General features: G+C 45.2%; 1 protein-coding gene across 1 annotated transcript; it reads left to right on the top strand.

Moving 5' to 3' along the window:
- The first annotated feature begins 21,101 nt into the window (after positions 1–21,101).
- Positions 21,102–53,005, top strand: LOC119180005 (juvenile hormone acid O-methyltransferase). Its single transcript, XM_037431133.2, has 4 exons — positions 21,102–21,261; positions 33,241–33,802; positions 40,329–40,485; positions 52,679–53,005. The coding sequence occupies exons 2-4, from the start codon at positions 33,257–33,259 to the stop codon at positions 52,840–52,842; spliced, it is 867 nt and encodes a 288-aa protein (XP_037287030.2). The 5' UTR covers positions 21,102–21,261; positions 33,241–33,256; the 3' UTR covers positions 52,843–53,005.
- The last annotated feature ends 19,084 nt before the right edge of the window (positions 53,006–72,089 follow it).

The following is a 72,089-nucleotide window of genomic DNA, read 5'->3' as shown; positions in this document are numbered from 1 at the left end:
CTACGCTATGACACGGTTTGTGCCGCTCTGCACTTGTGCGAGTTTTGTCCCTATGCCGTGGCCACTTGCGTCGGTGCGAAGCTCCGCTCAAACGGCTGGGTCAAAATGAGCCAACACAGGTGGTGATGTGAGTGCAAAAATCAATGACGCAAAGGAACGTTATTGGTGTTCACGCCAGAAAAAAGCCACGTTCTTTTTGAGGAGATCCGTGAGGGGCCGAGCAGTTTCCGCAAAGTTGCTGACAAAACGGCGGAAATAAGAAGTGCCCCAAAAAGGTGCGGACTTCTTGCGTGGAACATGGGACCGGAAACTTGCGCACCTGCGGATTTTATCAGGGTGGGGTCGTACGCCAGTAGCGTCAACAAGGTGGCCAAGTATCTTTATCTGACGGCGCTCAAAGGTGCAGTTAGACGCGTTACGCTTGAGGCCAGCAGAGCGAAAAACGTCAAGAATGGCTCACAGACGTAAAAGATGGGTTTCAAAGGTTGGCGAGAAAACAATGACATCGTCTAGATAGCACAGGCACGTCGACCATTCAAAATCGCGAAGGAGGGAGTCCATAATGCGTTCAAAAGTTGCTGGCGCATCGCACAACCCAAAAGGCATGTCTTTAAATTGATAAAGCCCGTCGGGTGTTATGAAAGCCGTCTTCTCGCAGTCGCGGTCATCGACTGAAATTTGCCAATATCCTGATCGTAGGTCCAGGGAAGAGAAATACTTGGCACCATGAAGGCAGTCAAGCGCATCATCAATTCGAGGTACAGGATAGACATCCCTCTTGGTTATTCGATTGAGATGGCGATAGTCGAGGCAGAACCGCCCGGTGTTGTCCTTGTTTTAACATGCACAACAGGTGATGCCCAAGGACTGGTTGAAGGCTCCATGACGTTTTTGTCATGCATTTTCTCTACCTTCTTCTGGATTAATTGGCACTTTGACTTGTGTAGATAGGTTTGCACTAGGCTTACCTACTAAGCGCAACCGTGTAGGGATGTGACGTCCTCCACTGCCACTGCGTGCGAAGACGCTGCGGCCGGGTTAGTCGATTTCTCCAGCACGGCGCAGAAACCACGCACGAGGCAGGATAACAAAAACAACAGGTTTATTAACCCAAGATGCAGCACAGTGCGACACTCACAGGCTTGCAGGCCGTATAAGTTACTCCGCAAGACCGAGCAAGTACGCTTGCCTAGGGCGTGACGACTACCGCACAAGGGCCGAACGAGAAGCCGCCTGCTAAGCAGCGCGTAAACCTCTCGTGGAGGTCTGAGAGCATCTGCCGCGACGAGCGAATACTCGGGCGCAACACAGCTCGTAAGAGAGGAGGATGTCACGCGCGCCCAAAGGGAAATGGCACTACGCTGTGACGTAGGCCCGCGCAGCGCGCCAGCGTAGCGTGCCCGCACATGCCAGCGCGGAAAGGAGCCGACGGTTGACCGGCCCAGACTAAGAGGCGCCCTGGCAGCCATCTTGGCGGATGCCGGCGCTTATAGGCGTCCGGGCTACGCCGTCGGCGCGCGCGTGGCAGCTGGGGAACGAGGCGCCCGGTAGGAGGGCGCTCGCGATTCCCACATCCTCCCCCCCCCCTCTCCTAAGACCGAGGCCGCCCTAAAGACGCCGTAATAAAAGCATCCACCGATACTTGTATTAGAAACTACTGAGGTCCAGCTCAGTGCCGTCCACGAGATCGACGGGCGCCCCGGTGTCTTCGTTCGGTGGCGTCTCAGCAGGAACCAGGGGCCGCGGGAGAGCGGCAGACACCGCAGCAGCGATGGCCGACTTGAACGATGAGTCCGTGACGAGCTTCGCCACGACTGCCTGAACGCAGTTGGTCGACAGGGCAGGTTAAAGGCCCGGGCCAGGCGGCACCGCTGGAGTGGACAGGACCGCAGGGGCACCGCCGGACTTCGTTCGGTGAACTCGCGAACGGAGGTGGGTAGCCTCGTGCACCAGCAGGACAGCCCAAGCGTCGCAGTAGGAGGCCTCGGGAACAGGCGGCATCGAGGCACCTCTAAAAGCGTCGAGCAGGTCCGAAAGGGTGCGTCCGCGGAAAGGACGCGGGACGGACACGGTGTCTAACCCCACCCAGACTTTGCATTGCTTGGACCAGCGACAAGTCGACATGAAGGCGACCGGGGCCTCAGTGCCATGTTGGAACGTCCACGTAGCGACTTCACGACGAGGCGGTGTCTTGTTAGCCGGGGCCGGGGCAGCATTCGATGGAGGCGGCTTGGACGCGGCCGGTGCCTGCGGAGTGACAGAGCGCGCGGCTGGTCTCCCGGGCTTTTTCTTGGAAGCACGGGTCATCGAGGAGGACATAACGAAAGCTGGGGTGTCGGTGAAAAGCGGAAATGCAACTGAAGGTGTGGCCCCGCAGGCGTGACAGGCTGGCTCAATAAAGAGAGCCTACTTCGTCGGATTGAAGTTTGCGTGTGCCAATAGGGCGCACGTTTCCCTTCTCCCGCCGACTACGCGGAAGATACCCAGCGAGAGTGTGCCACCGAGGAAAGGGCTTATCTCTCTCGAGCAGTCGGGAGTGCTGGGAACTGGGTGGATATTCCACGCACAGCACGTGTAATGGTGTTACCAGGAAGAAAGCTCGCCAGGTAGCTGTTACTGTTGCTGCTGGATGGGCAATCGCACAGCAGCTATAATCTCCGCTCCCTTACACGGAGGGGATGACGTCCCGCTACATGCCGGGGGCGAAAATCAGCTTAGGTGCGTTTTCGCAGGTTGTACCGGTGGCGTGGTTTGGAATCAGCCTTATCCCGCCTTCCCTGCGGTTCGGTGACCGCCCCCCCCCCTCTCCCCGAAGTGGTTGCTGCGGGCAACGAAAGGTTTGAGGTTGGAGACGTTAACTGGACCACCAACTGGTCTCCCTTGAAATTCAGCCATCTTTTATACCAGGGGTGACGCCTTGGTGTGCACTTGGTATGAACCCAATCACTTGGCCGAAAGGGAGGTCGAGATGCCTTTGGCGCCGTCACTCAAGGCGTGATTGCGCCTGAGGACGAGATCGCCGAAATCGTAACGGACATCCCGATGCGACCGTTCGTATCGAGCCTTCTGACCAGCTCGCGCTTTTGCCAGGTTGGAACGTGCCAGGTCGAGGGCCGCGTCCATCCGTGAGCGCAGTTCCGCCGCGTAGCCAGGCGGGCTGACCTTCGCCGTGCTTGCTCCGCCACCACCCCGTAGGACGCGGTCCATGGGGTTAGGCAGCTCTCTCCTAAAGTTGAGGAAGGCGGGCGTGTACCCTGTCGAGCGATTGACCGTAGACTGCAAGGAGAAGCCTACCTCGTTGAGACAGGCATCCCAATTCCTGTGTTGCTACGCAAAGGCTGTAAGCAAGGGCTTGAGGTTCCGGTTGATCCGCTCGGTCGGGTTGGCCTGTGGGTGATACATGGTTGTTTTATGGTGCTTCATGCCAAATGCATCACACGCATCCACAAACACTTTGGCCGTGAAATTATTTATTTATTTATTTATTTATTTATTTACAGGTTCTGCAGGCCTATACTTAGGCCCAAGCAGGAGGGGCAACAACAACAACAAAAAAAAGTACAATGTCACAGCACTTAATTAGACAACTTATAGTGCACTTGCACAACAGTGTTACGGCACATAAACAGTGATCAGAACACTCATGCGCAGCAGAAGTCAACTAACTACATTACTCGGGCACTGCGAATACACACCATATGGATACATCATTCAGAACTAAACAAAAAAAGTTTCAAGCTGTTTTTCAATATCTTCGGACTGAAAAGCACTTATTGGTAAAGAGTTCCAGTCAGCAATAGTCCTAGGGAAAAAACTATTTTTAAAAGCAGTGGTACGGGCAAAAACTGGCGCCAATGAATATTTATGCTTATGTCTTGTTTTTCTAGAAGATAGAGGTTTCACACAGTTGGGCAGACTTGTTGTAACTTTACCGGAAAGAATTTTGTGTAGGAACGTTAACCGATTAATTTTCCTGCGAGTTTCCAGTGTTTGGATATCATTCAGTTGCATAAGTTGTGTTGGCGAATCATATCTTTTATATTTGCTAAATATAAATCTGAAATAGGACACATTGACCGTGACCCACTATGCCGGAAAGCCAAAGCGGGTAAAGACCTCGGTCAACTTATCCCAGATTGCGCGTGCTGTTAACTTCCGAAGGGGAAACAGTTCGACGCACTTCGTGAAGTGATCTGTGACAGCCAGGAGAAAAACATGGCCTCTCCGGCTTCTTGGGAAAGGTCCCATAATGTCACAGACTGCGACTTGCCAAGGTTGTTGGCTGTCGATTGGCTGCATGAGCCCGGGAGGCTTGCCCCCACGAGGCTTCACGCATTGGCACACGCGGCATGAGCGGGTGTAGTGAAGGGCGTCGCGCTTCATGCCAGGCCAGGTAGCGGAGCGGCACAACTTTTGAAAAGTCTTAAGACACTCGCGTGTCCAGCCAACCGTGAGCCATGGAAATAATCTAGGGCGGCTTTCCTTAGACTGCGGGGTATCACTACCTTGAAAGATTCCTGGGGAGCTTCTTCAGATGGGACGTAGCGCAGGAGAACGCCGTCGGCATCAAGCAGGTACGAGTCCAACATGCCCGCAGCAATACCAGCCTGCGTACGGCATTCGGCACCGACAGCAGTACCAGCTGTCCGGTCGCGCCCGGTGGCTTGACCGCCACGCCCCACGTTGGGCGCCAGTTAAGTGGAGATAGGTTTGCACTAGGCTTACCTACTAAGCGCGACCGTGTAGGAATGCGACGTCCTTCACTGCCGCTGCGTGCGAAGACGCTGCGACCGGGTTCGTCGATTTTTCCGGCACGGCGCAGAAACCACGCACGAGGCAGGAGAACAACAACAACGGGTTTATTAACCCATGATGCAGCACAGTGCGACACTCACGGGCTTGAAAGCCGTATAGTGTACTCCGCAAGACCGAGCAAGTACGCTTGCCTAGGGCGCGACGACTCCCGCACAAGGGCCGAAGTCGAACGCACGAACGAGAAGCCGCCTGCTAAGCAGCGTGTCAACCTCTCGTGGAGGCCTGAGAGCATCTGACGTGACGAGCGAATCGTCGGGCGCAACACAGCTCTTAGGAGAGGAGGATGATACGCGCGCCGAAAGGGAAACGGCGCTGCGTTGTGACGTAGGCCCACGCAGCACGCCAGCGTAGCGTGCCCGGACATGCCAGCGCGGTAAGGAGCCGACGGTTGACTGGCCCAGAGCAAGAGGCGCCCTGGCAGCCAAATTGGCGGATGCCGGAGCTTATGCGCGCCCGGGCTACGCTGTCGGCGCGCGCGCGGCAGCTGGGGAACAAGGCGCCCGGTAGGAGGGCACTCTAGATTCTCACAGACTGAGACACACGATAAGGACGCTTATGAAGGGGACTGGCATCACCAGTGTTGATACGTTGGGCCAAGACGCTTGTGAGGCCCAAGGAACGGTCTTCAATATCAAAAATGTTGACGTAAGAAAACGGAAGACCACGGAGCTCTTCAACCTGGGACGGCGACAGGTCGTTTGATATAATTTTTTTAGGAAAGCTCTCTTCTGTGCGGCTGCGACAGGTTCGGCTATGGTCTTGATGTCAGGAGTGAGAGATGAAATTGTACATTGCTCCAGAGGGGAGAGATCTGCTAAAGCAATACCTTGAGGAAGGACCTGGGTCAACACGGAGAAGTTGAAGACAGGCAGATGCGTCTTGTCGCTAATCCTCACTGTAGTGTGAGGAAGTATGATGTTCTGGGAAAGGGTCAAGTCAATGAGTAGAGCTGCCAAGTAGTCGCCATCATGAACAAGTGGGAACGGTGACATGGAACGATACACAGCGGCCTGAGGCAGTAATCGTAGACACTCCACGGACTGCAGCCGTGTGCTAGCTGCAGAAGGGACATCGGAGTACAAAGGTAACTCTAGCTGTAAAGTGCCATTTGAACAATCAACGAGGGCTGAATGCTCGGTCAAGAAGTCAATGCCGAGAATCACGTCGTGTGGGCAAGCGTCTAGAACAGCAAAGAGGACTGAAGTGTGAAGGCTGGCAACAGTGACGCGGGCAGTGCACATACCAAGAACTGATGTTTGGCTGCCGTCAGCTACTCGCACAGTCGAAGACATGGCAGGAGTAAGAACTTTTTTTCGGGCTGAATTGAAGGCGTGAACTCAAACGAATATGTGGGCACCAATGTCTATTAGAGCTGTAACAGTCAGGCCATCGATGACCAGAGCAAGCAAATTTAGTCTGAAATTAGTGGTCGGTAGAGGTTTTTTGGTCCGCGTTGTCAATGCAGCGCCACCTCCAGGAGCTGCATCTGTTAGTTTCCCGAGAACTGCCCAGAGTACGCCGGTGACGGGGAGCGACGGCGTTGATAGGAGCGCGGCTGGCGACCCTGAAGTGACGGCGAGCGGCTGGACTGGGTTCTCTGGGTGACGACATCGGCGTAGGCTGGTTCGGAGCGTAGCGTAGGACGGCTAGTTGGAAGGTCGTGAATGTAGTCATCGGCAAAACGAGGTGGCGAATACTGCCCATGATCCTGACGGTGGTCGTCTAGAAAACGTTGCCGGGAAGACCATCTGTTGCGGCAGTGGCGGGAAATGTGGCCAACGCCATGGCAAGAGAAGCATATCAGTCGATCATCTTGTGTGCACCACTCAGATGGATTTCGGTAAAAAACCGCGGGACCGACGCGGCAGCAGTAGCAAGTGGGGCGGCGTGGTAGTGAGCGTTAAGATTTATGGGCTGCGGTGTGTGGCTAGAGTTTTGGGGAACTAAGACGCCCGTGTTGGCAAACTCTTGTCGCACAACAGCCTAAATAAGTGAACAAGTTGTCAGACACAGGGGGCTGATAAGTGAAAGGAGCCATGGCCTCCAGCTCCTGGCGGACAATTCTTGTGATGTTTGCTGGATTCGCGAATGGACGTGGGGCCACAGGATCCTCGCAGGAACAAGTCGCAGCGGTGTTCGGGAGTCGGGAAAAACGTTGATTGATTCTCATGCTTTTGGCTTGTTCGAAGCACTGACATTCACTGACAACTGAGTCAGTGGTGGTACAGTTCTTGCATATCAGAATGTTGAAGGCATCTTAGGCTATGCCTTTCAACACATTGCTGACCTTGTCTAGTTCGGTCATGTCTTTGTCGGCCTTCCGACACAAGGCGAGCACGTCTTGGATATAGGTGACGTACGACTCGGTAGAAGATTGAACTCGCGACGCGAGTTCCAGCCTGGCTGCTATTTGTCGATCAACTGACTGGTCGAACAAGTCACGGAGCTTCTGTTTGCACACGTCCCAACTCGTCAGGTCTTTCTCGTGCGTCTCGCACCAGGCGCATGCAGTACCTAGCAGGTAAAAGATGATCTTGGCCAGCAGCATAAGCATCTCATCCAAACTGTATTGCTTGCTGACGCGCTCGTATAAGGCGAGTCACTCGTCAAAGTCAGTTGTGTCAGTGCCGCAAAATGTATCTGGATCGAGAAGATGGGAAGGAATCACAGGTGACGGAGCAGGCGTAGACTGAACGGACGGCGCACTACCATCAGGCATCGTGGCTGAACGAAGCTGGCGTCCGCTACGGAGATCCAGAGTCGGAATGTTACCCAGCACCTCCATCAAAAATATGTGATGGGGAGTATTCAATAAGTTAACGCCGGTTGGGCTAACACTGCACACAGTGTGCAAGGATGCAGGACAACAGGGGAGCCTAGACACGGCCTCAGAGCAACATCGTCGTCTTCAACCCTTCTGCGTCATTTCTGCACCATTGCCTGAGGTACCTTTCTATACCCGTGACAATACTGTTGTAGGCTGAGTTCAATATGCGTATGGTCGGAACCTGAGGAATCTCCTACCCTGTACGCAGATATTGATGGAACAGTGGTTCCTGTTACCGCTGGGCAGAATGAAGAAGACTTATGATTTTTCTGCTCAACGGCTGAGACGTACCTTGGTTACCACATGCACTGCAGGTGTGTAGCCCTAACAAGCTGTTACCGCTTTTAGCGAAGCACCGGACGATCTGGACGCCTACTTACAAAAGTTCAAGCGCGTCGCGGCGTGCCAAGGTTGGACCCGTGAGAAATAGGCTCTGTCATTCAGTTTATTCATAACTGCTGTGGAGAGGGTCTATGATAGACCGTTTGAATCAGCCGTGCGTTTTATTTGAGCAGGTAAAAGCAGCGCTTCTGAAGCGGTTTCGGGGCAGTGCAAATTTTCTTGCGAAACGTTCTGCAGGGATAAACACAAAGATAACAAGGATGTCCTGAAGTACGCTGCAAGTCTTTCTGGTCATTTAGAACATAGGCTCAAAATGACCAAGAAAGGAAGAACTCATTCGTGTTTGATGGAGTTATTCATCTGTGAGTAGTTAGTCAAAGGCTGTTCCACCAAGCATAAAATATCTCGGAAAGGAAACGTCAGATCTTGAGGAACCGCCATAAAAACAAACTCGGGCAATTGTCAAAAGGCCTAGAATGTTGCTTCATTTGTAATGAGCATAAAGCCCTTCAACGCGCTCGCCAATGAATGATTTTGCTCCTCGTAAGGTGTATTCTTCCTTTAGATGCGAAGCGGTTCTTCCAATATCCTGTATAGACCCTTGCACTCCTATACTAACACAGACCCTTGGTGAAATTCGGTGTCTTTTACCAAATTGCTGGTATCGGGGAGCAAGAAGAGTTTTAGAAAGTAGCCCCCTCATTTTCTATACTTTTGTTCTTTTATTTGTCAAAATACTTTCAAATTCAACGACTTTCAACGACATTACACAACATTACAGACGAAACAGACGCAAATACCCACCACCATACAACAAATGGGACAAAAAAGAGGCCGCAACTTGAGGTTATTGCAAACAAATACGTTCCCCAGCCCGGTGATCCTACGCCTGCGTTATCCTCACCTATACCTGACGGACACGTGTAAAGCGTGCGGGGAAAGGGCCACACCGCAGCACAAGCTTTGGGAGTGTGCTGAAAAAGTTAAAGTCACTGCCACCCCTCCCTTTGCGACGCAGGATGAAATGCGAGGCCAATCGCTGCTGCCCCCACCACGCGACGATAGGGGCCGGCCTCCACCTCGGCTGCGGTCACTGTTGCTGCTCGGCGGCGTCAGCTGTGCTGCCGCTGGGAGGCGGCACTGACGTGTGACAAGTTGGCCGACCAGCTTTGGGTCGTCCGGCAAGCTGAAGATGCCACCCGGGTGCAAGGACTTTGAGCGGTCACCTGAGGCACCTCCATCATAATCAACGGAGAGTGGGAAGGAACAGGGGTTATCCCCTCTTCCCCCACCTCGCGCGGTAAAACTGCCAGACTTTAAATAAAGTCCATTCATTTATTCATTCAAATTACTGTTCTTGAGAGCTACATTAAAACGAGAAGATAGTTTTTCGAATTTCACGCACGTTCCTTTTAACTGAAAAGCGAGAGACGTTTCTTATGCTAGAAAAACTTCAAAACGTGCTTTAAGTTTCAGGTTACCTCCATTTTTTTCGGTACGAAGCTTGTGACCTTGAAACAGTCCAGGACACTGTTCCTCTGTACGAGTGACGTCATGCTCATCTCGCAGTGCGCGCTTACGTCACTCTCTCCCTCATCTGTCGCGTGTTCACTTCGGTACCCGATACAGCAACCGCCTTTCGCTACACCACCGAATCGTTCGTTCGCGCGCAAAAAGTTTGATGCGTGCCTAGTACGCGCTGAGAGAGAGGTTCAGGAAAGGAAAATAAACGCAACTTCTGCAGCCCTAATTGATCACACAGTTCAGTGCCTGTAGGAGCGGGGTGGCGGCATTACAGATGTGGAGAAGAGAGAAGAAGAAGAAAAGAAAAGGCGTTTATGACCAATGAGATGGCTGGCGGCTTCTACAGCCGGTTGTGCAGTCCAGTATCCTAAAGGAAGCGAGGAACCGCCTTGAAGACCTGGGTGTGGTGCCGTGCGCGGAAGAAGTACCTCTGTATAGCTGTGGGCAGACCATGGCAACGCAGTGCGGTGAGCAAGACGTCTCGTTGCGTGTGAAGCGCTGATCAAACAGACAACATGTGCTCGATGGTTTCATCTTCCCCGCGCACAGTGCACGCAGGAGACGAGGCACTGCCAAGGCGATGACAGCGGGCCGTAGGCTAGGAGCAGCCGATGCGTAAATGAAATAGAATGGCCCTCTCCCTCCCAGTAAAACACTGGTCAGACAGCCGAGTCGGTGGTTCCAACCTGGCTGCACGATCGCCATGGTGGCAGCGTAGCAAAAGCCTTCTCAATGTGAGCCTCGAAAAATATGAGGTGACCACGCCACGAAACACGGTGACGGCGGAATGATGCTCTTCTTTCGCCAAGGCGTCAGCCTGCTCATTTCTCTGGATTCTCACATGATATGGGACCCAGTTCCGAGAAACATCGATGCCAATGGCAAGGAGGGCATGCAGTTTGGTGACGAACAGCTGCGTTCCGAACCCTGCCCGTTCCGGCTTCGCCAAGGTCAGCAACGCTGCTCTGCAGTCGCACGCGAAGGCCACGGGGCACGTTGGTGGGTTTGCTGCCAGGAGGTCAACTGCCATTTGGAGACATGCCGTCTCTGCAGCGACAGAGCAGGCCGCAAAGGGGAGACGACAGGAGGCCATCGAATTTAGTGCTGGTATAACACAGGAAGCTGTGGCCGAGCCTTTGTCTGCGATGACAGAGCTGTCCGTGCCTCTCAGCAAGCGGTTCTTCTAGCTTGGAGGCAGATGCCTGCTTGAAAGCGAAAATGGGTGAGCGGTGCTTGGCGAGCCCTCCTAGACCGGTGTTCAAAGCCAGTGGTATTTCAACGTACGCGTTTAAACATGTGTGTAGGTGCACGGCCGCTGGATAAAAAATTGGCCCCGAATCTACATCTTACACTGCAAATGTCATCGAAAGACGATAGTCTTGTGTCTGGAGAGAGTAGACAAAAAGTATAATTGATGTTCTGTGCAAGAAAATTGGTGAATAGTATTCTGAAGGCGCAGCGTTAGAGTGCCTCGAGCGTGTAGCGGAGGTGAACGAGCGCATCGAGGCATGTTAAACACGAGCACCATATGGCAGTAATCTTCAAAAACGAAGGCGTGCGCACCCGCAGAGAAAGATGCGCGCCTGTCTCGGAGGTGATAAGATGTAGAACCCAAAGCGACGGGCAGGTGCCACCGCCGTGTCGTCTTAGCAAAGCGTTGGAAACGCTTACCTTTTAAATGCGAAGCGTTTCTTAGCGAACTTCGGCGACTTTGAGCGTATCTATCTATCTATCTATCTATCTATCTATCTATCTATCTATCTATCTATCTATCTATCTATCTATCTATCTATCTATCTATCTATCTATCTATCTATCTATCTATCTATCTATCTATCTATCTATCTATCTATCTATCTATCTATCTATCTATCTATCTATCTATCTATCTATCTATCTATCTATCTATCTATCTATCTATCTATCTATCTATCTATCTATCTATCTATCTATCTATCTATCTATCTATCTATCTGTCTATCTATCTATCTATCTATCTATCTATCTATCTATCTATCTATCTATCTATCTATCTATCTATCTATCTATCTATCTATCTATCTATCTATCTATCTATCTATCTATCTATCTATCTATCTATCTAGCCGCCTATGACGTTTAAACTCCTGGCCGTTTCGATGATGGTATCGATACCAAACTTGGTATGGCATAACATGACTGTATTAAGAGCATATTTGACTACTCATAACATGAAATTCATGATATGTATGTCATGAATGTCATGATTTACTTTTCGTGGTCCTGCAGCTCTTGCGGTGGTTTCGTTCACATCACATGTTGCAAAAATGGTATGGTATGACATGATTGCATAGCGAATACAAGCGACAGACCCTAACATGAAAATTATGACATGGTTGTCATCTAACCACATCACTACATGCCACGCTCATGATGCGCTTGTGGCCGTTTCGCTAGGGTCAAATATACCAAATTTGGTATTACGTACGGTACGTGAATTGATGACGAAGGTATGTGACTGGTGCAAACATGATAATCATCAGATGCGTGTCATGTAACAATATGGCTGCATGTCACGCTCATGATGTGCTGCCCGTTGTTTCTCTAGTTTTACTTATATTGGATATTATGGGACGTGAATGGATGACGAAGGTCTGATGCTGGTGCAAACATCATAAACATGAAACGCGTGTCATGTAACAACATGACTGCATGCCACGCTCATGATGCGCTCGTCGCCGTTTCTCTAGCTTCACATGTACCCATCTTGGTATTACGTGACGCGAATGGACGACTGTGATGCGATGGTGATGCGACTGGTGCGCGTAATTGTGAATGATTGAAAAGTGCGCGAAATTAAAGGATGACCGAGTGCACGTGCTGGGTCGCCTGAACAACGACGACGCCGAGGACCGGTACACGTGAGAGCGTGGAGCGCAAGCATCCAAGACCATAAAGCAAACAAGGGCCAATGACTGATCACCACGGAGTTTTGAAAGGCCAATCGGGACGAGACAAGTGTGCCCCAGAGGAAGCCAATCCTGAAGGGCAAAAGAGCTAGTAGTTCGAGGTGAACGAGGCAAGAGGAAGGTCACAGCTGGGAGCTGAAGACAGGCAGTCGGGTGGCAGACCTGAGCCTTCTGGACTTCACCCGGTCTGGACCTCCGGACAACGCCTTCCAAGGACGGCGAGCTGCCTCAACGGTCGAGACCAAGGCCTGCAGATTCCGGTGCGGGTGCAGCAACGGCAGTTCGGGTCACGGGCCTGAGCCTTGCAACCAGCCACCTCATCGGGCGAATCTGGGCCGCCACAGGCATCACCGAGCGAGTCCCGTTCCATCGTCGCCGCCAGCGAGCATCGGTACACGCCGTCGCCACCATTACAGCAGCAACGTTTTGGTGAGATCGAACTTGCTCTCTTCCCTGCACCGCCGAATCACCGCGTCAGAACTGCATCATGTAGCTGTGACTTTCCGTCGGCAGTTTCGGGACTTTAGATGTTTGTTTTCCTTCTAAAACCCGCTTTTAGCCAGCTACTCATTTCTTGTAGTTTGTGTTTGAGTTTTGCTTCAGTTCTGCAGTAAAGGTTTAGGTGTTGTTTGTTAAGCAAACGGCTTTGTCCTTATTAGAAAAACTCTCCGGGGCTCAACCAGGAGAAACAAATCAGCAACAAGAACCCGCATCACAAACTGGCGTCCGCAGCGACAGGACAAAGCCGTTGGTTTGACACCTTCATTTATTGACGCGGTTGACATCATGTCGAATATGCGAGAGCTAATGGCCTTGGCGGATCGCATGGGAATTGATGGGGCGGATTTTAAAGCATGGTACGAGGAGAAGGAGGCACGAGCACGAGAGGAACGGGCTGCGGAACGAGAAGCTCGAAAGGAGCAGTTGGAACGGGAGACGCAGGCCAAGAAGGAGCAGCTTGAGCTCGAGACGCGCGAAAAAGAAAAACAGCTCGAACTGGAGACACGCGCAAAGAAGGAGCAGCTGGAATTAGAGAACCAAAACCTGCAACTGCGTCTTAGACTTGCCGAAGCTGAGAATAGCCGTGTAGAGACAAGAACTGTTGACTCAGCACCAGGCTCAGCACAAGAAAGGAGTGTTTCATGCAGCGTGAATCCTCATAAGTTGATACCGGGATTTAATGAAAGCCGGGACGACTTGGACGCCTATTTAAAAAGGTTCGAGAGAGTCGCCATCGGTCAAGAATGGCCTAGGGACAAATGGGCCACAGCTTTAAGTTTATGTTTGAGCGGAGAAGCCTTAAAGGTGTTTGGAAGACTTTCGCCGGAGGATTCACTCGATTATGATAAAGCCAAGTTGGCGTTGCTCCAGCGTTTCCGTTTTACGGCCGAAGGGTATCGGGAAAAGTTCCGACAAAGCAAGCCACAGGACGGCGAAACAGGCAAGCAGTACGCAACTAGGCTACTGAGTTTTTTCGATCGTTGGGTCGAAATGTCGAGGACCGGAAAAGAATATTCGGCTCTTCGTAACTTGATAGTTACAGAACAGTTCTTAAGAAACTGTCATCACCGTTTGGCACTTTTCCTGCGAGAAAAGAACTTCAACAAGCTAGAGGACATGGCCGAGGCCTCAGATAACTTTTTAGAAGCTCAGAGGCAAGTCAACCTGTTAGTTTTCCGAGAAAAAGTGGAATCTAAAAGCAATACGGAAAAAAGTGGTAGTTACTCGGAGAGAGGAGCAGTACGTTGTTTTGTATGTGGCAAAATGGGTCACAGGGCATCGGAGTGCCGATCAAGGTCAAAACAACCTTTCTGTGGATATTGTCAGAAGGCGGGGCATGATTCCAAAACTTGCTCAAAGAAGAACGGTTCAGCCAACAAGACGTCATGTCTTTTGTCGCCAGAGGAGCACTCAACGGAAGTGAAGCTTTCACCGGACAAAGAAGAGGACATGGCGGGCGCCGTGAATACTCACCCGAAGTTTGCCACACACAAAATGCCCGTGTTACAGGGCCGAATCTTTGGCCGAACCGTCTCAGTGTTGCGGGATACGGGTAGCAATACACTGGTGGTGCGTCGTTCTCTGGTACCCGATGAAGCCCTCATAGGTACTACCGCTACGCTATTCTTAGCCGATGGCAGTAGCATCATCGTTCCTGAGGCGGAGGTGGAAATTCATTCACCTTATTTTTCTGGTACATCTATTGTCAAATGCATGACAAACCCACTCTACGACCTTATCGTCGGAAATGTACCAGGTTCACGTGAAGTCCATGACCCCGATACCAAGTGGGAGGAAAGGATTCCGGTAAAAACCTACCCCAACTATATAGCGAGTGGAAAAGGAGCAGATAGAGAGGATGGTACCCTGAAGTCTTCAGTGGTTGGTATCAAAATCCGAGAGCAACGGTCAATCTCATCTGAAATCGATGTACCCACCTTGAAGACGACCCGAAAGGATCTTAGTGCCGCTCAAAAACAGGACAAGACCCTAGATTCTTGCAGGAGTAAAGTAGGTCAAGGGCTACAGGGAGGATCAAAGTCCTATTCGTTCGAGATAGAAAAGGGGCTGCTATACCGCTATTATCACCTACCATCTGGTAAGGTGATTCAACAAGTAGTAGTGCCCCAAAGATTGCGCAGCCAAGTGCTTACTTTGGCGCACGAAACCCTGATGTCGGGGCATCAAGGAATAAAAAGAACGATTGATCGTGTTCTACAATCATTTTACTGGCCAGGAGTTCAAGAGGCAGTGAGGAGATACGTGCGCTCTTGTGACGCATGCCAACGAACCTACCCCAAGAGCAGAGTTGGTAAGGCACCACTAGGTCGAATGCCTTTGATAGACACCCCATTCGAAAGAGTGGCAGTGGACATTATCGGGCCTTTAAAGCCAATATCACACATGGGTAATCGATATATACTAACACTAGTGGACTTCGCTACTAGATACCCAGATGCAATAGCCCTGCCATCCATCGATTCAGCCACAGTAGCCGAGGCACTGGTAGAGATGTTTTCTCGAATCGGGTTCCCGCGTGAGGTACTTTGTGATCAGGCATCATGCTTTACATCGGAGCTAATGAGAGAGGTCAATGACTTGTTGGCGATCAAGCATCTCAGCTCCACACCCTATCATCCCATGTGTAATGGCTTAGTGGAGAGATTTAATGGCACACTAAAGCAAATGTTGCGTAAATTGTGCCAAGAGGAACCCAAGACATGGGACCGACTATTAGCCCCACTCCTGTTTGCGTACCGGGAAGTCCCGCAAGCCAGCTTGGGATTTTCGCCTTTTGAGCTGATCTACGGTAGAAATGTTCGAGGACCTCTCAGTCTACTTAAAGAATTATGGACCGGAGACAATCAAAGCGAGGAAGTGAAGACAACATATGGGTATGTCCTGGATCTCAGAGATCGCCTAGAAAAAACATTGCAGTTGGCACAAGAAAACCTGTCACGAGCTAAAACAACGCAGAAGAAATACTATGACCGGGGAAGTCGGATGCGTCGGCTAAAGGTTGGAGACCGCGCCCTCGTACTACTTCCCACGACGGAAAACAAGCTTATGATGCATTGGAAAGGACCTTTCAGGGTCACAGGAAAGAAGGGTGACTCTGACTACTGGCTGGATATGGGACATACTACCAAGCTGTTCCATATAAACATGTTAAAACGCTACGAAGAGCGTCCTCCAGAAATATCACCCCAGTCCGCATCTTTCATTGTAGTGGAAGAGGAAGAGACAGACACGCCAGTGCCTACCTTTAAAGCTACTGAGGGCTTTGGTACTGAAGCTATCAAGCTTGGTCCTAACCTCAGGAATAGACAAAGGGAAGAAATTGACGAGCTCCTAGCCACCCATAAAGACGTCTTTTCCGAAGTCCCCGGCAAGACAAACTTGTTAGAGTGTCGTCTTAAACTGACAACGTCCGAGCCTATCAACACTCCACAATATCCGTTACCATTCGCAATGAAAGAGGTAGTTGAGAAAGAAGTCGGAGAAATGCTGCGACTCGGAGTGATTGAAAGGTCCGACTCACCTTACAACTCACCATTGGTGCTGGTGAAGAAGCCCGATAAGAGTTACCGTACTTGCATCGACTTCCGTCGCATCAATGATGTGTTGGTCTCCGACGCAGAACCAATTCCGAGAACGGATGTATTGTTTACAGAGATCGGCACTAGAAAATTCTTTTCCAAGTTTGACCTTACGAAGGGATACTGGCAGGTGCCCTTGGACAAAGAATCCCGGCTAAAAACGGCATTCTCCACCCAATCGGGACACTACCATTTCCTCTATATGCCATTCGGTATCAAAACAGCGTCCGCAGTGTTTACCCGGCTAATGAGACGTCTCCTTCAGGGCATCCCGAACGTCGTTCATTATATCGATGATGTTCTCGTCGCTACGACAACCTGGGAGGAACACATGCAGACTCTGAGTGAACTGATGAATAGGATTCGAGAAGCAGGACTCAAAATTAAGCCCCAGAAATCGGAGATTGGAATGACGTCGATTGTGTTCCTGGGTCATCGACTGGGAGATGGAACAATTCAGCCGGTAGAGGACACAATCATAAAAATCGCCAAAGCCCCATTACCCACTACGAAGAAACAACTACGTTCGTTTCTTGGCTTGGCAGGATATTATCGTGATCTAATCCCTCACTACGCTGAGAAGGCACTGCCTCTGACAGAGATGACAAAGAAAAGGGAGAGTAACAAGATCAATTGGAATATTGAAGGGCAGACAGCTTTCGAAACACTAAAGCAAGCTCTGGCGTCTGGACCTATTTTAAAGGCTCCGGATCTCAAACGTGGATTTGTACTCCGCAGTGACGCCTCCGATTCTTGCATCGGTGCAGTCCTTATGCAAGAGCACGACGGTGTTTTATACCCGGTAAAATACGCCAGTCGTCAGCTACTGCCTCGAGAACAGAACTACTCAACAATCGAGCGGGAGTGTCTCGCGTTGGTGTGGGCAGTGGAAAAGTTCCACATATTTTTATATGGGACATATTTCACGGTTCAAACAGATCACCAACCGTTGCAGTACTTATCTCGAGCAAAACACCTCAACAGCAGAGTTCTGCGGTGGAGTTTAGTACTGCAAGAGTACAACTTTCACGTAGAACATATAAAGGGATCCGAGAATGTTGGAGCCGACTACATGAGTAGGTTGCAGTGAATATGTTCTGTGTGTTATTATTACAAGGTTATGCTTGTGTGGTGGACTGTTACTGGAGTTAATGACTGTATTTGTACTGTTCTTAGTTGCTGCCAAAAACTTTTCTTATTGTTGTTGGTTGAATGTTACGTTCTGTGGACTCGGTGTTTCGACGTGAGACATGTCAACGAAGAAGCAGTGTGGTGCCATCGGTGTGTTGTGATAGCTTGTGTGGTGCGCATCGAACGACAGTTTTTCAACGGGAAAAACTTCTTCGAAAGGGGGCCATTGTGATGCGATGGTGATGCGACTGGTGCGCGTAATTGTGAATGATTGAAAAGTGCGCGAAATTAAAGGATGACCGAGTGCACGTGCTGGGTCGCCTGAACAACGACGACGCCGAGGACCGGTACACGTGAGAGCGTGGAGCGCAAGCATCCAAGACCATAAAGCAAACAAGGGCCAATGACTGATCACCACGGAGTTTTGAAAGGCCAATCGGGACGAGACAAGTGTGCCCCAGAGGAAGCCAATCCTGAAGGGCAAAAGAGCTAGTAGTTCGAGGTGAACGAGGCAAGAGGAAGGTCACAGCTGGGAGCTGAAGACAGGCAGTCGGGTGGCAGACCTGAGCCTTCTGGACTTCACCCGGTCTGGACCTCCGGACAACGCCTTCCAAGGACGGCGAGCTGCCTCAACGGTCGAGACCAAGGCCTGCAGATTCCGGTGCGGGTGCAGCAACGGCAGTTCGGGTCACGGGCCTGAGCCTTGCAACCAGCCACCTCATCGGGCGAATCTGGGCCGCCACAGGCATCACCGAGCGAGTCCCGTTCCATCGTCGCCGCCAGCGAGCATCGGTACACGCCGTCGCCACCATTACAGCAGCAACGTTTTGGTGAGATCGAACTTGCTCTCTTCCCTGCACCGCCGAATCACCGCGTCAGAACTGCATCATGTAGCTGTGACTTTCCGTCGGCAGTTTCGGGACTTTAGATGTTTGTTTTCCTTCTAAAACCCGCTTTTAGCCAGCTACTCATTTCTTGTAGTTTGTGTTTGAGTTTTGCTTCAGTTCTGCAGTAAAGGTTTAGGTGTTGTTTGTTAAGCAAACGGCTTTGTCCTTATTAGAAAAACTCTCCGGGGCTCAACCAGGAGAAACAAATCAGCAACAAGAACCCGCATCACAACGACAAAAGTAAACAACGCATCCAAACATGATAATCACGACATGCGTGTCATGTAACAACATGAATATATGTCACACTGATGACGCACTCACGGCCGTTTCATTAGCTTCACATATGCCAAATTGTGTATTACGTGGCACCAATGGATGACGAAAGTATGTGACTGGTGCAAACATAATAATCATAATATGCGCGTATTATGAGAACATGACTACTTGCCACAGCCAAGGCGCCAATACATTTCGACATAACGCGGTGCGCGTGCTCGCCGGCGTTCATTTCGTCGCATCACGCCGGCATTGCCACGCTAGGCGCCGCTCCTGCCTTATAATCGCAGGTGCGCGCCGCACGGCGTTGCTTTGAAGCATGCGCGTTTCAGTTTGTCCGGCGTCCCTCCATCACGAAAGAGGGAAACGAAGTGTTGTCTGGTTAACGTATCGGCGCGAAATGCAGCATGTCGCATTCCACACCGGTTGCCGTCGGGCCGCGCCGATGGACGCTGGTCGCACAGGTCGCACCGGTCGCACCTGGTGTCAGACAATAGAGTGCTCGCGTTTCGCTAACGTAGTGTCGCTGTGCCCAGCGTGCGCGCGTGCTAGCGCTACATTTGAGTATAAAGGGCCCTACTTTATGCACTCGTGGCCATTTTGCTATCTCCACATATACCAAATTTGGTGTTACGTGACGTCAATGGATGACGAAAGTATATGACTTGTGCAAACATTATATGCCTGACAAGCGTGTCATGTAAGAACATGACAACATACCGCGCTCATGGCGTGCTCACGGCCGTTTCGCTAGCTCCACATATAATAAATTTGGTATCACGTGACGCGAAGAGACGACGAAGGTAAACGACATATCCAAACATAATAATCATGACACGGAAGTCATTCATGTGTGGCATCATTTACCGCCCCCTTGTAATGTTGTGGTGATTCTAAAAGGGCATATCAACCTTTCTTATTCGTGCTTCACATATCATGGATTCCCACTGCACGTCGTGGGATCTGCCTTTTTTTTTGAGCATCGCTTTGCACTGTCAGCGAGCGCGATTAACGCTACAGTCCTTAGAGTTACTTGTGTGTGCCTCTTATAGTATAAAGGCAGACAGACTTAACATCGACTTGTTGTTATGGCGCCTCAGACATGAGCAATAATTGCGTTTTAATTGACAAGTACACAACTATGAACGCTAAATCTTGAGCAGTATTGATGGACGCTGCGGATGGGGTCGGCCGATTGGTGCCATTTGTGGAATCGTTAAGGAAAGGCAAACAGACAAACGTACACACAGACATACATACAGACAGACAGACAGACAGACAGACAAAAATTTTCCGTCGAAGGTCCCCAAGAAAGACTATCGTCTGTAAAAATCTAGCAGCCGTGGTACATATCACCTCTCTCTCGCTTCACCTTCTAGATCACTCGCAATGCTCGAGCAAACATCGAGTGGAAACGCTCTTTTAGATCGTTTATCAGTGATGAAGAGGACGTCGTGGAAGACGACGCTTCTTTGGCCGCTGAAACTTTCGCCGATATGATGACGTCTAACCCGGCTGTCTCCACCTATGCGAGGGTTACCGAAGCCGACCTCGTTGGCGAATCACGATGCTACACGGAGTTTCGTTTGAAACCGTTCTTCCAACACTCGCTGGTTTCAACCGGGTCAACACCGTGCGCACCTCTGCTGCTCCGCATCCCATCATGGTTCCCTTCGGGGAAATGCTCCAACTTTTTTCGTAATGAAATGAAAAAAGTCGCTGTATTTGTCATCTTCTCCAACATACAACCTTAAGAATAAATTGACGGCATCTTAGGTAGCCAACAGTTGCGGTTTTTTTAACCCTACTAGACACAAACACAAGTTTAAATCAACTGATTCATCCTAACACCTATACCACAGAACTAAGCGCTTGAGAACATCTCAGTGTACAGCGAACCTCACGAACGCTTTCATTGCAATTAGTGTGCCACACATGCACAGCATTTGAAGCACATGTGCAACGCACTCATTTAAACTCATCCTGCCGAATGATATCACAGTTTGGCTTTTTACTATTTTTATTTTTTTTCGTTGTCACTGACGTTCAATATTAATGCGGCGTACATGAAACCACCTTTGATTCGGTTTAAACAGGCAGTTTCCGACAGCGGACACACAAATCTCTCCTACAGAAAAATAAATTTTACATCACAGCAGGTGAAACGCTGGGCAGCTAATCATACAACAATACGGAGATCATATAATAAGAGCAAAAGCTGACCTGCTCTCCACCTATTTAGATCTAAGCCTTAAAAGAGGCATTCTTGTGTAGCTGAGCGCTTAAGCATCATTGAAAAATTCTCCGCTGGCGTAATCTGCACGGGCCGCTGTGTAGGAGTCAAAGGAGGACTTACTATACGTGCCCGTTTACCAAGACAGTTTAGAAGGAATCATTTCCCCTCCAAGGTTTGTCCATTTATTTGCTCTCCATGTCATAATTTTTACACTGGGCAATCTCTGTATTATGAGCAACAGTGTCTCGAGTGTGTATTCCCCTCAAGCCCAACTAAACACTCGGCCACCATATTAGTAATAGAGGAAAAAAAGACAAGGTGCTGATTTGCAGAATCGTATTCTTGCCCTTGAGATGGCGTTAAAGCTTATCTTTTGGAAAGGTATATTGACCGTTATGATGCTTGACAACTAACTGTAGTACTTAGAAGCCTTAATAAATCCACTTTACTATACCTGATGAAATATCTTTTTAAACTAGAGGTTTTAACATGGGGTTGAATATGTGCTTTGGTAAAATAAAACGCCTCATCATGGTGTTCTAGTGGATATGCCACTAGACTGCTGACCGGAAGGTCGCGGGATCAAATTCCGGCTTCGGCGGGTGTGTTTCCAGTGGACGAGAAATTGTTTGAGGCCCTTGTATTTTGATTTAGTTCCACGCTGAAGAACCACAGGTGGTGAAAATTTCTGGAGCCCTCCACTACGACATCTCTTATAATAATATGGTGGTTTTGGGGCATTAAACCCTAGATCTTATTAATAATTCCTATCAGACCATTCAGATATAAACTTTAGCGTTTATCTCAGTGTTGCTATAGAACAATGTTTATTGACTTGTAAGTGTAATTCTCCAGCTAAATGCTCAATTTGAGCATTTGACCAGACCAGTTAGGAGCTTTACGGTACATCTCGCGTCGCGTTCACCATTAGTTCACCGCTTAGGCTCGGACTGTTTACCGGCTCAAAGTATGTCCATCAACATGCTTTTAGATGCTGACAGTTTAGCGACCGCAAAGAGCATTATTCAAAAAGAGTATTCAAAAGACTAATTTTGAAATAATATAGCAATCTGTCATGACTGGTGCTATAGTGCTGCCTTTCCCAAGCATGCTTGCGGCATTAGCAGACAAAAACAATGCGAAAGGTTAATAATGTTCTTTCACAACGTGATGTGTTTAAAACGTCTGCGTGCATGTCCATGGAAGCATAGAATAAATATTTCACAATAGGAATGTTTTATACCTATTTGGATTATATGTTACTACGGTTAGCACGGCCCTTTTGCGCGTGGGCACGTTTGGCAATTGAAACTGGTGACGTTTTTAAGGACCCTTAACAGGCCATTGTCAATTTTTACTAAACGTTACAAAGCTCGCAAGAACGCAGTTATCTATGTATCATTAACTTTGAAATCAATTACTAGCGTCGTTAACACTATATATGACGTCCTTGCCGCCACCCCTCGATGACTTAATGCAGTGCAACGATGTGTATATGTGGAACAAAAGTACCACATCACCATTCTTTCTCCTTTTCATCATTATCGTAAAAGGGTAGCCGAGATGGTAAATCTTGGTGCAACCGAGCATATTAGGGTAAGTCGGCATGCATTCGCAATGTAGGAAAAGTGCTTCTCGCTCTTTATTATAACTTTGGTTTTATCTACAGCCATGGATACGTGCGTATAGAGCATGCGAGCAGCTGGTCGCTGCTCTGCAGTGTGACAACTTGAGGAAGTTTGGGGCTATGACGTGGACTGCCCGACTACTAGACCGTGCATGCTTCCGACATAACCAGTCAGAACCTGAAACTACCTCAAGGTGCCTCCCTGCAGAGTAGAGGCCAGCTGCTCGGGCACTCTACCCAGACGTGACCATGGCTGTACATTCAATACGATCTACAGCAACTGGCGGCTTACCACTTACTAATTTAAAACATAAATAGGTACATCATGCGTTCCCTTATCAGCTCATAAATGCTAACACGTTGTCTGCACTCCGGAGGGCTACCGAGTGTAGCAATCTCTCCTCGTCTCTGTCCAATCGCCCCTCTCCTTTACAAAGAACAAATAAAGTTATCTATCTACTTGCATTCCGAGAACATATGGCCCAGGCCCACATTGAACGATGTGTGAAAAGAAAAAAAAGTGCAGATATGGCTTATGGCAAGTTTACGCAACTATTTAAGGAAGTATAGTGTGCGCGTGTAACGATGAAAACATTAAAACAGAAAAAAAGTTGTCCTAAACCGTGGATAGATAAGCACTTACTTAAGCTCATAAACAAGAGGGACAAGTTGCACACTTATTTCACTTAAGCAAGATCAACGGAAGCATTAAACGTATTTAATTATTATAGAAACTACGTCATAAAAACGACTAAGGAATGCTAAGTAGCACCATCATTTTAATCCGTTTCACTTAACTGTAGAACGCCCTCATATATATTGAAGGACAGTCACTTCAATAACAGAGACTGTGCATGAAAGCAATAAGGCAGTCCCAAAAAAAGAAATTGAACTTAAAGGGATTGGTGGAGCTTATGCGCTTAATGACTTTTTTGTCCCTCTGTCAGGCTTATGATGGTATCGACCTCTCGCACTCTAGCCCCCCTAATTTTCAGTCATTATATCTAAGGAGGTTCAACGCAATAAATCATTTGTTTCATTCTTATCATTAAGTAACAAAAAACCACAGATGCATTTGGTATTCAAACAGCGCCGATAAAGTTCGTCCTAGAAATAATCACATCTTCTTAGAGGAAGCTTTTGTTTTTGTTTAACAACACGCATTTCACATCGAAGCAAGCAGGCTGCGAAGGTCTCAGTAGTATACAAAAGGCGACAAAAATTAACTTTCAAATTACAACCCTGAATTAGTGGGGCCTGTTTTTCCGAAGGGTTTAGAAAAAGTGCTATCGGAGCAGTTTCGTTCGTTAACTGATCACTTTATTATTAGAAGTCCTGCACAGTTCACATTTGGTAATAACACTTCACCTTAATTAGCCTCTATTGCCAAAGAAGATAGTATATTTCAAAAGTTCAAGAAAAATAAAAGGGTGCTTGGTATTTACCTCAATTTTTTAAAGGCGTTTCACCTCACAAGACTTACTGTTTTGCTTATAAACCTCATCTCTATGGTATTCACAGCGTAGCTCGATCTCTAATTACATCCTACCTTCAACACAGATACAAATTCATGGCTATAGCTGTGGACCATTTAGAGTTGAAATATATAACAACAGGCATCTCGCAGGGGAGCATACTGGGTCCGTACGTCTTCACGTTGTACATCAATGACATAGTAAATGTTGGCCTATCGGCAAAGTGCATAACTTGTGCAGGCAATACAAGCATGTTTTTGAGGATGTCTTAGGTTTTGAAATTATTCTGGTATTTCCTGTATTGTTTAACACATATATTATTGACCTCCCAAGATTTCACCTACACCGACCATAGTCATGTATGCGGATAACACTTATAGTGTCTTTTCAAGCACATCCTAAAAACAGATTCAAAAAGAAATCAACGATTATTAGACATATTGTGTGACCAGCTAAACTTAAACGAACTTTAATTAAATGTTACAAAAACAAAATACATAGTATTTAAGCCGATAAATACACCACTGTCAGTTGATATAACTGTTTTATTCAAATAAAAGGAAATAGAACGGGTAGCAATGCGAAAGTTTTCGGTTGTATGGTTTGAAGAAAAATGGTCTTGGAAAAATCATGTGGATAAGATCAGCAGTGTCTTTGGCAAAGTAGAAGGCTCTATATATAAAATTAGTATTCTTATAGCACAACCACTAAAGAAGCATTGCACTACACCTTTTTTACTCAAACTTAGTTATTGTGTATTAGTCTAGGGGACAACTGCCAAAACTTACTTAAACTCCAAAAAAGGTAATTTCATTTCGTTTGACTTACTTTAGCCTAAGGGCTAAAAACGGGCATTACACGACGGAGGGGTGGGATGCAATGCAGAGTACAAGAAACCAAGACAAACAAATTAAAGACGAAACAAGCTCGAAAAAGGAAAAAAATGCAATAACAAGCAAACATAATGCAAACACAACGTAAAAAGGCAAACACAGTTCATTATTACAAGGTTCAGTAGAGTAAAGTAATCGATCAGTGAATATATGGAAAGTACAATGTAGCAAAAATATATATACATACAATAACGTAAACTAGAAATTCGACGATTCAGTAAGTTTGGCTCGACTACTCAGTTAGGTAAGATAGCAAGGCTGAGTGAAAACCAGCTAATTTTTCAATTTTTGCAATGTTGCGCGGAAGGGCATTCCACTCTTTTATTGATAAAGCCAAAGGAGAGGGTAAATATTTTACTGTGTGAGCGTATTGTGGATGTACCATGTGAGCGTGATCACATCGGGCTGAAATGTTTCCGGCTGGATGAATGAATTTCTGTGAGAAGGGACTGTTGCTAAAGTAGATGCTATGAAAAAAGGATAACCTGGAATATTTTCTGCGTGTCTTAAGTTGTAATAGAGTTCTTTTTATTGATGATACACTCTGAAAACGCGAATATGAGGAAGCAACGAACTGAGTGGCTTTATTTTGAATTCACTCAAACATGTCAGAAATATATTTTTTATGCGGATGTCATACGTTAGAAGCGTACTCTAAGTATTATGATGAGTTTGATGAGTGAATTAAATGCCTGAAGTTTAGTGCATTAGGTAGCCAGGCGTAGGCGGCGTTTTAAAAGGACAAGCTTGTGAAATGCGTTGCTGGTAATTAACTCTACATACTTGTTCCACGTGAGATTCTAACAAAGAGTGACACCTAAGTATTCAATGGACGATACTGTTTCATTAGGAGACTTGTTGGTGAGATATACAATCGGCGAAAGATTGGTATCTGGAACAAATAAACATGTTTGGTCTTTTCAACGTTAATGTTCATTAGCCATTTGCTGCACTATTTGTAAAGCATCGTTAAGTCAGATTGCAGGCTTAAAATGTCAATCTGGTTGCCTATTTTTTGTATATTATGCAGTCATCAGCAAAAAGTCGTACGGCAGACTGCATGTTAAGTGATAGTTTAGAAATAGCAGCGGCCGTAACGCTGACCCTTGTGGAACACCCGACTTGACCTATGTTTATTTAGATAAGTAGGAGTGAATTTTAACACACAAACACCTGTTTGTTAGAAAGCCTTGAATCCACTCAAATGTTTTTTATCCGGCCGTAGACCACGCAGTCCTGATAGAAGATCTTGAGGAGGAACGCAATGTAATGCTTTAGAAAAATCGGTAAAAAGAGCATCAAATAAAAATTACCTATCGATGGAGTTGTGGAAATTAGTGATTAGCACAAACAGCTGAGACACACAGGATTTATATGTCTGAAAGCCGTGTTGGTTTTCAAAAAGTAGCTTATTGAATTGAAGGTGAGATATTATGTGGCTGTATAGGATATGTTCGAGTATCTCACAACAAATTCATGTAAAAAAAATAGGACGGTAATTGTTCGCAATGTGCTGGTCTCCAGATTTAAAGCAATGAATAATATTCGCGATTTTCCAGTCATTAGGAGGGCACTCAGAATTCAGTGACCGTTGCAATCTTAGAGATGAGAGGTAGGATGATTTTATTGACAATAGCTTTTTTTTTTCGCGCTGATACCGTCCGGACCAGAACAAACTTTGCTCTCTATAGCGCGCGCTACGCCAGTTTCTGTTATTGTGATAGACTGAAACTCGTGCGAAGTTGATTTGACTTCTGGGGTTTAACGTCCCAAAACCACCATATGATTATGAGAGATGCCGTAGTGGAGGACTCCGGAAATTTCGACCACCTGGGGTTCTTTAACGTGCACCCAAATCTGAGCACACGGGCCTACGACATTTCCGCCTCCATCGGAAATGCAGCCGCCGCAGCCGGGATTTGAACCCGCGACCTGCGGGTCAGCAGCCGAGTACCTTAGCCACTAGACCACCACGGCGGGGCGCGTGCGAAGTTACATCCAGGGGAAGCATCGGTGAATGTATGCTAAAATGGCAATTCGTCGGAAAAAACTGAAGCAAAATGCTGATTGAAGATTTCGGCAAATTTTTCTACGGACTGTAAGGTACCATTTTTGCATATAAGTTAGACGCAAGGTGGCTTGTCATTAGGGTTATTAACCCTCCAAAATTTTCCAGGGTCGGTCCTCATGACATTGGGTAGAGTGGAGTTAGAGGACGTGTTTTAGCATCATTTATTGTGGATATTGCAGACTTAGACAGCTCTTTGTAATTCATTCAGTCTAAAGCACTCTTTGACCAAGAAGCTTTTATAAATGCCCATTTATTTGTGTTAATCGCTCGGTTCACGTCCCGAGTGAGCCAAGGATCATCTGATTTAGACAATAGAATTCATTTTGGCCGACTGTTATCTTCCAGTTCCTTAAAAAGTCTCTGAATAAAGAACTGTTGTTGTTAATTAAACGATTAGCAAAATCGTGAAGGTAAGCAGCCACAAATTCCGCAACAAATGTTGTTCATTTTGGTATTGTCTGCGCGAGCGTAGTTGAGAATAGTTTTGAATTCGCTTGTTTTCGTGGGGCATGGTACTATCAGAATGCAGTGCACACACAGCCTTGTGATCACTTTTTTTCTCAAGAGCGAGAGCGCTTCCGTATCCAGGATGGTTAGTCAGTATTAGATCAATGATATATCACCTCGAGTTGGTTGTTTTACCAATTGTGACAGGTTATGAATGTGCACCGTATGGAGAAAGTGAAGCGATTCTTGGCGATTCATGTTACCCAGAAGTGAAGACGCCGGCCAGCCGATGGATGGATAATTGAAATTGCCAGTCAAGAGCAGTAAAGAATTTGGGAACCTATTTGTAATTTGTTCAAGGGCTTTATTAAAAAGCTTCACAAACTCGGGCTGGCTCTCAAGAGGTCGGTAGCACGAATCAAGAACACAGTGAGCATGGCTAGGATTCGTAGCTGCTCAAATATTTTCAAGCAGTGAGTCAATAGGAATGTCAGATGGTTGAAATTATTTTTGACAGCAATTAGCATGGCCCAGCCCCGCGACACCATCCTGTTTTTGCGAAAAACAACGATTGTATTTGGCAGCGACAGCTCATTGTGTTTAATGTGCTCACTAAGCACGCTTGAATGCCGAAAAGGATATCAGCATCGCTTGTTTGAATCAGTATTTTTATTCCATCAACCTTCTTATGTAGGCTTCCGAAGTGTGCCAGCCATAATAACACTTTCTGCGAAATGGGTGTCTAGTTATTGACTTCGGCTGATCAGTTTTAAAAATACTGGGATCCTTTAGGTACGACAACGACAAAACCCGTTGAATAGTCGTACAGGTAGATGCCATTTGGCATTAGTAGAAAGTTAAAAGGGAGCGAAAAATGCTCGCTTTCTTAGCGTGTTTTGCTTGGCGAAGTCTCGAAGCTTTTTAGGGTCTAGTTGTATCTTAGGCGAATAGTCTTCTTCTAGCCATACTCTTGGTGACGCTATGTTTTTTAGCTTAAATACATTGCGCAGAGCATCAGTTCTTGATTTGTAATTTTGAAACCTAATTATAAGAGGGTGGTGGAAACCACTTCGGCGTTGACCAATCCTGTGGGCGCGTTCACTGTCGCCGAGGGTCAGATTACGGTGAGCGCAGAATTCCTTCACAATGATCTGAGTCTTTTCATAGCTTTTATTATTTGATTCAGGAAATCCCTCAACAAGCAAGTTGTTTCTGCGCATTCCGTTGTTCATATCTTCTACAACATCTCCTAGTTCTTCATTAGCTCTGGCTATGCTCGGCTTGACTTCATTTATGAGTTGCTCATACCCTCACAGTTGAATTTGATTTGAGCAATACCGTCCTACGTGCTCCCAATGACTGTTACCCGAGTTTCAATGCCTACTACGTCATGTTGAATGTTTCTTTGCAATAGTTCTATGGTGTCAGTGGGGCATGCGTTAACTAAGGAGAGATCATCATTATTCTTGGGACCGGAATAAGCCTCCACATCTCCGACACAAAGGAAAAGCAAAGCGAGAGATATAGACAATAACAGGCGGGGTCTCGGGCATAAGAGGCAGATGAGGTTTGCTTCGCAGCTGAAGTGACTAGCACAAGCACTTACTCGCTGACAATGGGCCAGGAATGAACTAATCCGCGAGCGATACGTGGTAACTTCAGCACCCATCGCGCATCAAGGATTAAGACACTACAAACAATGTAGGCAGGAGATTAGCGGCGAAAAAAGAAAACCAAGAGTATCAGGCAAGAAAGATTTGAATGCCTACCTATAATCAGAAAAACAATTGACGGCTCAGTCACTTTGCTTGCTGGCCGTGAAATCCCTATTTCTTGTTGCTTGGCGGTCCATTTTGAATACTTTGGTGGCGCTTTCGGCGTCGTGACCTCGAAAGCCAGTCGCCGCAGAAAATCCTTGCAGCATGACAGATACGCTGATAGCTTGAGGCCACCCTGAGTCAACCGAGATCAGCGGATACAAGGCAGCAGCAACCACGCAATGCTATAAGCAGAAAAACAATTGGCGACTCAGTCACTTTGCTTGCTGGCCGCGAAATCCCTATTTCTTGTTGCTTGGTGGTTCATTTTGAATTCTGGGGTGGTGCTTCCGTCGTCGTGACATCGAAGGCCATTCGCCGCCGAGGATTCTTGCAACTCTATAGATACATCGATAGCTAGGCCACTAAGATTGTGCGTTACGTAGATGATTATCTGGTCTTTCTAAGCAGTCGCAATGTCATCGGCAGAGTAGTGAATGTCTTGAGGCTGTTTGAAGAACAAGTTCTAAGATTGAAGCTCCCTTTTGAGTTCCCACAAGATGTGATTCAGTACCTTGATCTGCAAATTTCTTTCCAGGATTCGCATATCTGCTGGGTGTATCTTCCCCGTTCCATTAAAAGTCTGCCTAATTTCAGTTCTTCACAATCTACACTTGTAAAAAACGGCATTGCTTTGTCTTGTATACATTCCGCTGTCAGTAGGTCATGTGAGCAGCTCATGGAACGAAGTGTTCAGAAACAGGTAGATAAGGTACCAAGCGCCGAGTATCCAAATGCAGTGATTGCTTCAGCGCCTCAGAAGGCTCTTGAGATTGCCATGGCAAGGTGCATAAGAAAAAAAAGAATTTATCACTCAAAAAAACGGTGTTTTGTAATTATTCCGTAGTTTCACAAATTTTCGCATCGCTTGAAAAAAGTGGCTGCTTGACAAGAAGTTGACGTTGTTTTTTCTGCAAACAACAAATTAAGCGGTATTTGTCCTGCCTTACAGAGGCGCCCTGGATCTGAGGATCTTGGTAAAAGCAATGAATTAAATGTAAAACATGCCTTGCAGTTTGTCCCTGTAAACAGGGAGCTGTGTATTGCACTCCCTCCACGGGTGGGTGGTGCTGTGTTGGTCAGTCGATACGTTGCCCGAATGTTAGACTGACAGAGCATCATATTCCTCTTAGCCTACTCGCCACATGCGATGCATTGCCGCGACTGCGAATGTGAACCGCTTTTCTGTAACTATCCTGTAATTTTTAAACACGACAATAAATCAACAAGAGCAATTGTCGAAGCCTTTATGATTAAAGTGAAAGACGATGCGTGTGGAAGCCAGCCTACAATGAGCTTGCTAGATAATGAAGTTAGTCTACTGCACAAGTCTGGTGTCTTATATTAGTGATTTTGTGTGTGGGTATGTAAAAAGGGGGGTATGTAAAAAGGGTTGTGTAAAAAGCAGTAGGCACACGTGTCCACGCAGAGTGCCGTCCAAAAGGGGTGTAGTTTTTTCTTTCTTTTTTGGTCTAAATATCAGTTTCAAGTTAGCGCTCGTCCTCTGTGCTCTTTTCTTCGGTCCTTGTTTTTCGCGCTTTGAAGGTTCTTCCTTAATGTCGTGCAAACTCGCCCAAGCTTCCATCCTTATACGATAGCTTATAGCCACGCTGAGTCAGCCAAAATCGACGGAATCCAGGCAGCAGCAACCAGGTAGTGCTATAACCAGAAAGCTTTCGGCGATTCAGTCACTTTGCTTGCTGGCCGCGGAATCATGTTTTGAAAGCTGTCATGGTAGGCCGCGAGAGTTACCCACACACAATCTTTTGGTAAACATTCATAATTGAAATCAATTCAAATTCACCATCACAGATTACAATCCCTCATAAAAAAGCAGACTCCATATTAGTAGTACACCAATTTCACCTCCACGGTATCACTTATACCACCAAACAACAATGCCGCCACTCACGCGAACAAACTACGGACGCCATGACCTTCATTATCAAATAATTGGCTTTAAAACATTGTAAGGAATGACTATAAATAAACTTCTACGCACCCCGTTTCAAACTTACATTCTCTTACATTATACAATATCTTATCAATGAAATTTTTACACGCCGAATAAACATGTCTGTTTCACTGTTTTATTACTACACTTTCAGTCTTCATTATTTATGCATTGGGGTACATATTCTGGAACTGTTTAAATGATGTCTCTTTTTCATGAAGTGTTTTGCATGATATTATTTGTTTCATGAAGTATTATCACAATACTTTCGTTTTACATAAAGTGTTTTATTACATGCTTTCTTGAAGTGCTTGTAAATTTCTTTGTTGCCTGAAGGTATTTTGTGTGATGCAAAACTGTACTAGCTTTGCTTGCATTTAGTTATGTACCTGCTGATGCCTTAGTGTTTTATATGCATGAAAACTATTTGTATGCATGCTAAATCTCCAAAGGAGTATGCGCGTGAGGCCATATGACCTTTGGCTTTTGCTCCTCTTTTTGTAAAACGAAATAAATGATAAACAAAAGAAAGAAAGAAATGCCAAATGGAGCCATTAAGACGCCTGCAAATATACACAAGTGGATGACGACCAATTCTGCTAAAGATATTCCAGAAAAAAAAGGCAGTAACGTTTCATCCGCGTTGAAAACAATTTTAACTAAGCCCCAATAAATTAAACATACTGAAATAGAAATACTGCCGTCTTTTTAATCACTTGACATATATTTATCTGAAACTATATCATGGCATTGCCAAGTGAATTACTTAGTAATTTACCTAGAGCAATAGGTACTATGCGCAACTATTGCAGTTACTTTTCTACATCAATTACCAAGATTTTTTAAAATTCAATAATAAATTATTGCGTTCTATGTGAAATTGCAGGCTGGGGAACTAATACAGCGTTGATTATTCACCGACTCGTGGTACTACAAAAAAGAGCCATGTTCCTTGTTTCCAACGAGCTATATCTTTGGCATACTGCTCCTTTGTTGAAAAAGCCTAGTATCATAAAAATGATATTTTTACAGATACAAGCTTTCTCGCATCTATGGACTAGGAAAACTTAGGAATGATGACTATAATGCATATGGCACCCTTACAGAAACAAATTTATTTTTATAAATTTGCTCATTTAAAACTTTGGATTGTCAACAAAAACGAAACTCTTTATGGTGACCCAATGCTACAGTTTTTTTATCGACTAATATTAATCAGTACACAAAGAAAATGGTCCCGATGTATCCACTCCATCACTAAAAAACCTACGTGACATGTTTGCATGATGGCTCGCACTGCCATAGGAAAATATGTTGTATTTTGTTTTGTTTTTTTGCAGTCTTCTGCCCTGCGTAACTTTTTTCAATTGTTTGTAGAATACCTTTGTTCATTATTTTTTACCGTTTTCGTTTACTGGATTTGCTGTTCTGCTCATCCATTAGTTATAGGGCATGCTTTCAACCGCTGTAACCGCTCAGTGTGTGAAGCGGTCAGGTTTCCCTGAAGCTGCTTAGTGCAGCTTTTTCGCCTGGTCTCCTCACAATATTCTTGCGCAGCAAACTTAATTCAAACTAACGTGGTTGCTTGGGCGAGTTGGTACGACATGATTCACATAAAAAAAAGCGCCAATAACGAGAGACAAGAGAAAGAAGGAGACAGACAGCGGCACTGATATTATTGCCGCTGTCTGTCTGTCTGTCTGTCTCCTTCTTTTTCTTGTCTCTCGTTATTGGTGCTGTTTTTTATGTGAATTAATTCAAACCCCATTGAATTCAAGAAAAAGATATTTTCGGCAAGAAAAATGTTCCATTCAAAAACGTTGTAACGGCAAAGTGATAAAAGACTTATCACTTTTGTACATTCTAGGTTTTCACTTCAAGAAATGAAGCCGTCAAACTCAAGAAAAGATAATTACGAAAGTACTACTTGCGATCCTGGGTTCTATACGAGGAACAACGGTGACCAGCGTCTTTTGAACCTCAAGGCTTTGGACATGGTAGAGAAAGATTTCAACCACCGCAAGTACGACAGGGCATTACAGTTTCTGGACCTTGGCTGTGGTACGGGAGACTTCACTTGCCAGGGGCTTCTACCGCGATGCGCACCTTGCGCAAGAATCGTCGCAGTGGATTCGTCGGAGGACATGCTGTCGTACGCTCGACAAATGTTCAGCCATCCTCGCATCGAGTACGACCGTTTGGACGTTAGTGGCGACATCCAGGAGTTTCTCGCAAAATACGGTTCCTTCGATCGTATTTACTCATTCTTCTGTCTGAATTGGGTCCGAGACCAGGAACAAGCAATGAGGAACGTGTCCAGCCTCTTATCACAAGGTGGGGAGTGTCTTCTGGTCTTCCCTGCATGGTCCCGTTCGAGGGTGCCTTGGAGTATGCTAGCACATCTGGATCACTGGCGCACCTACAAAGAAGTGAGCTTTCTACTATAAACTCAGCCTCCTACAAATCAGTGCCTTTATCTTTTAAGCTTTATTGAAAGGCTTCGTCGTATCTCTATATTAGCCCCGAAAACGAACACTGGCGTCACTGCGGTCATGGCAATGGGACGTCATGGCACGGACTCGCCTGCTCCGCCGGTGTTTGTCACCTTTTTCTGTGCTCACCACGCGCACGCCCTTTAGCGACACATTGGTGATTATTCCTTAATTTCTTGACGCGAATTTCTCAGCATACAAGGTGTTACAACGAGTGAAAGCTTTACAGCTGTAAAAAGCTTCCATAATTTAGCTTAGGATAGGCAAACTCCCGTCCAAACTAAAGATTTATTGTGAACTTTGTGATGGAGAAGATGTTCGTTGTTTTTATCGCGTACACCACAGAATGGGCACTAAGAAAATATGCTATGTTGTAGTAAAGTTATTACAACTAACCATAGGCTCCGGAATTAGAACATATCTTTGCCGAAGCATAGGAAATAAAGTTGGCACGTTTTCAAATCACTTATTGCATTGGGCTTTACCGTGCCAGTTGCGCCTGTATCCAAGAATGATCTAAACAATTGGACAGAATAGCACTGTCTCAAGCAGGAGACATTGCATGAATATGGCTGACATAAGCACTCACGTAATATATTCGTAAACAAAATCAACCAAATAATACTGGCACACGCACAATGATTTCCGAAATTATCTGGCATTTCCGTTCACTGGGATCATAGTACAGGTTTCTTCTTAATAGTCACCCAGGAATATGTAGTCCTATGCCCTGGTGCGTGAAATGCTGGAGCATTTTGCCGCCGCGTCACAAACGCCAACGGGAGCTTCACATGGGAGCATGGCTGATAGCAACAATTTCAATGCAAACGCCAGGAAGTCTAAATGTACTCTTTCTATGCCGCACTCACTCACGTGGCCCAATAGTGGAGTAAGCAGGGAATGGCTCACCGGGCCTTTACCCTACCCTCCAAGATTTTTCCCCGTGCAGACAAAAAATGACCATTTCATATAGGTGTCCTCCTCCAACCCTGAAAAATATTTTACCTTATAGGCTTTTGGGCCCATGCAATAAACAAACAACCTTCGCCCCGAAAAACGACGACTGGTCTGGCTCGTCATGTCCACCAAGAGGTAATCAACTGCAAGAAAATTTAACATATGAGTTGGCTATCTAACTGGGAGTTCGGAGCGCGACCGCACCGTTGCAAAGATTCTGCAAGAAGAAAGAATCTGAACGCAATAGAAATATTGGCACCTACCCTCAACCGATTTTAACCTCAATAATTTAGGTAAATTAAAGCTTCAAAAGTTTTATGAGAGAAACATCAAACTGAACAACGTGTTGGGAGAGCAAGTACATGAGAAAAACGCACAACAGTGGCGGCGCGATTCCAGAGCGAGTGCCTTGCGGTATATGTTGCGATACTCTATGCTTCACGCGATCGCGAGGCTTAATTTACTTGTGAGAGTGCTGTCCGTAGATACTTGTATTCCTACGGTACAAATTATTCTATTGGAGATGAAGCCCTGATATCTACGAAAAGAATCATCTATGCACAGCTCAACCTTGTAAATTGTAAATGTCGTGTCTTAATTCCTTCACAAAATCTCATGAATATGCGTCAATGATTTTGTTGTATTCAAACAGAAGCGTGCTCGTGAATTTAACACCTGACGAAATATGGCTGCGTCGCCACGAATGGAATTCATCATTGGGATTCGCAGCGCAGCACAGACCTTTTCGCTCGTCTCACATTGCTATACAACCCAGCGCGTGATTGCACAGCAGCAAAAGTAAACTTTTTTATTGTTTTACCTGGAACATTACCAAATCTGTTTTATTCATTCAAATGCAGCTTGAAACAAGCAAAAAGCGACCGCAAAAATTGAAACAGTGCATGAAACGAGCGCATCGATATGTAGGCGCGCTGCGGCTCGCATCGAAGATTCCGTGCCGTGACATCATCCGCCAGGCGGCGCCACTCCAACTTCTCGATAGAGTTGCTGTATATGCTACATTTAGGTAGCATATACAGAAACTCTACTTCTCGAGGCTAATACCGATTCTCATCATAGAACAACCAAGCGCAAACATCGACCGAGTGCTTGTTTCTTTGGTGCAAAAAACAAAATATTTCATACGTCGATTTTACAAATTATAAACAAATAGAAAAACATTGAAACAAACCATTTTGTAGAAGACGTGACGTTTATGTAATATACGGGAGATTCACAGAAGGTTAGTATTACATCATCAATGGAAAGCAAATGAAATCGATAAAAACTCAAATTACTTCAAGTGCGGACCGATTCTATGGCCTTACAATGAAGTTCAGAAAAACAAAGTAATGCCCGCTATACCTTCCTGAGCTTTGATGTCTGTTGATCTCATTCGATTATTATAATGTCTCCCAAATTGAACGCCGTTTCTAATAAACAAATGTCAACACGTGAAAATAAGCAGCTCGTGAGGAAATAGAGAAAGAGAAAGCCGCATTGCACGAGCTTCAACACCCTTTTGATTTGCGAAATTATGATGCAACCTATAACAGAATAGTCTTCGTGAAAACGATGAACCACATATATATCTCTTACATAGAGGTTTTTTGATTAATCAGGAGAAAGCGCTGTACTGATCAAAGCGAGGTCGCGTTGCCTTAGAACGCATAGTCATAAAACGAAATTCAATAAAGAGGATGAACAATGTACATGCTGTGGGGAGATAAGAAAATGGTGGAACAAGTTCTGATTGAGTACAGCGATATCCAACCAGCTATACGTGTGGGTACAAGCTTACATGTGGCTTTGGGTTTCAGGGACAAACATGGCAAGCTGAACACGTCCACGATAGAAGCAAATAAGAGATGGTTAAAGTATTGGGGGCAGAGAAGTAGAGGTAAAGGACACAAATAGTGGGGAAATGAGGTCATTATGCCTGAAGAGGCAGAGATGAAAGACAAATATATATACATATATATATATATATATATATATATATATATATATATATATATATATATATATATATATATATATATATATATATATATATTACTTGTTACAATAACATTGATTTATTTGAAGTAAATAAGGCATTAGGCAGCATCAAAAGAAAAAAGACACATTTTGTGTTGTCTTGCGAGCCTGGTGGCTCATATTTACCCCCCCCCCCCCTTTTCGTTATGAAGGAAACGCTAATATACAGCATCAATCGGTCCATCGTTAGGGAGCCTTCTCGTGCGCACCGGAGGGTATGCGGTGCGCACATGAACGCTCCATCCAGCACGCACAGGAAGAATGACTACAAGGCGTCACAGCTCTGAGCGCTCGCCTCCTCACAAATTTCTCCACTTTGTTCTCATCTCTTCGTAGGTATATCAGCACGTGGCAAGTTCCTATGACGAGTGTTATGCCAGGTAGCAATATCCTCCCAAGCCCGCTGACCTGAATGCTCTCAACTCGGTTAGAGAACACCTTATAGATGCACGTCTGTCAATAAAGAGCAATAGGTTTTTGTCTCACGGAACGCCCAGTAGGGAATAAAAGGCAGGCGGTGAACGTGCCCATCGACGTAGCTAACACTGTGCCGGCCTTGGAACGTGCGCGACAACACTGACTTCGTCGTACTGTACACATGACGCACCAGCTCGTTGACAAACCTTCCTACAGAATTCCTCTTGTCAAGAAACGCCTGGTGCACATCCGAGCAAGCTACTCTAACATGATTCACTTTGGGCATATGGCGCTGATTTTTTTTCACCTTTAATTCATCAGTGACCACATCTACATCGTCATAATCAAACCGACCAGACAAACTTTGTCGAACTCTAGACTGCAATGCTAGCAGACTACGAAGCATTGCGCCTGCACGTGGCGGCACTGCGTTGCAAGAAGTGCATCTGGTACAAACCCCGTTTTCTCTTTACATCAGTGATAGGACAATTGATAGGCCAGTATAAACAGGTTGACTGCGCCACAGGGGATGTGCACGGGCTTTGTTTATCTTGGGACGCTGTATACATAGAACGAAAAAGTTGGGTGCAGCAATCTAAGTTTGATAGAACGCGAAGCTAGTTGCAGCACTGACGCCTTTTCACAATTAGGTACGCATAGAAGGGAGTGCGGGTGCGTTTCTTAATGTTAAAAAGCTGTGATCATAGTCATCAGTAATGAGAAAAAACGAAATACAATAGATGCTTTGAACATTTTTAACACTAACCCATATATCAGTGTTTCATGTATCGCCCAGCAACAAAAAGAAGTATCTTATTTGAACAGAAAAGCATGACAAAACAGTGCGTGCTGTACGTCCAGCCTTTTGTGACCATGTGCAACGCTCGTACTCGTGTTCTCGTCGTTTTCTGTCCCGCGTTTTTTTGCGATATTCTTTGCTATGAACCCAGACCAACTCACCCAACTGTCAGTGCTACTCAATGGTATTCTTTTCGTTTTTTACCGTCAAACCGAAGGCGCTGGCAGCTCCGAAGGGAGCGATTGCAGGGCTTCCAGTGCCTGATCAAGGGGCAACATTACATCTCTCTTCTGAACTCTCCTTGCCACGTGCGACTACATCTGCTTGGCTGTTCTTAGCAGCATCTTTCTCACTAAAGTCAACGGGTCGATCGCGACCCATATATCACGTCCTTAGGTTTATGACGAAGTATGCGTGTAAGGGACAAAGAGCATCACGTGTCCCACAAAGAGTTTCCTCAATATAGTTGCTACAGATGAAAATGGCATTGTAACGTTTCTAGTGTTGTTCGCGTCTGCATACTATTATTGTCACTTCACCTGCACCTTATGCAGAATAAATTCATAAACTAGCATATTCACCACAATCGTATGCTAGAATATTAGAACTTTTATTGTTCTACAAATTTGGCAAACCGTAAAAACTGATTGTGGTAGTAGGTACTTTTTATTTTATTTAGGCTGTTTTTTCACAGGGCTGTGAACTACTCAAGCCGTTGAAACTCCGCTTTTCTTCGCAGTGCTTCCTTTGTTTACGAAAGAATGAAAACCATTCGAGAGAAATAAATTTATTGGGATTACTAAAACAGCTTACCAACTTTTAGTTTATATACAGACCTGTGATATCAAAACATATCACGCATAATCAAACAAAAATGTCACCGTTTCCCACTAAAAAAAAAACATCTGTGGAAGTGAAGCAGTGGGCTCCCACACTTGTATACAGCGACGGTGGCGTCGCCGCTGGTGCTCTTCGCAGCGTAGCGCAGGAGAGCAAGCCGGGTAGGCACAAAGCACGTAGTGATTGATTATTTTATCCAACTAGAACTTGCCAATTGCTGCAAATGACCTAAGAACGACAGAATACTCCGATAGAACACAGACACCCACAGTGCACTTTTTCGTTAGCATGCATGCTGCGAATTTGCCTTGTTCAACAACACTCCCCAGAAATCTCCTAACGGCACTACCTTAGATGTCAAGTTCCCGTCCATATATACATGGGGTGGCCGATGAGCGGTTGTGCAGTGCGACGTTTGGGCTTTTTCAATGCAGAAACTTGCTAGCAGACACTGCGTGCGTCGGCGATGCGAGGCGAGGGAGGGTAGGAGCGGAGACGGGAAAAGGGCGGGCCTGCGCATGAAGGGTGGTCACTCTGCCCACCGGGTTGAGCTGGACCATAAAAGGCTTTGCTTCTAATTACGCGATTTCCCACTAAAAGGAACCATAGGCAGCATGTGAATCAGCGCATTGGTCGACCTCAAGATACGTTCATCACGGGCACCTTACCCACTCCGTGAATTCACTGTAGGCTTTGTTGCTGTTACTCGTCCGGAACTCTTGTTGGAACACTACTCATGCATTCTTCGCCAAGCAACGCAAAGACACGGGTGTTTACCTCGTAGCTGCAGCATATAGTTCCCGTAGCCATTACGTGATTCCTGTGAGGCTGTACGGAGTGAAAGGCCACCGCATCTTACAAAGAGCTCCAGCCCGTTCAGATTACAACCAAGGAGCCATTAGGGTATAACGCGTTGGCTCATCGCGCGTCTGCAGAATCTTGTTCCTAGACGCCTTCATATTAATGCTGAGAGAGTGTAAAGGGCAGAAGCAAAAGTGTCTTAGCCAAAGTGTCGCAGGCCGGAACGCGCCATCGCGTGAGAGCGTTCTGACAGTGCTCGGGCCAGTTGCGCATGCCCAGTAAGGGTATATGCAACAAACCACCCGATTGAACTCAGGCATAAGCTGATTCGCATAAAAAACACTTCGAATCCACACATTTTAACCACCTTATAGAAAGCCTAATAACGCTTAACCCGAAAGTCACGAAAGCACGTGGCAATCGAGTGATAAGTTAACGGACAACGACAAGTTTCACCAAGAATAGTCGTGTCAGAATTTCACTTTTGAAGACGAAGGAAAGGCAAAACAAAGTATTAAAACATGGTCACAAGAAGAAAAGTAGTGTCACTGCTGTTTGGTCACTGATAGCTATCATAACAATTATTTTCGGCAACGTCGTTTTGTGCAGCTCTTCGAAAGTTTTGTACCTAAAAGCCAGGACATCGAAGATGACGGTGAACGGTTGTCGTATATACAAGAAATCATCAAATCCGCCAACCTGGAGCTTCACAGGTTCGAAAGCTTCCTTTACAAACCATTCGCGTGGAACGCTGAAGCGGCTATAGGTGAGTACAACATTGAGCATTCCATTTACCTTAACACAGATCAATAGAAAACTAGCCATACAATTTTTCCAAATATGACTTGTGCTTTGCTTCCGATAACCAGCAGACATCTCTCACGTAGGTTATGTTTTACAGCGAAACCTATATATGGCACGGAGAAACAAAAACTGTTCGGCATTGGTGTCATGAGCGGTCTCCATAAGCTGCTCGATCAGTCACGTTCTCAGCGTCACCCCGAAGCACGCACGTCTTTGGCTGCGTTGTGAGTGACGCCGTTCATGCTGTCGCAGCCGCGGCGTCCAGCGCACGCGCATCAATTTTTACTAGAGTTTCCAAATGTATAAGGAAATACACACTAGATGAGCGTTGACAGTGGACACGTGAGAGAGCTTGCATTCGCCGGGTCGATGTTGCCATCTAGGCACAAAAGCAGGGCTGGGAGGCTGAGTGCCGGCAGCAACTGTTTACCGATGCAGCCTTCCAAGCTTTCCAAGCCACGATAAATCGCGGACGGGAATGCAAGAGCTGGTGGCCGGCGGATCTCGCAAACCATTCAGCCGATGAATAAACTATTTTATTATTCAAATTCAAAGAAAACGGAAATGGTCCCTACTTCAGAAGACACATTGAAAACGACAATAATGTTTTGACGTGTCAATTACCTTCATCGTCTTTTCGCGTCACGTAATACCAAATTTGGTATATTTGAAGATAGCGGACTTCCCTTAAGCACTTCATGAGTATCGTATGTAGTCATCTGCTTACATGACCAGCATGCCATGATTATCATGTTTGCACCAGTCACATACCTTTGTCAACCATTCACGTGACGTAATTCTAAATTTGGTACAGGTGGTGCTTGCGAAACGACCGCGAGCGCACCATGAGCGTGGCGTGTAGTCATGACCTACATTGCATGCATTTCATGATTTCCAAGTTAAGGCATTATGTTCACCATGCAGTCATATCCTACTATAGCAGTTTTGCGATATGTCACGTGAATGAAACCACCGCAAGAGCAGCAAGATCATGCATGTAAATCACATGTCAAGATTTTTCTGTTATGATGGGTCAAGTACACTCGTCATACATCCATGTTACGCTGTACTGATGTGGGTATCAATCACATTAACAAAATAGCACGGAGACCTAAATGTCGTATGCGGCTAAATAGTCAGATACGGTCAAAGTCGCTGAACATCACTACGAAATGCTTCGTAATAAATAAATACTAAATTGTTCGTCGGTCAGCGGGGCTGGAATACCTTAGAAGAGAGGTTTGAGCCTCGCTAGGTTCTTTAGTGCATCTACCACATCAAAGAGGTTCAAGAGTGTGCCTTGCTATATATATATCTACTGGCTTGTGTGTAAGTAAACTGATAATGAGAATTGACAGCACATTTTCTGTCTCAAGTGATTGAGATATGCAAAAATTGAGATTTACCAAACTAAAAGTCACGAGAATCATAGGACACGTTTGCATAAGTAATTGTAATGTCAATTAGAAGAGTGGGAGAAAAGATAACTTGTCATTAGAAGAAGAATAAATGAAAAGATAACTTGCCGTGGGCAGGGACTGAACCTGCGGCCTTCGAATAACGTGTCGGATCCTCTAACAATTCAGCTACCGCGGTGGCTATTCCCTCCTCCACTTTGTGGGTTATATATGTGCATTAGGCGTGGGAGCATCCATAAGCACCGCCAGTAGCTATAACGGTGTTTGCGGAACACTCTAATGTGCCTGTTTCGCGAACTTATCACGAGCTGTTAGCTTTAAAATAATAGCTCGTATCCTACTTGGAGGCACCAAGCCACACCAAACGACACGCTTGCTGTAAATTAAGGAACTAAATGTACATGCAATGTACATTTCTTACTGTTCATATTTAGCGGAAGTACATGTGCCATAAAATGGATGGGGGAGTAGCCTCCGGGGTAGTTCAGTTGGTGAGACATCGAACGCGTTATTCGAAGGCCGCAGGTTCGGTCCCTAATCAAGGCAAATTACGTTTTTGTTGGCTTTCATTTCATCGCATTTCCAATACAATTATTTTTAATAGCAGCTCCCGTACTTTCCAAGGCATGATTGACTTTGAGGTCTCTATATTATTTTGTCCAACAAAAAAAAAGCGAGCTCCTGAATGTGCACATCTTTCCTCCATTTGTAGTGAGGTACGTAAAGTTGGAGGTTGTCGAAGTTGGGGCCTGCAATGTCAGAAATACGTGCGCTGTATCCAGCAAATTTCCGCCACGCCTGCGCAACACCTGTTAGTAACAGCGTTCCCTCTTTGGAAATTGACTTACCAAACGAACATTCGAGCCTGCAGAGAACACTTGAGGTAATGCAAATAAAACTATACTTGAATTTATGGACATAACCACTTCTTCTAATAACACTAAATTGAAATTGACTGTGTTTGCTTCTTACACCCTAGATCGCACGAAGCTGTAAAGAGGGCACCATAATGATTAACAGTTCACACGTACATGCGCTAAAATGTCCCTGAAGTTTTTATAGTAGTAACAAATGATCCCTGGTTATTCGGGAAGCGCCTGATGATCCCTGGCTATTCGAAAAACCCCTTTATACGGCTCTCTTCGCTTGATAATGCTTGCAGAGAATAATATTTGGGCTTGGGAGTTCATTTGAACATTGCTTCCGGCTAATTTGGTTATTATTTAAAGTGTCTTTTAGCTAGTGCTGATTTTCTAGTTTAGACGCTTATCGGTAGGCCCTTTTTAACGCGTCGTGTTTCTTTCAACAAAGGCCGCCTGTAGTTTCCTTATGCGCTGGGTGTAGTTGTTTTTTCTAGAGATCCTTCTTACACTGCGTCGGCATGTTCACCTAAGTTCTCTAGCTTATAGTGTCATGGGGAGATTCCGCCAGGGAGTGCAGAACAATGCGGACGTAAGAACAATGACTCTTGCTTTTCTCAGTGGTTTTTGTGGTAATTGCTATAGATGGACCCCGGAAGCCTACACAAATTTTGAACCAGCAATTTGAAAGGTACTCGCTGATATTGTACCTTTGTCGCGAGTGGACTCTCGGCAATTTCTCAGATATTTGTTCATCACCAGCGTGTAAGAGCTAAGCCAAGCAATCTAAGCCAACTTTCAGTAGAAAGGCGCGGGGAAGTTTAGGCCAAACCCCATGCCAGTGACTTTCTCACCCTTGCGTACACGTGTCAAGCAGCACAGCGCAAATATCACATCGGAAGGCTATACCTTAACCAGTGACAGTGAAGGAAATGAAAGACACCCCTGGAGAATTCCACAATAGAGACAGCTGTTTCACCGCTTTCAACATCCGAAGGTAGCAAGAAAATGTGGGACACCATTCTCAAGGCTGACAACGTCACAGCAAGGACGTGTCAGCTGCCTACCACTCTGCCAACAGTGGACCAACCAAGAACAATGTTGCAAATAAAGATGGGAGAAGGGGCGTGGACACGGACGCAACGACGGGCGCTCTGTCACTCTGTTCTGTTTTCTTCGATGCAGCAAGACGTACGTGTACAGCTCTCCACTTCATTTTCCATGCTTCTTTTTGGGGCCTAAACCCAACCGGTTGTCTGGCCCTGGCTTTTGAAAATGGACCAACTACAGATGTAGCGCGGTTTCTGCCTACTACCACATGCATAACCTTATCATATTTGTGCATTTATATACGTATTGGTTTAAATATATTTGTATAAACGTATCCGTATATGCTCACTATGTATGTACGTACATCCATTGATAACTAATAAATGCGAAGCGTTTCTTGGCGAACTACGGCAACTTCGAGCGTATCTATCTATCTATCTATCTATCTATCTATCTATCTATCTATCTATCTATCTATCTATCTATCTATCTATCTATCTATCTATCTATCTATCTATCTATCTATCTATCTATCTATCTATCTATCTATCTATCTATCTATCTATCTATCTATCTATCTATCTATCTATCTATCTATCTATCTATCTATCTATCTATCTATCTATCTATCTATCTATCTATCTATCTGCCCCCGCCATATAGCTCTCCTGGCTGTTTCGATAATGGTATTGATACCAAACTTGGTATGTCATAACACGACTGTAAGAAGAACATATTTAACTACTCATGACATGGAAATCAATACATGTATGTCATGAATATAATGATTCCAATTTCATGGTCCTGCAGCTCTTGCGGTGGTTTTGTTCACATGGCATGTTGAAAAACAGGTATGGTATGACATGATTGCATGGCGAACACAAGTGACAGACCCTAACATAAAAATTATGAGATGCATGTCAAATAACAACATGACTATATGCGACGCTCATGATGCGCTCGCAGCTGTTTCACTAGCGTCACTGATACCAAATTCGATATTATGGTACGCGAATGGTTGTCGAAGGTATGCGACTAATGCAAACATAATAATCATTAGATACGTGTCATGTAACAATATGACTACATGCCACGCTCATGATACGCTGGCGGCTGTTTCCCTAGCTTCACATGGGCCAAACTCGGTATTACGACACGCAAACGGATGACATAGGTAAATGACACAGCCAAACGTGATAATCAGAACATGCGTATAATGTAACATGACTACATGTCACACTTATGAAGCGCTCGCGGCCATTTCGCTGACTTCAGATATGCCAAATTTGTTAACACCTGACGTCAATAGATGACGAAGGTATGTGACAGGTGCAAACATGATGATCATGAGATTCGTGTCATGTGAGAACATGGCTACATGCCACAGTGAAGGCGCCACTACATTCCGCTGTGACGCGGTGCGCGTGCTCACCGGCGTTAATTTTTTCTCGTCATGCCGGCGTTGCCACGCTGCAGGCACCGGTCCTGCTTTATACTCGCAGGTGCGTGCGGCGCTGCATTGCTTTGACGCATGCGCGTTTCAGCGCGTCAGGCGTCCTTCCGTCGCGAAAAGATGGAGACGCAGTGTTGTCTATAGAGAGCTCACGTTTTATAACCATGCGCAGGGTAGCAAAACGGCTGCCTATAGGCTGGTTAACCTCCCCGCCGTTCTTCTCCCCCTGTTTTCCTTCCTTTCTTCCTTGTGGCATGGATATTCTCATTCTATAACGTAGCGTTGCTGTGCCCAGCGTCAGCGTGCGTCAACGCTTCATTGGAGTATATAATCGGGCCCTTCATGATGCGCTCACAGCCGTTTTGCCAGCTCCCCATATGTCAAACTTACTGTTACGTGACGTCAATAGATGTTGTAATACGTGACTGGTGCAAATGACAATCCTGACACGGGTGTGATGTAAGAACATGACAACATACAATGCTCATAGCAAGCTCGCGTCAGTTTCTCTAGCTCCACATATACCGAATTTGGTATCACGTGACGTGAATAGATGACGACGGTAAATGACACATCTAAACATGATAATCATGACACGGAAGTCATATATGGCATCATTTACCTCCTTCTCGTAACGTTGTGCTGATTTTAAAGTGACATATCAACCTTTCTTTATCGTGCTTCGGATATCATCAATTCCCACTGTGCGTGAGATCTGCCAGTTTTTTACATAAGTCATCATTTGTGATTTTGAAATGTTTTTTCTAATTTTCAATCTTTGTTTTAGTTTACTTATATTTGTTTGAACAGGAGGTCCCCTTGACAGTTTTTGCTTCAAGACCTCATTCTGTAATATATGCATTTTGTGTTTTAATTGCACTACATAACTGTACTAAATACTGAAAAAAAATGAAACCACCATCACCGAAGCCATCTGGACGCTCGACGCCCTACTCGCCGACTCGACGACCTCGGCTAATATTCTCCAAGAGGTCCTCACTATGGTTGCGGCAAAAAAACGCCACACTGTTCAACATTGACAGGCATATTCAAGCTGCGCTACACGATCAGGTATTGCAGGAAGACTTCGTCACCACCAGAGTATACGACGACCAAGTCAACTGCGCTCAAACAAGGGTACGAAACACAACTGGGCCGCGGCCACCAAGCTCAGCTGCGTACGTCACCGTCACAACCACTCCGTGCAGTGACCCCCTCTCATGCACATCGCAGCCCACCATGACCTCGCCTTCGCCCAGCTTTCAGGCACCGACGACACCGCCTTGCATCGATCGGCCCAAGCTCTCGGAAGCCCATTCAGTCACTTTTCGAATGCTGCCAACGAGTACTCGTCACCCGTAGTTTACAGTAAACTTATTTATATTGACAGCATAATGGCTTACGGCGTCATAAAAAAAGATGATGCACGTAATTGTACACGCTCTGGTGATGCGTGGTCCTGCGCGAGGGATAATATATTAGTGCAGAGCATGTCTGGAGCACGGCAATCACCAGCTTGGCCCGCAAGGTCCCAAACCGAGTGGTCCAGAAGGCACGCAGTTTGGGGTAAGGGCAGCCACTCTCTCTCCCAACGTTGGTGCTACGCTCAGCCAAACCGCCCTCTTGAGGCTCGTCGGGTCGTCGGGAAATTTTATGAATACGGTTCAGGGATTGTCTGACTGAGACCAAGTTTGTCCGGAAAACGACGCGACTGGCAAGGATTTTGGGACCAGTTTTATGCAAGCAGTCTCACAACAATGACTGGATCTCGAGAATAAAGAAGTTTATTCTTCTCCGCATTTATTAGTGGAACAGCAAAAGAAGCCGTTCAAGGCATTAGAATGGCTGAAGCTAACTATAACGTGGTCATTCACATAATATGGAACCGTTTTGATCGCACGGAGCCGCAACCGGAGATTGTCGGAACTCTACGACTGGTTACATTGAAGGTAACAAAACAATAGAGCGAGATAGACCCATGGCTCTTGCTCGTGCACGCACCCCTTCTACCTCCTTTATTTATAATAAAGAAGATGCAAAATATCACGACAGCCTTGAGAGCTCCAAGACTGTCAAGGGATGAAATGAAGGCAATCGAGTGCGCTAAGAGAGGATTTGGTGTATCAACGCGGATGTCGTGCTTTTCGCTGAAGCTCTGACCATGGCGGTGGCCCTTACTGAGCAGCACACAAGGCACAGTTTGCCCGCACAGGGTCCACGATCTTTCGCCTCCACTTTGAAAGGCTACATTACCACAGCCTACGCTAGAGTTGAAAAAACTCATACTTGTCGCTTTCGTGCTTTCGGCTTGGACTGCCGCTCCCGAGTGCACGCGCCAAAAAGTAATCACGACATCAATTTTCTCTCGACGAGGACACGTTTAAAAGAATGATTGTGAATGGAAGAAATCCCACAGCGCTCGAGGTGAAAGGAGTAGACACGTACGTTGTAGCAATTCCTTTCGATGGCATGCGTGTGCCCAACTTCGTGGTGCGTGGGAAAGCCCTCGAGCCTTGTTTTAAGACAAGCAACAAGGTGACGTGTGCTACGCGTGCGGCCACGAGGTTCCTCGTGCCGATGTTTGCCACAGTAGCGAGGAAAAGAGCAAATGCCAAAGATGCGGAATTTTCAATCTCCAAACATCGAGGGAGGTGAGGATCACCAGTGCGCCCCTAGTGGTGGATACTTCGGGGAGGCACCGGGGAGACAACGTGCAGCCAGCGCTTTCAGATATCATACTTCGTGCTACGTTGGCGCCTCTGGTGATAACTTCGCACAAAGTACGGTATCTGGTAACAATGCAGGCACCAACGTCGCACGCCAATTTAAAGGAATCGTCGCACGTCAAATGGCGCAAGAAGCACAGATTGCCTAAAGAAATGAGGTCAAAAATTTTAGTTCCTGGGGTCCTCCCGTCCTAGGGGGCACTCTTAGTCAAAGAGAATACCTGGATGGAGAAATGGCAGGTATTCGAGCACGTCCACTTTGACATCCCGCTCCCGTTCTCAGTCCTTTACTACGTGGGCAGAAAAGATGCAGGGTGTTCCGGGGCCAACCTCAAAAGTAAAAAATACCTAGCAGAGCAGCAAACTTCCTGGTCAGGCGAAGCCAGAGCACATGGTCAATTCAAGAATTCAATCGCTTTAGCTGGAAATATGCAGGTCATGCGAGAGCTCGTGAAACGTAAGGCTTTCAGCGGCTTTACACGGTATATCACAAACTGCGATGACGCTAAGGCTACTACCCTTAGCCCGCTTCATGGGAAACAAAGGCAAGGCACTAAATCCGGAAAAACCTATGAGAAACAGAGGAAGAGGACGATGGTATGATTGAGGTTAGTGATACCTCGTCCTCAGTTTTGGTCCCCATGTTAAAAAGGGGGAAAGGCAATCAAGCAGCCATCCTCATCATCAAAGGTCGCCTATTAATTACAGCGAGCTCAGATGCGTGTACACGCCCGCGCGCTTTGTTCTTCGTACGTCGTGCTCCGTGGTTAGAAGTAAACACGGCCCTGTTCTGCTCGTTCCGTCCGCCTGATCTGGTTTCTTGTTTTTTCGCTTGCCGCCCCATGCATGGTTATAGATGACCTAACGTCGGTTCCTATTGGCAATTGGCGGTCCGCATGACGCAATTCGTTGGGAAGTGTCAATATTTTTTTCTTGCTCGGTTTTTCGCACACCCTCTGAGACTCGCTAACACTCGAGCGACCGCTCATCTCCGAGGCTATGTTTCAGCTCCCGATGCGCTCGCTATGCCTACAGCTCCGAGAGATATGCTCCGGCTCTCGGTAATGGTTTCAAATCTTGTTATACCGAAAAATTGAGCCTGGCACGTATTCAATTTAAAATAGGCATGAAAACATATACACAAAAACAAGTAAAGATGCGTACAATGGCACAAACGAAAAAACGAACAGTCATGTGCACAAGCCCTTGCAATATGCATTACTTTGAATCTGGCACACCTAGAGGACTACGTAAAAATATTGGTTAAGGTAGTTCATTTCACACTTATGCGAGTTAATTGATGGTTGGCTCACGCAACGCTACCACTATTGTCGATGTGTCATGCCGCAATTATATGACGCATTACTTTGTTTTAATGCCAGTACAAAACAACAATAACACCGTACATTGACGAGTAAATACGTCTTCGACGATGTGAAAAAGATTAGAAGGTTGGCGTCCAGTTAACAATCTTTTGTGTTCAAGTAAGTTCTGGTTCATGCAACGTCCTATCGATCCAACACCGAGAAGTGATTGCAGATGAAAGAAAGCTTATTAGTTGCGTTTGTGCAGCGATCAGTGACTTTATTACTGTGTTTGACGAAAGAAACATTGGTCCAATTCTTGACTTTTACTCGCACATTTTCACCTAGCTTATCGGCAGCCGTAAAAACAACATTGACACCGTATCTGTCTTCTACTTTCTTTAGCTTGTAACAATATTACCCTCTCGCGTTTTACGTCCCATTACCATGATATGGTTATGAGAGGGGTCATAGTACAGGCCTGTGAAAATTTCACCCACTTGGTGTTCTTCAACGCGCTCTAACGTCGCGCAGTACTCAGGCCTCTCCAATTTTGCCTACATTGAAATGCGACTGCCACGGCTGAGATTTTCTTTAGAGTGTGAAATATGCAATAGATGTACGCTATATAGACCTATGATACGCATCTTCCTTTCCCTTTCTGCAACCATGCTTAGACCTGAATGAAACGTTCAGCGACAGTGGCCACTCCATCAAGAGAATAAGCTATAACTGCGTTACTGTGCCATAAAGCTATCACTCATCTGTGCGCACACGCCTTCGTGACGGTCCGCTTGAAGAGCTCCTGAACCACACCTAATTCAAAGGGGGGTTGGTATAGTTACCTGTTGGCCTTCTATACCCTTCCCACGAGCACCATCTCCTCCTTTCTACTCCTTCGCTTAGAAAACGTGTGGAATGCCAGCACAGAGCCTTAATTAGGTCTGTCACTACCGAGCGCTCAAGAAAGCGCGCGCCTCCAAATTTTGCCGACAGTGACGACACCAGGCGCCAGACAGTGGCACAAAGACAACTTAAAAGAAGAAAAGAAGCATCAGGGTACTCCTCGGGCGGGTCGCCACCAGTAACCGACCAAACTTTCACACCTATCGCAGAGCGAACACCAGAATTATTGAGAAGGAAGGCATGAGTCACTCCCTATTTGGGTCATGGGTCGGGGAGAGTTCTCGAAACGTCTCGGGCTTTCCCCAATCTTAGCTGTGCAACGCGACGGACAACCTTCCGGAACCCAGGGTGTATCGTATCTAAGCGAGCAGCGGATGGTACTGATCAGGAGAAAGAAGTTTGCGCCACCGTGCATCGAGTTTTTCACGTCGTTGGCCGAAGACTTATGTCCTCAGTGACAAAGCACAAGATGAAGATCTTTTCCATCTGTGCGTGAAGGCTTGTATTACAAGCAGACGAAGAGATAGATAATAGATAGATAAATAGATAGATAGATAAATAGATAGATAGATAGGTTGATTGATAGATAGATAGATAGATAGATAGGTAGATAGATAGACAGACAGATAGATAGATGTATAGATAGATAGATAGATAGATAGATAGATATATAGATAGATACGTGTGGTTTAACGTCCCAAAACCACCATATGATTATGAGAGATGCCCTAGTTGAGGGCTCAGAAAATTTCGACCAACTGAAGTTCTTTAACGTGCACCCGAATGTGAGCACAAGGGCCTACATTTGCGCTTCTTTCGGAGAGGCAGCCACCACAGCTAGGGATTCGATCGCGTGACCTACGGTTCATCAGCCGAGTACCTTAACCACTAGACCACTGTGGCGGCGCAGCAGAAGAAGAGTGGGAGATTACCGTCAAAGGGCGAAGACGCGTTCTGCAGCCGCAGCGCGTGAGTGACTGACGAGTTACCGGCAAAGGAAAGTTTGTTGCATGAAGTGCGGACATTTGAATCACGAGGTTTTCTGGAGGAGAAACTTCGGGAGCTGCGGAACGACAAGAGCGCTGGACTTTGAATGTCCCCTAGAACAGTATCATTCAAACATTGTTCCAAGAAGTCTGGACGGAATAAGTTGACGAACCTTTTAGTTTCTATGTGTCCTGGTTGTTTAATGCAGGAGAGTTCAATGTAGAGCGTGTTGTTGTTCGTGTTCGTTGTTGCCGTGCCGCGGTGGTCTAGTGCTAACCGCAAGTCTGCTAATCGCAAGACTGCTAACCCGCAAGTCGCAGGATCGAATCCTGGCTGCGGCGGCTGCATTACCGATTGAGGTGGGATGGTTGTAGGCCTGTGTTCTCAGATTCGGTGCACGTTTCAAAATCCTAGTTTGTCAAAATTTCCGAAGCCCTCCACTACGGTGTCTCTGATAATCACATGGTGGTTTTGGGACGTTAAGTCTCACATATCAATCAATCAATCAATCGTATACGTTGTTTTGAGTGTAGCTGAATGTGTTGTGTAGCCCGTTGTTTGTGAGGTGACTTATTTTATGGGACTATTGGCGAGAGTGCATATGTTTGTGTTGTTTGATCTGCCGTATTTGAAAAAAAATATTTTTTTTGTTATCAACTCTCGGCTCTGACTGGTTCTTTGAACCACAGCCGGCATCCACCGGCGTGACAAATAGGATCACACCTACATTGTTCATGCTTTCGTGGTGCAGTTTGGCGGGCTGGTACTTCAGCTCTTGCAATTACCCCGGCGATCGTTTTCCTAATTAACGGGACAAGTTACAAAGTCAGCCATGATTTTGTGCTTTTTGCGCAATGGGAAACCAAAAATGAAGTCACAATAATTTTTGCGCACAATAGTCGTGAGGGCCAAGGCAGACATGGCAGGCATCTGCACAGCAAAACAGGTGAGAGGTCGCATATATCAACCAATCAAGAGCTTATTTCATCATCATCTCACGTGAGCAACCAGATGGCATCACGAATTGTGCCGCAAAGATGGGATATACCGGTAGAAAATAATGCGCTCGTTGTTTATATGTTATGAGAATATTTAGGTAAAGAAACACGTGGCTATACCGTTATTTACAAGATTTAGTGTGATGACGAGATATTTACCCACAGTTTTGAGGATTATGTAGTAAACTGCCTCGAAACAAGGTTTTGCTGAAACCGAAGGAAATGTCTACGTATTGTGTCACACTATCAATAGGCAATGCTTTTGTGAAACTCCATTTCAGCCACTGCCACCTGACAAGGTATTGATAACTTGAACAAAATCCAACAAACAAAAAGATGCGTCCAGAAATTATTGAACTAGCCAAGGCGTGCCAGTGGCCTAAATTATTTGCAAATTATCGCAAAGTAACCATACCTCTGTGCCTCGTCTTGTTGAATGCCTTTATTTTACAGATTTTCAGATGACCCTCAAACCAGAGCTGAGGCTGCTTTCTTCCGAAGAGAAGAGACGACTGAAGAAGGACGTGACAAGGGCCTTGAAACAGTTTGACACTGGCGAAGGATTGCGCAAAGAAAACTGCATCTGTGTTATTCTTGCGAGGAAGTGCTCCGCGTAATATCTTTGTTCCGTTCTGCTGCTGACGCGCAAGCAGTGTTGACTGCATTCTTCCTGGCGTATTTCAGGAAATTTTTAGTTTTAGAGCCGATAAGGAAGAGGTCAAGATGTTTACATTTTTAGTGCTGAAATAAATGCATGAAAAACAATAAATCTCAAAACAAGTGGTGTTTGCGATTGCGTATTGTATAGGAATATGTATATATATGAATAGACGTTGATGGCCTTGCAATCTGCAAGTATTGTTTAGCAAACAGTTACTGTCATTAGGCGAATACAATGTAGTGGAGCTTTAGTAAGCTAGTACGTAAGAACAAATTGTCGTGGTTAAAGTTTTGATCCTAGAACTAACGTGAAGATGACGCGAGTTGAAAGCCACTATACACGCTGTACCATGATCTTTTGAATTCGTTTCAAATTCTTTTGTTGGTAACACGAGTTGTCCTGCAACCCATGATGGCACAGTCGAGCGAGTGGGATGAATCTTGAAAGATATAACGCCACATGAGCTACTTAACATACAAAGTTACGTTAAGCTTCTACTGCGTTTTCTCAAGGACTGCTCCAAACGTATTTTATTTTCTAGAATCGGCATCCTCCAAATCAAGGAATAAGGCCACAGGTCTTGCAATCAGATACCCCTTAATATAGAGGTTCTATTTTGTGACCACTTGTGTTGATAGTTACGCCGGGTTTCATACCCAAAGTCTTAAACTTTTCGTTATGTCAGGTGTCGTGTCGTAAAAACTATCATAATCATCATCATCATCATGAAACAAAATTTTCTTTTTGTTCGTCCTCCTGTGCTTATTTTACGTCTCTTTCGCAACTAAAACTCACTCGCCGATTTGTCCAGCAGGGCACAAAATAACCCTGTTGGGTGAGAGACATGGTTGAGAGAGAAACAAAAAGAAAGAAAAAAGTGGAAGGCGAGAAAAAAAGTACAAAGAGAGGAACAAATAACGAGATAAAAAGACAGGAAAAGAGGTCCCGAGAAAAATTGACATAGAATGAGAGAAATTATTGAAAGAAAGTAAAAAAAAAGATAAATTGTTAGAGAACGAGTGTAATGCGATAGAGGTAAACAAAGTGAAATGAAGATTAACCAGGGAAAAAATAGACGATTAGTGAGCAATTGAACTGAGAAGAAGACACAGAAAAGTACCTAGATAAAACTCGAATAACGAAAATAAAATTGAAGTGAGACAGAAAAAAAGACAGAAAATGAAAGATAAGGAAAGGAACAACCACAGAAAAGCTAAAAACATAAGTGCAAAGCAAATATATAGTAATGTATACTATAGTGGATTAGGGTTGCTAAAGAGAGTGAGCTGAGGAGGAGGAAAAAGATCTCTGTGACTCTTGATTCACTGTTCTTTACAGAGAATCTGCCACATTCTTAGATACGAAGCAGCTCTTTGACTAGTCTGTGTAACGCTGTACATCTGTAAGAACGCGCCGCACGCCACAGGTGTTTGAGTGGTGCCAAGTAGGCCACGCTGCTGCTGCGCGGTGACGTCACGCGCTCCTCACAGTAGACGATGACATCACTCTCTCTCTCTCATCTGTCGCGACGTGCACAGCTGCCGCCTCGTCCATTCGCTCGCAACACGTGCAGCGACCGCCGCTCGCTACACCACAAACTCGTCAGTTCAAGAGCGATTCGCAATGCCCCCTGCCTATTCGAAATGTTCATAGACTGTCGAGCCACCTACCGGAATTCAGAAGTGTCCTCTCAAGGAGCATGAGTAGGCAGACGCTCCAAAAGCTCCCTTGTTCGGTGGTGCTAGCCTCAGTGTCAACGCGTTAACCAGAAACGAACACAAACCACTTTGTATGTTGCGTGCATCAGTAAATATACCGGACTGTCTGGGCCACAATAAAGCTGATTCGTTCTTGCGAAAGGCGAAGTTTTCGTGAAAGTACGTGTCACCTCGCCCTTTCGATCATCGACCACCGAGTACACACATCAGCTTTGCGAGATTTTCTGCAGCCACGTCGTATAGTCAAATGTTATTGTCTAACCATTGCAGTTCAAACTATAACCTTGTTTTACGTGCGTATAGCATTCGTCAGTGGTTTTGTATTGCATGAATCTCATAACATTCATTGTACGTGGAAGGTATCGAAGACTCCCGATTTGCGTTTCCCAACGTTGGTCTTCACTGCGCTGCTTGTTTTTTTTACGTTCGTTGATAGATCACAGCGCACTGGAAAAGATTTTTTCTCTTGCTGGGTATCAGAGCAAAGTGATCTTCGCAGTGTCCGCACCCCCAGATAAACGTGGCGAGTTACGCCGTGTGTGTTTTGCATGATGAATGGCGCGTTGTTGGTGCTATTGAAGTCGTTTAGCTCAGAGATTTCCTCAGATTACTTTCAGCAGTCATGTTCAAAGAAACCGTCTTGGCATCGGGGATTTTTTACTGGACGTAGGTGGTTGCCAATGAGCTAAGAATGACAGTGACGACGAGTGATCAGCTGCTAGCTCCCGAGCACAGTGTTGCACTTCCCGTCCCGTCGTGCAATAATGTTTTTTTTTCAATCATAAGTCATTTTGATTGTATTTATTGTATGATATCGTTCAGTGAGCTCAAAATAAAAACTTAGTTTTTCTTGGGCATTGCATGTAGCCCAATTACAATGAATATTACAAGCTACCGCGTGCCACCAATACGCTCGAGCAAGACCAGCGAAGCGAAATGGTTAGAGCAATGAGATATACAGTTACGACCACACTCCACGCAAACTTCCCATGCACTTCGCTGGTGCTGTCCGAACGAAGTTGTTGTTCGACAAATTTACGCAATGTTGAGGTTGGGAAAAGCGTACGCGTGTCAATATCGCTGTTCCGATCGTGCTGATGGATCCTGCAACATCCGGCTGCAGTGAATTGCGCACTGTTAGAGCCTCATCAACACTGTGATACAAGCGCTACACAATGAGAAGTTAAATGCTTGTGCACCGTTGAAGAAGCAGCTGCATGATGCTTACAGCGGAAGAAAAGACGACGGTGTAACATTTTGCCAAACCATCGCTACGGTAAACATTCGGTCCTGTGCAGCCGCGACAGTGCGCTACTCGCTAGGGGCCTACTACTGCGGCGAATTCACCAGGCACGCTCTGCACAAATTATCTCTGAGTGTCGTTCAGTTCAGAAGTGAATTCTACTTCACGTAGTTTGATACACGGGCGATAAGCTGACACCCCCACCCTTTGCACTGCGGCAAGAAATGAGATAACGAATATTCAAAATTTCCTATAGTCTGCGAAGGTACTTTAGTTCGATATACAATCTCTCGATGATTGATTGATATGTAGGGTTTAACGTCCCAAAACCACTGTATAATTATGAGAGACGCTGCAGTTGAGGGCTCCGGAAATTTAGACCACCTGGGGTTGTTTAACGTGCACCCAAATCTGAGCACACGGGCCTACAACGTTTGCGCCTCCATAGGGAATGCAGCCGCCGCAGCCGGGATTCGATCCCGCGACCTGCGGGTCAGCAGCCGAGTACTTTAGCCACTAGACCACCGCGGCGGGGCTCACTCGATGATCAAAAATTCATCCGGTGAAAGCGGCATGGGAAGTCACTGTATTTTCTAGTTGTAGGCCGAGTAGCACATTTCTTTTTCAATTAAGCCGCTAGCAACCATGCTCTGCGAAGACGTTGGTGCACCTGCTGCACCACCGAAAGTGGTGGCCGTTAACCAGGAATCTATCAATCGTACGAACTGGCGCACTTACTTTAAATTCATTAAGCTTCGACAGCAGAGTATTTGCATTAAACTGGCCCCGATTTCGAAAAAGATCACTGAAATAATCAATGCCGTAGGCTAAGTGCAGCACTACATGAATCTCGCATGACCTATATTTTGTGCTTGTGAGTTGCTGCTTACCTTCTATAGCTGGTGCCACTTGACCATGTGTCAGTGGCGGTGCATTTTAATCGGCACTACGCTACGCCTCCACGCTTTGCGTAACGGAACAAAAAAAATGCTTTTGAACTCCCATGACAAATTCCCGAAAGCAGGTGCTTCTTTTTTCCTCGCCGGTAATTCGCACGTCAGACATGTCTGGTGTTGGGCTACTTGCTTCGTCTATCAGCGACACGCTCAAGCAAGTCACCTGCAAAATTATAGTGCGGCTTTGCCGTATATCTATGGTTTCTTGCCAAGAAAGATGGCGAACCTAGCGTTACTCTGCTTCAGTAAAAAGCATATACACTTAATATAACGTGTGCGGGTGCGGTCAAACTCAAAAAGCCGCGTATTCAAAGAAAGAAAAAGAAACAGCTCCTGGTCACACGGCACACGTGACGTATTTCTTTGCCCCTACCTAGCCTCCCTACTAGTTTCCACTGCTTTCGACGAGACAAGAGAAGAGAATGCAATTGCAGCATTGCTTTTTTTGCTTTGCTCGCAGCATTGCAAGAGAAGTAATTGCAACCGGTCGGATACACTGCTTTTGAGGATGCCATAAGTGTTCAAACATTCGCATTTGGTAGCACTGCCTGGCAAACAGAGTGTGGTCACTTTCAGCGAAATGCTCGGCAATTTGGCTCTTTCTCCATTCTGGTGGTGAGGCTGGCGTATACCAAGTGGGTAACAAATAGCTTAAGCTCTAATTATTACGCATGAAGCATTTGATCACAAAATAAAGATATTTGTACCGTATCTGTAGGCATGTCCGTCGCGCTGGCTGCGTAGGTTGTCGTGCTCTCGAGGCTAATTGATTAGGTTTACATGTACCAAGTTTTACATGGCTTGAGAAGAGATTGAGAAAAACATAGACTACATAAATGACATGAAAATATTGACATGCCTTTAAAGGAGCCCTGCAGCACTTTTTGAGCATGGTCAGAAAACGCTGCTCGAACTTACACGAAGTGATACGAGGACATAACCATGACAACTGAGTGATCCTAACATGTAAACAATGTCAAGCATGCCATGACCGCCAATACATATAAGACGCGATCATCAAGCACTAATGGCGGTTTCCTTAACTTGTTGAGTACCAAAATATACATGCCATGATAGTGAATTGTATAAATAACTGATCGCAACATGAAAAGCTTTTCATGCGTGTCATCTAGGCCAAGACATATATAACCCAGTCATGAAGATCCTTTTGGTGTCTACTGGAATTGACTTGACATCATAGAAAAGCATAACTACGATAACTGACTGGTCCTAACATGCATGATGTCATGCATGTTATGACTGCCGAAACATATGATACAGTCAGGGAGCGCTAATGGTGGTTTTCTTAACTTGCAGTGTACCAAAATTTACATGACACGTTAATGAAGTACATAAATAGCTGATCATAACGCGAAAAGCTTGTCATGCATGTCATGTTGGCCATGATATACATCACCCCGTCATGAAGCTCTTATAGCAAATTTAGTGTCTACCAGAACTTAGACAACATGATCACAGGGCATAACTATGACAACTTACTGGTCCTAACATGAAAATAGTGCCATGTATGCTATGTCTGCTATGACACATATGACATGGTCACGGAGCTCTAGTGGCGCTTTTATTAGGTTGTTGAGTACTGAAATTCACATAGCATGATAAGTGAATATCAGTAATAAAAATAGCTGTCAAGTAAAAAAGGCTTGTCATGCATGTCATGTAGGCCATGACGCATATCATGAAGTCATGGAGGTCTTAGATCTAATTCGGTGTCTACCAGAGATGACGCGACACGATAAGAGGGCATAACTGTGACAAATGGTTGCTCTTAACATGAAAATAATGACATGCATGTCATGACCGCTTTGGCACATATGACACGGTTATGGATTTTTAATGGCGGCTTTTATAACATGTTGAGAACCAAGTGGCATGATAGTGAAAAACATAAATGTCTGATGATAACACGAAAAGCTTGTCATGCATGTCATGAAAACCGTGGCATACATCACCCAGTCATCGAGCTTTTAGGGCCAATTTGGTGTCTACCAGAACTTACACAACATGATTAGAGTGCAAAGTATGACAACTGACTGGTCTTAACACGAAAATGTCGCCATACACGACATGACCGCCATGACACTTATGACACGGTGATGGAGTACTAATGGCGCTTAGATTGACTTGTTGATACCAAAATTTACATGACTTAATTATGAATACACAACAAGAAAAGAGATGACAAGGACTTGAAGAATTACAGGCCGATCAGCTTGCTCTCAGTAGTATACAAGCTATTTACAAATGCAATTGCTAACAGAATTGAGACAACATCGGAATTCTATCAACAAAAAAACCAGGATTTTGAACAGGCTAGACAACAATCAAACACATTCATACAGTCAATCAGGTAATAGAGAAATGCTCAAAGTATAGCCAACCACTATACAGGGCCTTCATATAATACAAGAAGGCATTTGATTCAGTAGAATTATCAGCAGTCATGCAGACGCTGCGGAATCAAGACGTCGATGAAGCATATATAAACACCCTGGAAAAAATCCACAGGGGATCAACTGCTACCATAGTACTTCAAAAAGAAAGCAACACAATACCAATCAAGAAGGATGTAAGGCAGGGAGATACGATCTCTCCTATGCTCTTTACCGCGCATTTACAGGAGGTTTTCAGCACCCTACAGTGTGAACTGTTAGGCATAGAACTTAATTGAAGTTACTTAAGTAACTTGCGCTTCACCGATGACATTGGATTGCTGAGTAACTCAGGGGACGAATTGGCAGTTATGATTCCTGAGTTTGACAAGGAGAGCAGAAAAGTTGGTCTTAAAAGTAGTTTACAGAAAACGAAAGCAATGTACAACACCCTCGGAAGAGAACAGCGCTTCGAGATAGGTAATTGTGCACTTGAAGTGGTGAAAGGTTATGTCTACTTAGGACAGGTAATAACCGTGGAGCCGATCGACGATATTGAAGTAACTAGAAGAATAAGAATGTGGTGGACAACATTTGGCAAGCACTCTCAAATATTGACAGGTAGATTGCCACTATCGCTCATGAGGGAGGTATATAACAACTGCATCTTGCCGGTACTTATCTATGGAGCAGAAACTTGGAGACCTACAAAGGGGGTTCAGCTTAAATGGTGGACGACGCAGCGAGAAATGGAAAGGATAATAGTAGGTGCAATCTTAAGGGACAAGAAGAGAGCAGAGTGGACTAGTGAACAAACCAGGGTTAAGGATATCATAGTTGAAATTAGGAACAGGAAATGAACATGGGCTTGGCATGTAACGCGTAGACAGGATAACCACTGGTCATTAAGTGTAACTAACTGGATTCCTAGAGAAGGCAAGCAGGTTAGGGGGAGACAGAAGGTTAGGTGAACACATGAGATTAAGAAGTTTGCGGGTATAAATTGGCAGCAGCAAGCATAGAACCGAGTTGACTGGCAGAACATAGAAGAGGCCTTTGTCCTGCAGGGGACATAGTGTCAGGCTGATGATGATGGTATTGATGATGATGATAATAAATAACATAACATATCCAGCTTTTCTGGACCCATAACATCCAGTGACTCAAGTGGTTCCGCCTCGAAACTAGCGTATTTTCAATAGAACCATTTGCTTTTCTCGATTCCTAAATTGTAGAGGGTCAATGTTGAAAAACGCTAATGAACCGCCTCTGGGAAACCTAAACAAACGAGAACACTGCAGTGATCATGTTGGGGTGCGCTTGAAACTTGTTCCCAGAGCAGATAAAGATCGTACAATCAGTGTCTACGAAAAGGCGAAAAAGTGGCCTGTTTTTTGAGACACTGCAGTAAAACTAAGCTGGATAGAATAATAGTGAGGGCATCGTATGTAGTCCTGACACTGTGCTTTTGATTGAAATTCCTCTCAACCTGCTGAAATTGGCACAACATATTTCCCTAGCCCGTTTTTGGCAATGCCGTCCTTCAAAGGCTTGTGATATATTGATAAACCCTTGCTTATCGCAGGTAGCTCAGAGCCACTCGTGGCCGAGTGCGTTAATGGAACAAGTCGGGGCGCAACATCGGTGGTTCGGCAAACGTTGAATTCCGAACCCTGTAGCACTTTTTTTCAGCCGGTGAATTAGTTTCACTGCTTCTTACAAGCTGTCACCAGTGAAACAAAGCAAAAACGATTGTTTCTCTTTCGATTCCTCACTGTGATATTGAGGAGTCTTTTTATTGCTTCACTTTTATTACTTTTTATTGCACGCATATCAGTGTCAAGATGTACATATGTAAATTTAGTTTATTCTTTTAAATATTTCAAGAAAAACAATGCTCGATCGAGTTAGGTGAACAAAGCTCTTCTGTTTTCACGTTCGCGCATTGTGGTGTAAACTCACTTCTCGTTTTCATGATTTCCTAATGCTTGTCTTTAGATCCCTACAATTACCGTTGTAAAGAACACGAACTAAGAGCAGAGAAGCAAGGCATAGTACATAGCAAAATCATAAGCTTTGCCGTTGCTTTTTGAATGCGAAGCAATTCTTTGCGTACTATCTATCTATCTATCTATCTATCTATCTATCTATCTATCTATCTATCTATCTATCTATCTATCTATCTATCTATCTATCTATCTATCTATCTATCTATCTATCTATCTATCTATCTATCTATCTATCTATCTATCTATCTATCTATCTATCTATCTATCTATCTATCTATCTATCTATCTATCTGTCGCCTACGTATGTAGTTATCACCGAATAATCTATAGTATTTTTGTTCACTCCTTGTTAAAGAGGCGATATACGTAGTGTATAATGCCGTATATTATATAGGGCAATATATCCTACGTATATCACCTCCTTATCTTAGATAAACCAGATTTAGTATTTAGGGGTAAGAAAGCTTGTCGAATAAGTTTGAGGGGCCATCAGATGATTAACAGCGGCTGGCGCAAGTACTAAATCCGGAAATTACTTGGATGTGCTCTTTGTTATGGTGGGCGCAGTGTCTCCACACCTAATTCATTTGCTTACACCGTGGTTGAACTCAAGCTGTTTGTGGTGCAAACTTGACTGCGGAACGAAAACTCTATTAGGACGAAAGCCTTAGGTGCGTCATCAGACGGGAAAGTTGCTCAGCATTCGACGTGGGAATCCTACTTTGGTGGCATCACCAGAAGCTTGGCGAATAATCACCACCACGGGCTGACGTAACCATACGATATCATATTAACGTCGCGTATAGCCAGCCTCGTAACCTTGCCTCGTCTTTATAGACTTTTGATAAAGTCGCGTGTGACGTCACCGCATGACGCTGTAGCTTGGTTAAAGGAAGGCTGATCCATGAGGAGTGTGGAGAAAGGAAAAGGTGCAAAGATATGACAAAGTCTCTAATTTTTGAGGCATTGAAAAGCCCTGTTAAGTATCGAAGGCATTCAGAGAAGGATGCGACAAGCTCACTACAATGGCTTGAAAAAAAAAAAAAAAACGATTTTCTTCTTCGAGCCGATTGCGGCTTACGCTTCGGCGAGCCTTTGAGTTTTATTTTTGTAACATGAAAGTGTTTTATGCTGGGGTCCAGCGATACTCAAGCAACGCATTTCTGTCTCAGAAATGGTGTGAGACAAGGAACACAAACAATTGCCACAGAACGTTTTTGAGCAAGCAGAATGTTCTCTCAGAGGGAGTGAAACACACGCCCTCTCATATCCCGACATGAAATGTCGAGCACGCTATCGGCTGCGCAAGTGTCATATTTCTTCTTTTTAAAATGACTGCACCATGGTTACACGCACTCGAGGCTTCAGAAGCACGCATGTATTGTGATAGCATTTAAAAGGAGGCTCTCGACTGAATTTTGCTGCAGGCCTCGGCGTTGATGTGGGAGTCGGCGTCATGCACCGTATATGTATTCGTATCTATATGAATGAAAGCGCAAGAAAGAAAAAAAATCATGAAAAAAAACACTCCGGCACGCGGAATTTAATGTGGAACCTCTGCGTCGTGAAAGTGAGGTGTTAACCACTGAGCAACTCGGAAACACATCCTCCCCCGTGTAAAGAGCAAGCTACTTATATCTACCACTTACCACTCACTGCTCACGAGCATCATGAAGGGAGGGGGGGGTTGTTTTCAGCTTTACCAGCAAGATGACGCAATAAGCGGGCGTCGCCTCATCGCGTGGCGGTGCCCGCTCTAATCTCCTACGCGTACTTTACGTGGCTTAGAAAAGGGGAGCGACGCTCCCTCCCGCGTTCTTATCTCAAGGGGAAGGTCGTATGCCTTTGCTGGCTTCGGGTTTTAACTGGAACAATTCAGCTGTAGTTACCGGTAGCACAAAAGTAACTGCAATCATTGCATTCTCTGGTTGCGGAAAGCGCGTACTTTTCAGACACAGCAAAGTAACAAATGAGACGCTTATTCGCGTGGATCTATACCTGTGAGTACGTTTTGTGCGTATTTTGTGCGTGAAAAAAGCAGGGTATGTTTCGATCTGCTTTCCATTCTGCGCGTGACCTTTCAATTTGTTGCTATCGTGTTCATCTCTTCGCCTTTCCGGCAAAGCTGTCTTTTTTTTTTGTCTCACTGCTTCCGGTCACAGTCATCTTGGTCGGCGGGATGGTGTCGGTGTCTTGGAGCGGTAAGCTTGAGTAATGCATCAAGACTGTGGCCTCTGTGATTGGCTCCGCCAGCACAATATTGCTGCATGCCCGTCCCATTCGGCACATTTCTAGTACAAGAAATGCAATTTTTTGAATGCGTTAGCACACCCCGGCCTGACAAATTTAGTCGAAGCCTTCATTATACCTCAGCTATGGTGGCAACCTCGGCCTGACCCATATAAATTAAGTATAGCTTTTCGACGAGTGCCTGCCTCGCCTAGCGCTTTCTGCTTACCCTCACCCTGAAAAAAATCGCGGCTGCGCTATTAAGCAGACACGACATTCGTTGCGTTTTCCACTTGGCCGGCAATGATTTGCGCTTTAACATATGAAGAAATTGTGACCTGAGCCCCACCCACTTCTGCGTCCAGCTGGCGACGCTTTTCTGGTTCTCACACGGCCACCTTTGATTATTCTCTCTGCATTAAATACTGCAGCTACCACGAATGTTTTATTCATCAATTACCCTGGATGTTAGTCATTCGAATAGAGATGTACCACGAAGCATCAACGTGGGTAACGTTTAGCCAGGTTGCATTCACGTTAAAAATTGGCGTTAACGTGGTAGCTTTAAATAGCTCATCTTGCAGGAATTCTGGTGTTGGCGTTACCGTGCAATAAACGTTCGTTGTGGGCCGCGTCTTATAGTTTAGCGGGATAGCGTTTACGTGGTTTATGTGCCCCAGCTGGAATGGTGGCGCCACATATTCGATTCTTAATAAGTTAAACAGTGAAAATGAAAAGAAAACGAGAATGTTTGCCTATGCCACCACGCGAAGCATTGTTAGAAGTTTATTCCAGTGATAATAAATGTAAACAAATATGAACCATACCCCAAACACGAAAACATCAATATAGACGATTTGTTCACATCGATCCTGTAGTTAGGCCTAGACGCGTTCGAAATGGGAAGATATCTCAAAAACTACGCCAACTTATCCGTAATACTCGGTCATCGAAGCTAACTGAAGGCAAGTGAAGCGACTTTGAACAGTCGTTTGCTGCGAACAAGGTGAATGTTTCAACAACTACGCCAAAATCACTTCAAAGCAGGCGTCCGAGAGCACCGCCATGTTTACGCACACTACGTACACCTGCGCTACCACGGTAAGGTGAAATCTGAAAAATACCGCTCGTGCGGGAAGCGGTGCGGATGACGTACGTATCTGCGCATGCGCACTTTAATTCCGGTGTCACGGTACACCCGGTAAATCGGTAAGCCCGGTATACTATAACTCTCTATTGAACCGTAGTCTGAATGCCGTACCAGTTTGACCGATATACATCTGGCCACAGACATCGCAATGCAGCATATGTATTACGTTCTGGCGGTCACAGTTCAGCGTGTCCTTAATTTTGAATGTGAAGTCTGAGGACAAAGCCTCGGCAACAGAGGTTGTATTCATGTGCTTGCAGACTTGGCAACGTTGTTTCCCGCATGTCTTACAACACCCATTCACTACTTGCAGACTTGGTCGTCTTAGCTCTAACTAGGGTGTCTTTTATGTTCTTTCCACGGCGGTAGACCACTCACGGTAGCTCCGTAAAAATTGAGAATAGACGCGCACTATGCTGTATATAGTTGAAAGGTTTTGAAAGGATATTGTTGAGGTGCGGTAGTGTGGACGAGTACGTGATGACAAGGTTAGTTTGGTTTTTTGAATGGCGTGGTTTCGAGGCCGACAAAATTTCATTCCTATCTAAACTACGTGCCCGGCTTATAGCACCATCGATTATTTTCTCTGTGTACTCTTTTGCCACAAGGGCCGTTTTAGGATCCTTGGCATGAGCTTCGAAATCTGACACGTCCGAACAAATTCGGCGGTATCGGTGATCTTGCGAGTATGGGATGGCTGTCTTGCAGTGATGCGGATGGCTACTCTTTAAATGTAGGTACTGATGGCGATCCGTTGCTTTTTTGTATAGGTCCGTGCAAATTCGTTTCTCGTTAATTTGAACAGTGACATCGAGAAAGTTTATAGTTGACTTAGAGTAGGTGTGTGAACAAGATTGATGAGTGAGTTGAATTAAAATCATCTATGAATGACAGCAGACTTTCCTCTCCGTGGTGCCAAATAATGAATATATCGTCCAAAACTCTTTTGTAAACGAGAGGCTTCAGTGTTCTGCTTGCAAGAAATGGTTCTTCAATAGATGCGGTAAAAATATTCGCGTAATTAGGAGCCATCTTTGTACCCATAGCTGTGCCATTTATCCGGAGAAAGGGCTTATTATCGAACTCAATTTTTTGTGGCTGAGTACCAAATGCAGTAAAGTGTACAGCGTGTCGTCATCTAAGCACACCGGCACACTGGCCTTCTTGAAAGCTGCGACTGTTGCGTTATTGCCATCTGACTGTGGGATGTTCATGTAAAGTGACACTACATCCATTGTAAAAAGGATGCTATCGTTGGGAACCTCGAGTTCGCTGATTTCACGGAGAAAGTGGTTAGTGTCCTTAATGTATGAAGGGATAGTTGGAACAATATCCTTAATGATGAAATCTAGCACGCTTGACATTCTTTCTGTTACTGTGCCATTGCTTGAAAAAAATAGGACGGCCGGGGTGGTTGGCTTTGTGTATTTTAGCGAGCAAGTAAAACCGGCCTGGAGCAGCCTGAATTGGTGGCATTGCCTTGAGCATATCAGCCGTGATTTTTCCATTCTTACGCAGTGAATTCAGTTATCGGATTATTTCTGATTTGAATATTTCGGTGGTTTCATCATCGAGTTCCGTATAGAAGTTTTTGTCCTCCAGTTGCCGATAGCTTTCTCTCAGGTAATCAATTCTATCTAATATTACTATCGCACCACCCTTATCCGCAGGCTTAATTACCAAATCCACTCTACGGCTTAGGAGCTCCAGTGACTTATGCTCTTCCGAGAAGACATTGTCTCCATAGCGCCTGGTTTTGAACAAGCCGCTATGATGTCTTTTTGTACGTCCTATATATTCATGTCTAGGTGTCTGTACCGCTCTTCAGGTGGTGATGAAGTTTTTTTTCTGAATAACCAGGGAATACTGTTTGGCTCGGCTCATGGACATGGAAGTACTCCCGTAGGCACATATTTCTAGCAAAATTATCTAAATTCTGATACAACTGGAATTCACTAAATTTTCCACTAGCCGAACAGAATGTTAGGCCCTTTGAAAGCAGTCTGATTTCGGTCGCATATAGCTGTGCTGAAGAGAGATTATTTACACTCGGAGGCGCCGTTTCCCCATTCCGGTTGATATTTATCGGTGTCGTCGGTATAGCTTCATGTGTAGTAATTTTTTCAGTTACCCCGTCCCACTCTAGTTTGCGACGCTTCCGCTCTTTTGTCACTGCTGTTTTTTTGAGTTTCATACTTCTCGAGATCATTAATATACTCCTGGCTGAGATCAGACTGACGTCTAAGTGACAGTTCTTTCTCTCTAAGTTCACGAGATTTTCGTTCACTGTGCTGAATAATAATCTGCATGAGCTGCAGCGATGCACCATGAAGTGCTTTCTCCCACTGTGCTTGTTCATCTCAATTTATTGTTGTCAATGCATGATTAAGCTTGAGAGACAAGCCTTTCGGTACTGAAGCACAGGTTGAGTATGACGTCAGCGTCGAGTAGTGGAGGTCGTATTTTACATGTTTCTCAATTATCTTCCTAATCTGTAGAAAAGAGCGTGATCGCGGTTTGCGGGAATGGGCCATACCTGAACTCTTTGGCAGTCACTTAGCGTTTGACCGTGCGGGTCTTCGTGCGACTTCGCTAAAAGTGCGGAGGTTGTAAGCCATCGTCGGTGAAGTTGGGCTAGTGACAGGCCTCGGAGCAGGTGGCACGGAATTTTGTGGCGAGGAAGAGTTCGCGCACACCATGTTTGCAGCAGGCGCTGGAGAGCCGGCACATACGGGGGCAGCGTTCTCGGCTGGCTGCAAGTTCTGCGGGTGCCAGCGGCTTGTTTTGGTGGTGAGTAGCTCTCTGAAGTGTAGCGCCAGCATCGCTACGCCCTTATAGCTTGGATCAAGGCCATCCGTGGCGAGGACCCTCCAAAGCGGCATCTCGTGGAACGCGTGGTCCAGATAGAAAACACCACGACCAAGTTCTCCTCGATAGCACAAGCGGCGCACCTGACGCACGAATCGGGATGCCCCCCTGTTAAACCAGTGCACGAATATCTTATTCGCACCTCCGCGTCGGCGGTTTGGGGCTGTGGGTAGCGGCAGGCTTATACACAGTTTGAGGTTTGGTCGAATCTGGTGAATTCGCTCAACAAGCTCTTTCAAGTTCCTCACAGCCTGGGCACACCCGTTGTCCGCAATGTCCGCGGTTCCCACGTGAAGCACTAGCCTCGGCAGTGTTGGTGGCAAACGCTCAAGTGAGCCAGGGACGTCGTTGATGGTGCTCCACGGTACGAGAAAAACGCAGGGGTCCCAGGTTCCATGGGGTTGAACGTTTGGTGTACATACTTGATCGAGGAATCTCCGATGACAGCACAACTAACTGGAACGCACGGGCAGCGCACGGACAACCGCTCTGAAGTGGGATGGATGGCAGCCATTGCTGTACAACTGAAGAAGTTTTTCCAATGAGCCAAACGTACTTGGGAAGAGAAGAAACACAACTTAGCGGTTGTCTTAATTTTATTACCAACAGTTTCGACCAGTGGACCAGTCTTCGTCAGGGTTCGCGAACAAGTGCGACGCTATGCGAACATGCCGCATCGATATGGTGGTGCAAGAAGGAAACAAGAAAAAGCGACAAATTCGTGGTGTTTTGGAGTGGTGACATATGCTGTGCCGAACAGTTTATTCTTCGTCTCAATCGATGGAGCAAACAAAAAAAAACAAAAAAAGAAAAAAGAAGAAAATAGAAGCAGGGGGTAGGAGGAGAAAAGAAGCGGGGGGATATGGTGGCTTCCGCGACGCGTCTTTGAAGGTCACGGAGGGACATTGTGGGTGAGCTTGGATAGCAGGCAATAACGTGTAGCAAGACAAGGGACTTCGGCAGAGAGAGTGCATGATTTGGCCTCTTCTGTAGTGAGTTAGAAAAAGGAAAGGAGAACCACGTGTTTCTTTTTCTTTGAAACTATACTGACGCATTCCATATGTGGGGGAGGGGGAGCAGCTTTCTGGGCAAAGATTGTGAAAGCACAAAAGGCGGTTTGGAAAGTAAAGCCGACATCTAGGACGGGAAGGCACACGTTGTCAATATGACTGCATGCGTGTCTACAGCCCTTTTGTACCACTCTCCGAAGCGCCTGTGGTTGAAATCAGCTGGTGCTGGATGGGCTCTTCAACTTACGGATAATAGGGCAAACATAAGTTAAACAGAATGGCAAAGAAAATATAAAGAGAGGTGAACAGCGAAAATGAAACAAATAATAACAAGCATATTGGAGTGGGTGATAATGTACGAGAAATATGTGCACAAATACAGAAACTCAGGGAAATGCAGACAGACAAGAGGTAACACAAAAATGAAACAAATATAATAAAATATCAATAAAATAATAAAGAAATAAAAATCACACAACAAAGGTACATACACGAGTAGTACATGAAAAAATTTTTTCGGTTGGTCCGTTTCCCCGATAACTATTGGGCACCTCTGTTGAGCATATCGAGGATTGATAATAATAATACTACTTTTAAAAATAACAGTTACAGTTAAAAAACAAAAAAATTTTAAAATTTAAAAGGTTATAAAAATTTAAAAAGATTGAAAAATAAAAAAAATTAAATCTACGCCAGACTCGATTCCTGTCCCATCTCACCGCTGCACGACCTAAGGAATGATAGGTTGCCGATGCTTTAAATTGATTCTTGCACCACCATATCGATGCGGCATGTTCGCATAGTGCTGCACTTGTGCGCGAACCCTGACAAAGACCGGACACCGGTCGAAACTGTTGGTAATAAAATTAAGACAACCGCTAAGTTGTATTTCTTCTCTTCTCAAGTACGTTTGGCCCATTAGAAAACTTCTTTAATATATGTGACGTATCAAGTGATGGTTAGTAGAGGTAGAGAAGGAAGAAGTGAGAGAACAGAATAAACATGGGGTATGAGCCAGGCCACGTCTCCCATTCATCGTTGCGTTACATATATATATATATATAAATATATATATATATATATATATATATATATATATATATATATATATATATATATATATATATATATATATATATATATATATATATATATAAGGTAGAGAAGTGTATACCTAAGGGCTCGTATTTCCGTGTTTTAACACAATATTAATGAGATATAACAGACAGTAATGCCAAGGAATGTACAGGGGAAGCTATTAGAACCAATAGAATGTAAATAAGAAGAAAGAAGAAAGAAAAGTGGATGAAAAAATTACCAGCTGTGAGCAGGAATCGAACCTACGACCTTCGAATAACGCGTTTGATGCTCTAACCACTGAGCTATCACAGCGGCCGTCCCTCCATCCACTTTTTGGGGTTTATATGTGAATTTAGAAGTAGGAGTGACAGTCAGCGCCATCTATAAGCCAAACAACGAGTGTGAAAACACTCTTATTCGCATGTTTGTCGTCACGTAGCACGTGAACTTATTATGAGCCGGCAGCTGATTAATTGTCACTCCTACTTCTAAATTCACATATAAACCCCAAAAAGTGGATGGAGGGACGGCCGCTGTGATAGCTCAGTGGTTAGAGCATCGAACGCGTTATTCGAAGGTCGTAGGTTCGATTCCTGCTCACAGCTGGTAATTTTTTCAACCACTTTTCTTTCTTCGTTCTTCTTATTTACATTCCATTGGTTCTAATAACTTCCCCTGTACATTCCTTGGCATTACTGTCTGTTATATCTCATTAATATTGTGTTAAAACACGGAAATACGAGCCCTTAGGTATACACTTCTCTCCCTTATTTCATTGAACGAGGGTCTCGTACTGGCAGACTTGGTGTGTTTAGGTTGTGTAAGAGGGACAATTAATCAGCTGCCCGCTCATAATAAGTTCGCGTGCTACGTGACGCCAAACATGCGAATAAGAGTGTTTTCACACTCGTTGTTTGGCTTATAGATGGCGCTGACTGTCACTCCTACTTCTAAATTCACATATAAACCCCAAAAAGTGGATGGAGGGACGGCCGCTGTGATAGCTCAGTGGTTAGAGCATCGAACGCGTTATTCGAAGGTCGTAGGTTTGATTCCTGCTCACAGCTGGTAATTTTTTCATCCACTTTTCTTTCTTCTTTCTTCTTATTTACATTCCATTAGTTCTAATAACTTACCCTGTACATTCCTTGGCATTACTGTCTGTTATATATCATATATATATAAATATATATATATATATATATATATATATATATATATATATATATATATATATATATATATATATATATATATATATATATATATATATATCACTCTTTCCGTAATGTGCTGGCTAGACCATGCAGACCGCCAGAAGTCGTGAAAGAAGCTAAGTGCTTCCTTATTCTAACATTATAGCATAGCTCCGCTCGATCTATATACCCCTGCATGACAGAGGCAGCATATCAGCATATACACAACACATGCCTTACATTCAACAGATATATTCCTTCCTTTTTCGTACAGAATGGCTGCCAGCCATTGGTGGACAATGAAAAAAGCACTTGTTTGACTATGTGAACGAATGTACTAGAGAGGGGATGAAGGCTTTTTACATTGAAGGTGAGCGGGAAAAATGCGTGAGCAAACCACCACTGGCAGTTTGGGAAAAGGAGGTTGGTTATCTGGTTTCATCGCTGTCAGGTTTAAGCAATTGTTTGTATTTTTTGACTGTCAAGCGTATTTTTTTTCAAAGAAGTGTGAACACTGTTTCTTTTTCGTTTTTTTGTGTTTACGCATGTGTAACTTTGTGATTAGATTTGTCTTTGTGCCCTGTTTGCTCCATAGCGCTGTCGCCATGGTGTGCCATGTGACTGGATCTTCCGCCTGATATATGTGTGTGTTCCTTCTAATTAAAGTTAGCGACAAGTTCAGCGCATTGTCGTGTTTTCTGTTGGTGCCTGTATATTTGCGCAGTTTCTATATCCAAGCATGAATCACCAACTAGCCCATCTTTTGCTTCTAGTGCTATTTTCTTGTTGTACATCGTAGAGAGGACAGTTAACAGATAAACAAAATTACCTTTCTTTTGAAACTATGGTTTTACAGGCAGCGTATCACTGTGGGCTTTCTAAAAGAAGGTTTTTGTATGAGAATTAATATATATTGTGAACACTAGATTTAGTACACCATGCCGCGGAAGGTCGGAATATATTGAGCGGTAAACTGAAGGTGAAGGAAGCACAGATAACAATTTTTATAGATTTTTAGCGTGACACTCCATATAAGTATTTTATGGAAAGTTAAACTTTGAGAAACCGGGTAGCTTAAAGAAAAAAACAGTATATAATCCCACAAACGTGGGACTGTGGTGAAATGTGAAGAAACAATTAAACTAGGAAATACATAATGAATGTAATCTGCAAGGGTGATCAAATAATAGGATGGAAACTCTCGTGAAGAAAACAGGAACTCCAAACTGTTTGTCATATATATAAATGAACTAATCCTCTGTTACTGTCCTGCGTAGGTTGTCCCTTCTCATTAGCTCAAAAGTCGAATACCACACGGATGTAGCGAAAGTCCAATGAAAGCGCTTTATGG

This window comes from Rhipicephalus microplus, chromosome 7 (assembly GCF_043290135.1).
Source record: "Rhipicephalus microplus isolate Deutch F79 chromosome 7, USDA_Rmic, whole genome shotgun sequence".
Lineage (NCBI taxonomy): Eukaryota > Metazoa > Arthropoda > Arachnida > Ixodida > Ixodidae > Rhipicephalus > Rhipicephalus microplus.
The sequence above is the reverse complement of the archived record's forward strand: the minus strand, read 5'-3'. Positions and strand labels throughout refer to the sequence as shown.

What these genes read in the sequence shown, in the direction of transcription:
- LOC119180005 (XM_037431133.2), top strand. Translation starts at nt 33,257, where the DNA reads ATGAAGCCGTCAAACTCAAGAAAAGATAATTACGAAAGTACTACTTGC. An exon ending in ACTGGCGCACCTACAAAGAA is followed by an intron (nt 33,803 to 40,328) that starts GTGAGCTTTCTA and finishes CGTTTTGTGCAG; the next exon opens with CTCTTCGAAAGTTTTGTACC. An exon ending in GAACGCTGAAGCGGCTATAG is followed by an intron (nt 40,486 to 52,678) that starts GTGAGTACAACA and finishes TTTATTTTACAG; the next exon opens with ATTTTCAGATGACCCTCAAA.